The sequence below is a fragment of the Aristolochia californica genome, unplaced genomic scaffold (genome assembly GCF_029961685.1).
Source record: "Aristolochia californica isolate CCGP_79_NKW_82.1479 unplaced genomic scaffold, dmAriCali1.0.hap1 SCAF_16, whole genome shotgun sequence".
In the NCBI taxonomy this organism is placed as follows: Eukaryota; Viridiplantae; Streptophyta; class Magnoliopsida; order Piperales; family Aristolochiaceae; genus Aristolochia; species Aristolochia californica.
Window position 1 is genome coordinate 3,898,822 of NW_027181837.1, and position 60,948 is coordinate 3,959,769.

The window sequence follows — 60,948 nt, forward strand, 5'->3', positions numbered from 1 at the left end:
ACTCTTAAATCTTACCCATATATTATCCATTTAAAATATTTATAAATTAAAAAAAATATACAAAAAAATTGTTTTAGATTTTAAAAATATAATTTATTTGTATACTTTTTATCACCTTATTTACAAAATAATAAATTATTAAAAAATATATTATTTAATTAAAAATCTTACAAAACTTTACAATAATTTTAATTTGGCAAAAATTTTATTAACATAAAATCAGAAATTAAACAGTAAATCACATAAAAATCAATACAGTAATTAAACACCTAAATTCAAATTAATATTATAATTAAATACAATAATTCTATCCAATTAACAAAAACCCTAAAAAATCACCCCAAGGTTTTGAGAGAATGGCCGGGACGAACAAAGGGGAAGGGAAAGAGCGTCGGCGGCGAGAGGAAAGGGGAAGGGAAAGAACGTCGGCGGCGAGAGGATGAACAGAGGGGAACGGAGAAAAAGAACGAATGATAAGGCTGAGACGAAGAGAGAGTGGTTGAGCGGAGGGCGTCGAGGGCGAGGCCGAGCGGCGGCAATAGGGGCGAGGTCGAGGCCGAGGCAGAGCAGAGGCCGCAGGCGAGTGGCCGAGGCCGAGCGGCGGCAACAGGGGAGGCGAGCGGCAACAGGGGAGGTGAGCGGCAGCAGGGGAGGTGGCAGAAGGCGAGCGACGAGAGGAGAGCAGCCGAGACGAGAGGCGAGGAGAAAATCGTGGAGGAGAAAATCGCTTGCGGCCGCTGCTCTGCCTCGGCCTCGTCCCCGCTGCCGCCGCTCGCCTGCGACTGCTGCTCTGCCTCGGCCTCGACCTCGCCCCTGTTGCCGCCGCTCGGCCTCGCCCTCGACGCCCTCCGCTCAACCCTCTGTTCATCCTCTCGCCGCCGATGTTCTTTCCCTTCCCCTTTTTGTTAATTGAATAGAATTATTTTATTTAATTATAATATTAATTTGAATTTAGGTGTTTAATTACTGTATTGATTTTTATGGATTTACTGTTTAATTTCTGATTTTATGTTAATAAAATTTTTGCCAAATTAAAATTATTGTAAAGTTTTGTAAGATTTTTAATTAAATAATATATTTTTTAATAATTTATTATTTTGTAAATAAGGTGATAAAAAGTATACAAATAAATTATATTTTTAAAATCTAAAACAATTTTTTTTGTATATTTTTTTTAATTTATAAATATTTTAAATGGATAATATATGGGTAAGATTTAAGAGTAAATTTTTTTCTATTTATAAATATTTTAAATAGATAATATATGGGTAAGACTTAAAAATAAAAAAAATATTTATAAATATTTTAAATCCATAGTAAATGGGTAAGAGTTAGATTATTTTTATTTATAAATATTTAAAATTTCTAAATATTATTTTATAAATAAGGTGATAAAAATATACAAATAAATTATATTTTTAAACTCTAAAATAGTTTTTTTTTTATTTTTTTAAAAATTTTAAATATTTTAAATCGATAATATATGGGTAAGACTTAAGAGTAAGATTTTTTAAATTTATAAATATTTAAAATTTGTAAATATTATTATTTCGTAAATAAGGTGATAAAATATACAAATAAAGTATTTTTAAACTCTAAAATATTTTTTTTGTATTTTTTTAATTTATAAATATTTTAAATCTAATTAATTTACTTATTTTATTTTATTTTGTAAAATATGAAGAAATAAAAAGTATAACGATAATTTTTTTAATTAATAAATATTTTAATTGATATTAAATGGTGTTAAGTAAGTAAGAGTTAATTTTTTAATTGTTTATTAATTTTTTAAATAATTTTTTATTTTAGATATAAGGTAATAAAAAGTGTATGTGATTTTTTAATTTTTTTTAAATTTATTCAAAATTTTATCATGACGTGGCGAATGATGTGTCAATAATAATGACGTGGCAGTCTATGTGTTCATCTACTGATGATGGAGCGACACGTAAACAGTCAAAGCTTACGTGTCACCTTTGACTGTCCACATATACGGTGGACCGGTCAAAGTTCGGTAGTTTTGTAAATAATTTGTGGTCTTCGTTATTTTCATAAATAAGTTGTTTAAAACCGGTATTTTGGTAAAATTCCCTTTGGAATTCAACAGACTTGGTCAAGCCCTTCTATTACAAACATTACTGTTCCCAAATCCCCTCGTGTATGAATCTTCTCTACTTTTACGACGTCCTGCAGCCCAGTGTGAACAAATCCTGGCTTTCATAACTTTCTCTTGGATTTACTTTGACGGCGGTAACCCAAAAGACCCGTCGAGGCCTTCTCAGGCTTCCCCAGCTGCTCTATATATTAGAGCAAGCGTCAGCTAGCAGATTTCACAACCACGTCTTCGTCTTTGCTCGATCGATTTCAGGAGAGCAAGAAGGAGAGAGAGTGTGAGAAGTGGTCTCTGATCGAGTGAGAATGATGGCTCTGAGAACAAGCTCTAGACGTTTGTTTTTGGTGATATTGATTGTTGTTTTGGTTGCAGTATCGGCCATACTTCCTTCTGAGCAGTCGAGAATCCTTACTGTGAGAGAAGAGCGTGGGTGTAACTCAGTGGAGTCTGCAGCCAATTCAAATGCAGTGAACCCATGTTTCATCTCTCACTATGGTGCTGCTAGAGCTTCCACGCCCTCGTTCTTTAACATTGCTGCTGGCCCCAGCAAGAAAGGCCCTGGCAATTAGTTATCCTCGACTTCCGAAACTGCAATGGGTGCAAATAAGGTCTTGTCTGTGTTTAGTACTCAACGGAGTCTCTGCAATTTTATTTTGACAGCACTGGGCGTCTCTTCTGTTCCGAGTGTCCCTTAAACCTTCAATTTAGCCAATGCAAGTGTGGTATTAAGTCTATCAGTCAGAATTTTACCGAGAGTAGTCAGAGAAGTGTCGGTGAAAGTCTGTTATCTTGGTCTGCTAATCAGGATTTTTGCTATGAGAAGTCATGGATGTCTATTATTTCAAGGAAGTTGAGAAATGAAATAATCTAAACCGTTTCCATTTGTTACGGATTGATTTTCTTGCACTCTTCATCAAATGATATCTGACGCGCTAGATGGGAGAAGGGGCCTCCTCTACCGGTCGCTACACAAACGACGCAACTTATAAATTCAATAAACGATTGCAGTGATTTCATCTCATGGAGTTTTCTTTTATATAAGAGTTGAATGGAAAGCTTAAAGAACATAAAAACTTCTCTCAAAGTAGTATAAGGCAAGGACTGGATCAGTGGATGGTTATGCGGAAAGTTTAATGGAAGAGAGGATCTGCTGCTCCATCTAGAGTAGCAAGCGGCTGCTCTCATCAGTTTTTAGAGGGAACATGAACATGTAAACGTGAAAAGTTCTGTCACTAGGTGTTAGAATCCTTAATAGTAAATTCTAATCCAGAATTTACAACATGCTAGAATATTAGGATTGAAAACATACCTGGATCCAGTCCGTGACTTTCGTCTTTTGATGTGAAATTTACTGTGATGAACGATAAGAACGGTTATTGATCTTGTGGTCTTCCTCAACTAAATCGCCTTATTCCCTAATGGGACCTTCGTTTCTCTTCCGGATGGGGAGAAGGAAAACTGTGTGTGATTTAGTATATTGAAGACCATAACCATTTTGTGTCTCCTTATATAGGGTTCCCATAATTCCCTATGGTATCTACTCAATTGGCCCATATCCATGGCCCATTCCTTAATGGGCTTAACAAAATTAGATCACTTAATTTCAGCCCATTCCATTAATAATAGAAAATATAATTGCATAATAAATATGTTACCCAAATTAGAATAGGAAATGTGAATTTCCTAACAATCTCCCACTTTGGGTTACACATAATTCCTGAAACAATTATATCACAATTCTTTAGGCACGCATCGTATATATTAATAATGGAACCACCGCGACTTTCATCACTTTACATTCGTGACTAAACCACGATGATCGCTATACTAATACACTCAATGACATAGTTCAAATATGGATGAGTAACATGAAAATTACATGCAATGTGATCTCAAACATGCCTATTTCCAACTGGTCCTTCTTTAGTCTTTAGTGAGATCTTTCCATAGTCCTTAATGCAATGTGAACATTGCACATAGAAAAATACAAGCAAGTTCATAAATAAAATAATAAGCAATCAATTTTATTAAAAAATCAAATAACTCAATGTCTAAAGCAAACATATAGTACAAAAATGATTCTCACTAAACCAAGGTATCCTCATAAATAACGCCCATATGAGCAGTGTGCTCATGAAATACCTTAGGCGGTAAACCCTTGGTTAATGGGTCTGCTAGCATAGAGTCTATCCCTATATGTTCTATAGAAATCTGCTTATTCTGAACTCTCTCCTTAACAATTAGAAACTTGATGTCAATAAACTTTGACTTCGTCGAGCTCCTGTTGTTGTTGGAATAAAGTACCACCGAGTTATTGTCACAATAAATCTTTAATAGCCTGTCAATGCTATCTACCACTCGTAGTCCAGTGACAAAGTTTTGCAACCATATTCCGTGGTTGGATGCCTCAAAACAAGCAATGAACTCCGTAGCCATGGTTGAAGAAGCTATGAGAGTCTGCTTAGCAGACTTCCATGAGATAGCTCCTTCACCCAACATAAACATGTAGCCTGATGTGGAGCGTCTGCTATCTTGACATCCAACAAAGTCGGAGTCAAAGAATCCAATGATATCTAAACTGTCTGATCTCTGATAAGTAAGCATGTAGTCTTTGGTTCTCCTCAAATAACGCATCATGTGTTTGGCTGCCTTCCAATGTTGCATACTCGGATTACTCAAATACCTGCCCAGAATTCCTACTATAAATGCTATGTCGGGACGAGTACAAACTTGAGCGTACATTAAACTCCCTACTACTGATGCATAGGGAATTTTATGCATCTCTGTTCTTTCAAGATCATTTTTAGGGCACTGTTTGAGACTAAACTTGTCTCCTTTAGCAACGGGTGTGTCTCCTGGTTTACTATTTTTCATGCCGAATCTGCTCAACACCTTATCGATATAGCTCTTTTGTGACAACCTAAGGATACCTTGATAACGATCTCTAAGTATCTGTATACCTAATACAAAAGAGGCATCACCAAGATCTTTCATCTCGAATTTCTTCGTCAAAAATTTCTTGGTTTCATGCAGTAAGCCTATATCGCTACTAGCGAGCAGAATATTATTGACATATAATATCAGGAAGATGTATTTACTCCCATTGAACTTATGATATACACAGTCATCAACAACATTTGCCTCGAAACCGTACGAGGTTATGACTTGATGGAATTTGTGATACCATGGACGGGAAGCCTGTTTGAGACCATAGATGGATTTCTTCAATTTACAGACCATAGACTTTGGATCACCAAATACAAAGTTTTTTGGTTGTACCATAGAAATCGTCTCATCAATATCTCCGTTGAGAAATACAGTTTTGACATGATCTGATGTAGCTCTAGATCTAAATGAGCCACTAGTGTCATTATTGTTCTAAAAGAGTCTTTCGAAGATACCAGAGAGAAAGTCTCTTTATAGTCTATGCCTTCCCTTTGAGTAAAGCCTTTAGCGACTAGACGAGCCTTATATCTCTCGACATTGCCCTTTGAATCCCTCTTGGTTTTAAATATCCATTTACAACCAATGGGTTTCGCACCTTTAGGCAACTAGATGAGATCCCAAACATCATGGTCATTCATAGACTTTATCTCATCCTTCATGGCATCAATTCACTTTTGAGAGTTAGAACTGTGCAAGGCTTGACATAAGTTAATCGGGTCATCTTCTGTTAATCCGACGTCATCTTCATGTTCCTGTAGAAATATGATATAATCATCTAGAATCGCATTTCTCCTCTCCCTAGTGGATCTCCTTAATGGCACTTCTTGAGGATGTTGAGTTTGTAGTAAAGGTGGTGCAAGAGGAAGAATCTCATTGTTGTCTTGATCTCCAACAATGTCAGGAATAGGAGCCTGAACATTGTCCTCTAGTACTTGAATTGTGTCTTGAACAACAATAGGTATGAAGACCTGATCACTATCAATAACAGATTCTTTTTCAAAGACAACATTCCTTATGTTTTCTTCCCCGTCAAACTCAATATCTTCAAGGAATCTCACATTTCCCGTTTCAAAGAAGGATCGTGATGTGGGATCACAAAACTTATAACCCCGACAGCGTTCAGCGTAACCAACGAAATAACAGCTAACCGTCCTTGAGTCCAGTTTTATTTCATGTGGCCTATAACGTCGTGCCTCAGCTGGACAACCCCAAATGTGCAAGTGCCTAATGCTAGGCTTCTTGCTTGTCCAAAGCTTATAGGGGGTTTTGGCAACTGCTTTGCTCGGTACCCTGTTAAGGATGTACACTGTGATCTTGAGAGCTTCTCCCCAAAGTGACTCTGGGAAAGAGGAATGACTGATCATACTCCTTACCATATCTTTAAGAGTTCGGTTTCGTTGCTCTGCAACACCGTTCATGCTGGGTTTGCCCGGCATGGTGTATTGCGAAACAATTCCATTCTTTGAGGAAAATCGCGAAGGGTCCTGGACGTTGTTCTCCTGATCCATCATACCGTCCATAGTATTCACCACCACAGTCGGATTTGACAACCTTGATTTTCTTTCCAAGTTGAAGTTCAACTTCAGCTTTGAAAGACTTGAAGTCCAGGGATTGTGACTTCTCATGTATTAAATATAGGTAACCGAATCTAGAGTAATTGTCTATGAACGTAATGAAGTGTTGTTGGCCATTCCATGAAGTTATAGGGAATTGACCACAAATACAAATATCTGTATGTATAAGTTCTAAGACATCTTTAGCTCTTTCGGCACCTAATTTTCTAACGTTTGTTTGTTTCCCCTTGATGTACTCAACACAAACTTGGAAGTTTGTAGTATCTAGGGGTTCAAGAATTCCATCCGACACAAGCCTTTGAATTCTCTGTTTAGAGATATGTCCTAAACATTTGTGCCATAATGTGGTGGAATTCTCACTTAATTTTTGCTTCGTACCACATGAACTAATTTGTAATATTTCTCTATGGGAACTAACAACATCAAGCATATATAGATTATCAATTAAGGGACAGGAGCCAACAAAATTTGAATTTTGGTAGAGACTAACTTTATTATTTCCAAAAGAACAAGAAAAACCTGATTTGTCCAAAATGGAAATAGAAATTAAATTCCGCCTAAAAGACGGTGCAAAAAATGTCTCAAATAAATCCAAATAAAATCCAGTGGTTAATTGTAATCTGGAAGTTCCTATAGCCTTTACTGCAACTTTATTGTCGTCGCCCACAAAGATGAATTTTTCAGCATTGCTTGGTACTCGGCTTCCACAGGCAACCCTACAAAGACATACTAATGTGAGTGGTAGCACCAGAATCCACCCACCAAGTGCCTTTAGGTACAGAAGCTAAATTAACTTCAAAACAAACTAAAGTTAGAGGCATACCCTTCTTTACACACCAGGCGGTGTACTTGGGACAATCCTTCTTCATATGTCCTAACTTCTTGCAGAAGAAGCGGGTAAACTCCTCAGCTTGCTTCTTCTGTTTCTTAGTCTGAGAAGAACCTCCCGCAGTATCCTTACCTCTCTTCTTCTTCTTGTACTGAGAGGGTGAGGCCAAGTGAGCACTTTCAATCTTATCCCGCTGTTGCCTCTCTTCCTCTTGCACACAGTGAGATATAAGCTCATTTAGGGACCATTTGTCCTTCTGAGTGTTATAACTCACTTTGAATTAGCCAAAGTGTGCAGGAAGAGATATCAAAACCAAGTGCATGAGTAAGTCCTCAGACAGCTCTAACTTAAGTGACTTGAGTTTTGACGCGAGATGAGACATTTCCATAATGTACTCTCTTATGTTCCATTTGCCTTTATACTTTATCAAAACGAGTTTAGCCAAAAGGCTACTCGCTTCCGATTTTTCATTTTTGGAAAAATATTGTTCAATTTCTTCTAGGAACTTCTTGGCGCTTTTGCTCTCTGTCATAGAGCCCCGAAATGCCTCCGGAATGGAGTGTTTCATGATCATCAAACACATTCGGTTAGAGTGCTCCCACTTCTCAATTTTATCCTCATTGAGGTTATCCGGAGTAGAAATGGGTGGCTCTGCCCGAAGTGTAAGATCCAAATCCATACAACCGAGGACAATTTCCACGGTATCTTTCCAAGCCTTAAAATCCATCCCGCTTAACATTGGAATGCTGCTTATTTGAGCAGTAGCAACAGAAACTGTATAAAGAACAAAATAAACAAGTATACTCACATTAACTAGCATGCCATATAAAGAAAAATAGACAAGTACAAAATAAACAAGTATACTCACATTAACTAGCATGCCATATAAAGAAAAATAGACAAGTACAAAATAAAATCCAAATTGGGGACCTATCTCAAGATACCTAGTACAACACTAATTCCTAGTCTTTGGACAGAGAAATTAATTATAAGTGGTACTCTCAGTGCAATGATCAAATACTGACAATCAGTTCTGTCAAACAATAGCCTTTCTGTGGACCGACTATTGTTCACATGAAAAGTCTTTATAATTGTCACACATTTATCATCACAGGTACGTTGTTGATTTGGCCAAATTGTGTCTTCCTTTGGGCCGAGCACAATTTGCATACATAACTCCGTTCAAACATCTATGTATTTCTAAGCAAATTATTCTACACTACAGAGGTTACTTTGGCAACATGTAGCTTCAAACAATTTTATTGAAAATACTAGACCAAATGAACAAAATAATTTTTTTTTATTTAGTTGCCCAACACTATGGCACCGCCCCATTCGCGTCGCAGCGTTGACCTTTATTTCCTTGGAGTTGTAATGAATGTTCTGTAATGTAATATATATAAACAAAACATTTAGTCAAATGTAACAAACAAATACGAGCAACCTTATTGGGCATATACACCAAACGCAAAGCTTCAGCTCGGTCGAGCCAGCTCAGCACGAGTCGACCCGATCTGCAGCATCCGATTCAAGTTGACTCACCTGAGTCAATCTTGTTAGGTAAAAACCGCCGTTAAAAAAAAAAAACAGGGAGTCGGGGGTGGATGTAGAGGGGGGCATCGATGCAGTGGATTTCGTCGTCGCTCCCATTTATCCCGCCGGATGTCGCTACAGCGTCCGACGATGTGGCTGCTGCAACGTGTCACTCTTTTTTTTTTTCTTCCTTCATGTACTGTGCACTGGAGTTCAACTTCTCCTTCCTGCACGCACTGGAGGTGAACTTCAACCTCCAACCACGCGCGATCTTCCACTGTCGGCCGGAGACGAATTCCGTGGAGAAATTAAAATTTCTGCACTCCAAGGAATTAATCTAGAAATCTTAATAATCTAACATGTACCGCTCTGATACCACTTGTTAAAATCCTTAATAGTAAATTCTAATCCAGAATTTATAACATGCTAGAATATTAAGATTGAAAACATACCTGGATCCATTCCATGACTTTCGTCTTCTGATGCGGAATTTACTGTGACGAGCGATAAGAACGGATATTGATGTTGTGGTCTTCCTCAACTAAATCGCCTTATTCTCTAATTGGACCTTCGTCTCTCTTCCGGATAGGGAGAAGGGAAACTGTGTGTGATTTAGTATATTGGGAACCATAACCATTTTGTGTCTCCTTATATAGGGTTCATATAATTTCCTACGGTATCTACTCAATTGACCCATATTCATGGCCCATATCCATGACCTATTCCTTAATGGGTTTAACAAAATTAGATCACTTAATTTCAGCCTATTCTATTAATAATAAAAAAATAATTACATAATAAATATGTTACTCAAATTAGAATAGGAAATATGAATTTCCTAACACTAAACAATGCTACATGGGCTTCTCACATTCAGAGCAACATGGAATGGAATTCATAGAGGAAATGTGAATTTCCTAACACTAGGCAATGCTACATGGGTTTCTCACATTAAGAGCAACATGGAATGGAATTCATTGTCGCTCGATAAGAATGCTTATCTACTAGGTAGATTTGCTGAAACACGACATTTATGTACTTCTGAAACTAGGGACGTATATCAATTGTCCATTCACTGAACTGGACAAACTCGAGAAGATCAATCAATACATCCGCATATGGCAACTAGACGAACTAGACAAGAATGGTGGTGAAGAGGAGATTTCGCCTCTATCAATTTCTTAACCTAACATCAGCTAGCTTCCATAATAGTAGCCGGTTGCTTGTTTCCTTGAAAGACCCAATTGTACGCATGTGGCCACAGATGAGAGATGCGTCCGAGAAGGAGCCTTAGACCCGGCAGTTGGGTCCAAAATTCGGAACTACGTTGTCGGTACTCGGTCCAACCGTTGACACACTGGAAAATTTCCCCCGACAGCAAGCATATTGGCGTTATCCGCCTCTCCTTTTCTCTGCTATTCCTCACGCGTGACCGACCTTCCTCCAATTTCCCTTGCGCGCAGGAGGGAGGGAGAGAGAAAGAGAGACAGAGGAGAGTTCGTCTTATTTGTAAACTCTCCTTTGTCTGGGTACCAGAGAAGGGGACTAAGAACTCTGCGTACCAATGGATTCTGCCCTTCTCGCCCATCCTCTCTGCCTCTCTGTTGCCACCATCTCTTTGTTTCCCCAACGCCGTGCGATATTTTTATCCACCTGTGATGGGCCTCCATCTGTTCTTCGCCTTGTCACACCTTCAAACTGTATCGCCACGTCAGTCAACGGAACTAGAAGAACGAGAACAGCCTCTTTTGTGGCGAGGGGCATCGCCGCCACGGCCAATTCGACCCCTGTAAGTTATTTTGTTTTTAGTTTCTACCACTCGTTGCGGGGTTTTGGGTTTTTCAGCTGTTTTTGGAGTACAAGTCCGTAGTTGGTTTATCTTCCTAGTTTCTTGCAACTTTGGGTTTCAATAACTTGTCTGTTCTGGGTATGGTACTGGAAATTCACGTAAAATTAGTTTAACCTGTGCTAGAGTGGAGGGTTATACTGGAAATTGACGTTGAGGCTTTTTCTAGTTCTCAGTTGAAGATTTGAGTTTTCATGAACCCAATGATTTGGAGTTTAACATTATACCTTTTTTATTGGATTCATATCTATTAAAATAGTAAGATTTCAAATATTTTAGTTGACACAATCTGATCTTGATTGGTTCTTAAGCGAAATGAAGCAAGGATCGAGAGGAAGATACCTTGACGCTCTCAAGTCGGCTTTCATGAGAAGGCTTGAAGCTAATACACCCTATGCACCACTATTTCAGGGAAAAAAAAAACTATGCCTCTCATTAGTCTTTGCTTATTTCTTCAATATATATTTTTCTCGATTCCATTTGACACCGAGTTAAAAGAAAATAAGTTTTCGTATCTTTTTGGGAAATTATTGATTTTGTTCTTAAATTGAATGTGAACTTTCTATTATGATCCTTAAAGACGTTCAATGGATGGTTTGAATCAAGTTTCTAACACTGTTGACTACATAAACTGTGTTTTCTTCTTTCTGAAGGAGGTAATTTTTTCTGTTTTACTTTTTTGTCTTGAACAAATTAATAACGGGTCAGAAGAGAAAAAAATGTGGCAAGTAAGCTTATAAAAGAAGAAAATATTCAGCTCTTCGAGTCAAGTCTGACTAGGGGAATGCGGTGTGGTGTGTGTGGTCACCATTCAATAAAAAAAAAAAAATCGTAAAAACACTTGTTTTTGTTATTTGCAACACCTGCACAAATTGGAATTTACGCTTCCTGTTTACAGATGATTTTTTGCTTCAGTCAGTTTAAGTACTGGGAATGGAACCATAAGACTGTTTTGTTATTTGCAATACCTGCACTTATAGGAAGCATATAGTTCTCATTTACAATGACTTGTGATGTCAATTAATTTAATTAGTGGGAGTAGAAACTAAAGATTTTATTTTGTTATTTTGCATGTAATGTACACTTCTAATCTTCTTTGGGGATCTGCAGCCACAGAGTGGACTATATACAGTTGGTGAATTTATGACTAGAAGGGAGTATTTGCAAGTAGTAAAGCCTACAACTACTGTTGACGAAGGTATAGAAACGTCTGTCATGCTACTATTTTCCAGGGCATATATAATTTTGTTACTCATATGGTTCTGTTCAAATAAGCAGCTTTGGAAACTCTTGTGGAGAATAGAATTACTGGTTTTCCTGTGATTGATGATGACTGGAAGCTGGTGAGTACCCTGCTCTAGCCATTTGAATTTCTTGACATATTACCATTGTTTGTTCTTCATATGTTTTGTCTTTGTTGTTACACTTTATGTGGCAATTCCAGTTCTTTCTGCTGTGAAAGCTTTATTCAGTTCTGTTACTTCCATTCCACAATATTAAATTTTACAAACCCTGCTAGTTCTAATGTCAAGAAAAACACCCAGCCCTAGAAGCTTCATCATCTATCTTTTATAATTAACCTGACTGCACATCTGTTGCCATTACCTTTGCTTTATACCTACCAGCATAAAATGAAACCTTTTGCAGGAGGAGAACCTTTAGTGAGGCTAGGTGCCGAATAGTTCTTTTCTTCCAGTAACTGCATTCTCATGTTTTTGTTACTACAGTCAACTGATGCATCAGTGCCTTGTTTTCCACTTTTGGACTTTTTCAAATACAATACCATGATTGGAGATCTAGTCCTAGTGCAGGGAAGAGAACAAACGAAAACAAGTAACAACAGCTTTGAGAATGTAAGAGCCATAGCAATATCAAGTAATATTTGCGAATGAATTTATATTCCTCTAGCCATTAGCTTTCTTACCTCCTGGTCAATTTCTACATATGTATTGAATTTCTAAGAAAGAAAAATAATTTATTAATTTGATTATTACTGAACACAATGAGCCTCTATTTATAACAGAGGAAATAAATAGAATCAGATTACAATTAAATTACCCATGTCCCAGTTACACCCGAAGTCTAACACTACAAGATAAGTTCTAGAACAATTAAACAACTGAACTAAATAGAAGATTAACATAACTAAAACACCTTTTAACTGAAATACTTCTACTAGACTTCCTCTCATGAGACTCCTGTAAGATTCCGCTATATTAATTATTGTTCTGTGAGACATCTTTCTGTGAGAGTCATGTAAGACTCTTCCATACCTGTTATTTAACACTGCCCTCAAGTTGGAGTGTATAACTTTAGCTTACAAGGAAAAAAAATTGTCTTCAATCTTGTTTTACTAAAAAAATTCTTTATAGATGCAAAATCTTCATCATTTGTTCTCCCCCTTACTTAATTATTCTGGTCACATAAAATAAAATACCTCTATTTTGTACTTCCTTCTTCCACTTCTCTGACTCAAACTGGGGATAAAAAAGAACATAGACAACCAGTTTGGACAAAAAAAAAATATGGGACAAGAAAATCACTCCTACTCGTACGGTAAAACTCCATATACCAGTCAAAACAACAATAATCTAAAAAAGAAATCCACTCAATTTCAAAGGGGGATAAAAAAGGCCTAATTTTGGACATAAAAAGAGACTACTCACTTTTTAAATGTAGCTCAAATAAAAATACATCTTGGGTCAAAAATAAAAAATTGACTCATGCTCAATGTTGGGCGCACTCATATACTTTGTAGGTAGTGGGTCTAGGCATTGCTCTAAAGTGATGAAAAATGATAAATTAAAGTAATGCTAGAGAAACACAAAGATAGTAACACATCATAATTCAGACGGGGCAATGTTAGACTTTGCTACCTCAATTGACTCTAGAATCATTAGATAGAAGGAGGTGACAATGCAAAACTGAATTCCAAAAGTGAATACTAAGTACTTTGCTTATCAAATCACTAACGAGTGTGACTTTTTTTTGAAAGACTAAGGAAGATTGTAACAATAAAACTAGAAAAATAACAAACAAGTTGGACCAAGTATGACCTCAAAGAAATTTCTGGGGGGTGAGCATAGTTTTTAGAGATGACGATGTGGAAAATACGGAGCTGATGCAAGCAACAAGCCAACACTAGAGAGGAGATCCCGAGCCAAATCTCCTCTTGCAATCTCCCCTCAAAACCAAAAAATAATTACTTTATTAAAAATAACTTTGCATAAAGGTCATGGCCAAAACAGTTCTATAGTTGATCTGAACTATATAATCAAGAGTTGAGAAACACATTAAGGAAATAAGGAAATAGTGGTAATAGAACACTAAAACCTAACTAGGAGAGAGAAACACATTATCTCTATAAATTGACGGTATATCAAATTATTGAGCCTGATCTGCTACCATGTTGAATTTATGAGAAAGACAAATTAATTTATTGTCTTGATTATAACTGAATACTATGAGCCTCTTTTTATAATAGAGGAAATAAATAGAATTAGATTATAATTAAACTTACCATGTACTAGTTACACCCAAAGTCAAACACTAAAAGATAAGTCCTAGAGCAATTAAACAACTCAATATAAATAGAATACTAACATGACTAAAACACCTTTAACTGAAACACTTTTGTGAAACTTCCTCCCATGAGACTCCTGTAAGATTCTACTATATGATATTATTTTTCTATGAGACTTCTTTCTGTGTGTAAGACTCCTCCATACTTGTTCTTCAATAATATGTGATTAACGTCTTTATTATTATTACAATTTGTTCATTCAATCATCTGGGGTATAGAGTATTTATTTAACCAACATCCAACATTTTTAAATAAGAATGTTAAGTTTGAGGTTAGGATTTCATCTTGATATGACTAGTCGCTTATGATGTCTATTGGTCAACATAATAAACTAGCAATTTTTCCCACTAACACTCCGTCTCACTCCCAAGAGCCCTGAGACATAGATAAACACAAATAGGGTGCAGACTATACCAACAAGCAAACGTCCTATCCAAATACCATGTTAAGATTGAGCCCAATTCCATTGCTAGAGCTTTAGTTCAAGTACTCTATGTTGTTGTAAACACTACTGCTCAGTTAATAAATAAAGTTATCATCATTTTCAAAAAAAAAAGAAAAAGAAAAAGAAAATTGTGGTTGGGTGTGTATACTTTCCAGAAAAAGGAGTAGTGCCGAAAAGCAACAGACAAAAAAATGGGGTAATCTGTTTTCTGTTTCCATGTGCCAATAATTTTTATGTGCCAAAATGAAAAGGTGCAGTACAGAAATGTAAAAAATTGGAGTTGCTATTATACAGACAAATTGTAGAAAATCTGAAAATCATTAAACATAAAGGCAATGGCAATAAATGCTATAGGAGGTCTTGTGAGTTGCATATCTGCAAGTTCTCAGACAATGGTGGAAAGGAAAAACAAAAATCTCAGACAATATTGAATAACCCTGATGACTTCTATATCTGAGTCTTTTGTGGTTTGTTTTGGCTTTGTCTATGTTTAATCTCTTCCCCAGGAACAAACAGCTGTTTGATTTGTCAAATTTTAGATTTCTTCATCTCTTTGGGGCAGATCTTGGAGACACATAATCCTGTTTTCTAAGAAACCCCTTAGAATAGGTTATAGAAAAATGTTCAAAAACTTCTTTCTTTATTAATATTATCACCGTTTTCAAAAAAAAAAAAAAAATGGCAGTAAAATTTTCATCATGGCTCTCAGCTTATGCTAATCTAAGTTTGCATCTGTTCAAATAATAGCAGTAATTGCAATTCTATTTTGATATGCTCTTTTTGTTCACCAAACTGATAATTTTGCTTTATTTTGTTTTTTCTTGCAAAAGGGTAAAAAAGACGTGTAAAAATGCATCCAAACATATCCCTAGTTTGGATATATCTGTGATTTGTCTGAAGTAACCTAGCCCTCAACCAATTTCCCTTATGGCTTTTCAGGTCTTACACGTATGAAAATCCTCCGCAACATTTCAAACTTTTGAATGTATCTAGTCATGTCAATTGGGAGAGCACACAAAAAGTCTTGTTACTGGTCTTTTCAGTGACCTGATGGAAACTTTTTCCACAATGAAACCCACTAATGCCAATATAGAAGCATTCAAACTGTAAATGGATATATTTTGCAAAAAAAATACTCAAATTGACAGGTTCTACCCACCTGATAACTTTTCATTAATAGAAGGATAACGTAATGAATGCTATAAATAATCCCTATTGTTACTCTGTGAGACCAGACAAGTTCCCACCTAGTTCTCTGTGTTGAGTTCACTGATTTGCATCCAAACAGTTGGATTTGTAAAACTAGTTGATGTTAAGGATGGCAATTGGCAAGGTAAACAGGATACCCTCTCCACCTTTCCATGTTTAAAGAACAAACAGGATCATTTTTTCACTTGACAGTGTAGAGACATGGTTGAAGAGCCAAGACCCCATAGTTTGTAGTGTCAGATTTTGCATAACTAGCATAGAGAAGGACCCATCTGCATTAAATCGCAAAAATATATATATTATTTATTTATGTATTTATTTTAATGATTTCTCAAATTAACTTAAGTTTTATTGTTTTTAGTACTTAGTTGTATATTATCTTTCAAAAATATGGTAAGAGAGGCACTAGTTTATATTAATTAGAAAGGTAAAAAATTTTTTTAGTGAGAACAACATGAGCCCAAAGGGCCAAATTCAGGCAAATAGGGAAAGAGACAAGGTGGGGTTCCACTGCCTAGGTAGGAATAGGGTCAGGAAGAACCCCCATTGCTTGTCAGAGTAAGGAATAATTTGGGTGTTGATCTAAAAGTGATTCGGCTTCCTGTTGAAGTTGTGAAAGTGCTTTCTAGAAGTTCAGAGATTAAAGATTCTCATTCAATTCAAATTATCTCAATTAAATTGAATGGGAAGAACTACTTGAATTGGTCCCAGTTTGTTCTTATGTTTTTGAAAGCAAAGAGAAAGGCAAAGTATCTCAAGGTGGATCCTCCAAGTCCTATGACAAAGGACGGAGAGGCAGGGGATAATTAGGTGATGACTTGGCTTGTTAACAGTATGGAATCTAGATTTAGTGACCAGGTAATGAGCTATGAGACGTCTAAGGAAATTTGGGTCACATTAGAATCTATTTTGTCTCAAGAGATTAACCTATTCAAAGTGTATGATTTGTGTGCTAAGTATTTCAGTATGCGACAGGGTAATCGTTGTGGTACTGACTACTTTACTAAGATACAAGGTGTCTTGCATAAGATTAGTGCATTTCATCCTTTTACCACAAACATTGATCAATAAGATTCTAGTTGCACATTTCTTTTAAGGGTTTGGATCAGAGTATGATGCAACCCGAGCCTAGATGTTGGCTGATGATGAAGTAATACTCTTGATAAAGCATTTAATCTTTCTATTTCGGCAGAAAGCATTATAATGAATAAAAGTGAGAAAGAAACCACAAACAACTGAAGCATCAGCCCTCAATTTCAACTCCACTCCCACCAGATCTGACACCCCCAACGGTCATGGAGGAGTGGAAGAGGATGTGGTCGTGACACTTCAAGTCGTGGTCGAGGGCATAGTGATAGAAGTGATAGACATTCGGAAAACCAGCATGGGACCAACTTGAGTTTAACTGAAAGTGAAAATGTGTCAACTAATGAGCCTCAAGGAGAAATTCAGCAATTACTTCAGCGGTTAAGCCAATTGACATCCACCCTACCACACCCTACCACACAGGACTTCAGATCTTCCTCCATTGCAAATGCCACCATGGCAAACTCAGGTATGACTACTCTGCATGTGTTCTCTAGTCCTTCATGGATCATTGACTCCGGAGTGTCCACACATATGTCAGCTATGCTCACCTTGTTCTCATTTTTCATTCTTTCACAAACATATTGAACCATGACCTTAGCTGATGGGTCCACCTCACAAGTTCATGGTGAGTGTGCATACAAACTACTCCACACTTGTCATTGTCCCATGTTTTGTTTGTTCCAAAATTTGGTTCATGGTGAGGGTACTGTTCAAACTACTCTACAAATGTCATTGTCTCATGTTTTGTTTGTTCCAAAATTTTCAATTAGTCTTTTGTCTGTAAGTAGTGATTTTTTGGATGGTGTGTCTATTTCCAAAGGTTGTAGTTCTATCAAAAAACATTTCACCATATTTATGGCATCCACGCTTGAGACATCCATTTCCTACTAAGCTACGACATGTCCTACCTTCTCTGTAGTTTGATTTATCCTTTGAGTGTGAATTTTGTCAACTTGGGAAGCATCACTGAACTGGTTTCCCAGCAAGCTTGAGTCAAAGTTATAAGTCTTTTTGAATTAGTTCATTCTAATGTATGAGACCCACGTAGAGTTCCAAGTGTTTTCTGTTTCAAATAGTGTGTCCTTTATAGAGGATTTCAGTAGTGTAACATGGGTATTTCTCTTTCAGGAGAAATCAGATGTCTTTGATGTAATTACAAATCTTTTCAATGAAATAAAAACCCGATTTGGGACCTCTATTTGTATTGTTTGTACTGATAATGGTTTGGAGTTTCTTAACCAGAAATACAAATCCTTTTGTTACATGTATGGGATTATACATCAAACTTTGTGTGCATGTTCCTCAACAAAATGAGGTTGTTGAACTCAAAAATAGGCATCTAGTCGAAATTGCACAAACCTTTTCAGATGAATGTTTCTTTGTCTTTTTGGGTGATGCAATCCTTACCTTTTGTTAACTAATTAACTGTATGTCGTCTTTCGTTCTTCGTGGAGTATTCTCATCTAGGTTTTAAAACATGTGTAAAATATTTGATGTGTATCATAGAGTATTTGGTTCTACTTGTTTTCTTCATTTTTTTGGGAATAATAGTCACATATTGTCACCTCAGTCTATGGGTTACTCACATTATTGAGAAAGGATACAAGTGCTACAAGCATATTACAAGGAAAACTTATATCTTTGTTGATGTTATACTTTTTGAAAATACACCCAATTTTTCATCGTCGAGTGTCTCCACCAATTACATTGAATCCTGTTGAAGAAAGTTCAATAGTTCAAAGTCCAATTCCTATAGCTGTTACTGATTGTTCAAGTGTATGCACCCACACATTCACCGTCATCACCTTTAAAGTCATTGCAAGTGTATCAATGACATTGTGCACATCAAAGCCTCCTCAATTTCCACCATTGAATTCTTCATCTACAGATTCTGAGTTCTCTGAATCCACGTTATTGGTTGCATTCTGCAAAGGAAAAAGGTCATTCAGTATCTAAATATATGTCCTTTAATTTTTTGTCATCGTCCTATAAATCCTTTGCACTGTCCTTGTCTACTCCTATTCCTCATATTGTGCAGGATTTCTTAGGGTTGCCTAAGTGGAAAGAAGCTATGGATGAAAAGATGGAGGCCTTACGTTCTAGGGGTACATAGACACTTTATGACCCACCTGAGGGTATTGCCATTGTCGGATGTTGTTGGGTGCATACCATTAAATACATAGCAAATGGAAGTGTTGAAAAGTATAAAACCTGTTTGGTGGCCAAAGGATACACCCAAACCTATGGCATTGATGTGTTTGAAACATTTCTCCTTTACCCGTCTTACTTTTGTCGAGATTTTGATATTTGTGGCAATCAACAAAGGATGACCCTTACATTAGTTGGATGTAAAAAATGTTTCTTTATGGTGATTTATAGGAGAATGTATATGTGGAGCAACCTCCTAGGTATAAGAAAGTGTGCAAATTGCAAAAGGTTATTTATTGTCTAAAATAGAGTCCTCGAGCTTGCTTTGAAAATTTTAGCCAACTAATTAAGAATTATGGTTTCGTGTGAAGCCATTATGATCATTCCATGTTTGGGTTGAAGAGACAATTTGGGATTGTTGTTCTTGTTGTATATGTGGATGATATTGTGTTGTCGGGGAGTAATAATAAAGGGATTGAACAAGTCAAAGAGTATCTGGTAAAACATTTTCAGACAAAGGATATGGGACAGTTGAAGTACTTTCTTGATATTGAAGTCGCATGAAGCCAAAGAGGTATTGTCCTATCACAAAGGCAGCACATTCTAGATATGCTACAAGAGTATGGATTATTGGGTGCACATCTAGTCGATACTCCAAAGCAAGTTAATGTTTGCCTTCTTGATAATCAGAGTTCTCAGCCTAAGGATAAAATGCAGTAGAGGCATCTAGTGCATAGGTTAATTGATGCCCTATTACTAGGCTATACATATCATATGCAGTGGGAGTTTTTAGCCAATTAATGGAGAATCTGCGCAAAATACACTTAGAAGTTATTCATAGAATCTTGAAATATTTGAAAAGTGCTCCTGGAAAGGGTCTATTATGCACTCCTCATGGAAAAATTGATGTGTTAGGTACTGTGATGCAAATTATGCTGGATCCAAGATATATAGAAGGTCCACGACTAGATATTGTTGCTTTGTTGGGAGTAACTTGATTACTTGGAAGAGTAAGAAACAAAGTGTAGCAAAAAGATTTAGTGCAGAAGCAGAGTATAGAGTTAGAATTCTAGATTACAGATCCTATGGTTATGAGGTGTGACAATTAGGCAGCCAGTATTCTATAAGAGAACCAAACACATCAAGGTAGACTGCAATTTTATTAGAGATGCTGTAATGCAAGGGAAAGTTGTTACCCTTATGTGAAATCATTGGAACAACTTGGGGATGTATTAACCAAACCCCTTGGAAGACGTGAGCATTCAATGTTTTGTGATAAGCTGGGATTATTCGATATTTATTCTCCAGCTTGAGAGAGAGTTGATATATAAGGGGTATTTTGGTAATTTTATATGATTATATGTTTTTCATAAGATGGTAGGAACTTTACCTTCACCCTACAGTTCTATGTTTCACTTTTCAGTTTAGTATGAGTTGTATTCAGGAAGATAAAAGGTTTTTTGTATAGAGGGGCAGTATTGTAAATTGACCTTATATTAAGTGGATTTATAAGAAAGGGGGGGGGGGGGGTGGGGGGGGGGGGGGCGAATTCCTGCTACAACAAGTTCTCTCTCTCTGTACTCTTCTTCTCTTCTTCTCCTTGCACTTTTCTCTTCCTTCTTTATTACTATTTCTCTGCTTGTTATCATTTTTAACAAAAACAAAAGAGACAAACTGCCCACTTCTGTCCATGATTCCTGTCACCACCACCAAATGCATAAGAATTTTATATATTATTTCATATAAATGGAGGGAGACATTTATTGCTTAAAGAAAAAGAAATGAAATATCATGGAGCAATGGGAAGGATCCCTGACCAGTAAGGAAGGCCTGGAAACACCTTCCTTAGCCACTGCATCCAAAATGTTCTATGCAGCACGAGGCATATGCCACCATGAGGCACCCAAGCTGTTACATAAAACTTTGATTTCACGAAAAAAATAACCAAAGCGCCGTAGTGGTGGAGAGTTCCCTTCTACTTGGAGAGGAGCTTTCTGCTGGAATAATATTAAGCCTTGAAGCAGCTCTTTGATTTCAGCTTCAGCTGAGTCTGCAGAGCCAATAGGACCTGAGAAGGTCAGCAAGAAGGAGACCCATGATCACAAATTGTGCCCCCAATTCCGGAAGGCTACGGTTGCCCCAGATGCTGCTGCCTAAGTAGAACAAGCTGAATTTATTGGGGAATGGCCACTTAAACAGCATGGCTGAAAGTGCAATGCAGGGGAGTACGGTTGGCTGTTTCTTGAAGTTCCTCGCAAAGCTGGTCAAGAGAATTTATGACAGGCTGTCCTCTTTCGTTCAACTCACACATGATGATTTTCTCTAGGGCTGCTGTCCAAACAAAATGCAGAACTTTATTTGTCTCAATTAGTTTCCAAGAAGCAGATGCCAACTTTGTGCTTTTTAAAATTAATGACCTACATATAGCCATTAAGAAATACATGATTATCAACATACCCGAATTGTTCTCTTTCAAGTACATTATTGAATAGTTTCTATGCAATTGTCATTAAAATATTTTTGTAAATTTCTGGTAAGTACTTCTTTTTATCTGAATACCTAGACATGGGTGATGGGGTTTACTTCATATGCAGGTTGGAGTAGTTTCAGATTACGACTTGTTAGCACTTGATTCCATATCAGGTTTTTCTCAAAACTTCAGTTCTGCATAAGCTTCTCTTTTTTATTTCAAATAGGCGTAATAAGTATACTTTTTCTTTCTTGTTGAAGTCCTTCCTGTTGTTAAATAAATTGAAAGTTGACGCCTAGAAAGCATCAGCCTAATTATAACCCTTGCTTGTAGAAGAAAAATGGTAAAAATTAAGATACTATTTGCCTACTGGAGTCCAACCTAGCATATGGTTTTTGAGTTTGGCTGGCTTAATGAGTTCCATCAGCTGTGAAGCTTTCAACATTTTAGGTACGCAGCTGAAATTTGAAAAACAGAGGACAATATATCTCTTGTTTGGCTCAAGAGTATTGGACCTATTGAACAGGTTACATGTGCCAGATTGAGACATAAACATGTGGAGGTTACCCAGTGTAAGTGAGAACCACCATTGAGTAGTAGGAAAATCAAAACAAAACCATGGTGGTTTACCATGCGCCTGGTGGGGGTTCAACATAAGAGTATGGGTAGCAAGTTGGGTCAGCCTCACATTTGATTGGCCTAACAGTTCAACTTTTCATGTTCCACTGGCTTTGAATTGCCGCAGGCACATAATGGGTGATTTGGCAAAAGACTCGTTTTGCTGTGGACCTCTATCATCTGAGTTCTGTTTTTGTTTTTGTTGTTGTATCTGGCGAACAGTTCAGCTGTGCAAAGTATAACAGCCTTTTGCCATTAGAAACAGTCTACAGTTTATTTATATATGAAATCTATTTATCAGTTTTAAAAGCAGTATGCTAAGTGTGCTCCAGAATTTCATAGCCTGTTTACTGTCTGATGTGGATAATGACTCAGTACTAAATCAGATCATTTTCCCTTAATCAGTTTTGAGACAACCTATGTCTCAGTTCACAGAAACAAAGGGATAGAAAAAGTCCAATGAAAGAATTATTTTTAATGGCCATATTGGGGGTTTTTTAATGTGAGGTTTTGGGTTCTTGTCTTGCTAGTGGAAAGGGGTGTAGTGTTTGTGTATAATCAACATTAAAAATATATATTGTTTAAAAGGAAAAAAAAGGTAAGTACTAAAAAAGGAAATAATAATTAAACTTTACACTAGAAGAAATCTTTCATTTTTTTTCTAAAATTGTATTTATAGAAGAATATTGGAAAGACAAAATGCAAAAATATAGAAAATGGAAAAAGATCTGTTGTTCAAGCCTTTGATCAATTTTGTTTAGAGGCTCACTCATGAGTACCAATTTTAAGTCACAATCCTCGACAGATTTCTTCAAATTTGGGAGTAGGATTAGGCGTTTGAGAATCTTTTCTTGTTTTTTCTTAATTTTATCTTACCTGTTGGGCATCTTCCCTATCTCAAGTTTTTTTTTTCTTCTGCAAATTCTTGAAGTCAGAAAGATAAAAGTTATCATAGGTCCTCAGCATACAGATTAGACCATATAAAATGGGTGGTAAGTTTTTTCACTCACCCAAATACGAGTGAGTGATGGTTTACAGAGTACATGCATCACAAGTTAGGTGCTATTAGAGTTAAAAGAAAAAAGATTGCTTTTTTTTTTTAACTTTTTGAGATTTTATTAAAAATAAAATGAAGAATTACCGAGGGGAGCCGAGCTCAATTCATAACACCAAGGGTGATAGAATCCCCATCCCAAATACGAGTGAGTTATAAGAAACTCCTTGCTTTATGGGATTGGTTTGGTCCCTGTCGTTCATAACCAAAAGGCAGTTTCTTCTAACCAAGGAGCTTGGGATTGGGGGCAGAGCACCAAGGACATTACCCCACTGGAGAATTGAGTGCAGGAAGGCTTCAAAGACACCGCCCCCAAACACTCCCCACCCAACTCAAGTGTTTTCTGTGTTCCTGAGAATGTTCTTTCATTCTTCTTTCCGGAGTTGCCAGAACACAGCTGCTTTCTGCTATGCTTTCAGGGAAAGCAAGTAGGATTGTTAAATTTCTTATGGCCCCCAGACTACTTGGCTGAACGAGCAAAGGAGTAGAGTGTTTCCGGTTTCCTTAACCTTTTCATAAAATTTTCAAGGAGAGTTAATAATGGACTGTCCTCCCTTGATTCGTTCATCACATGCAAGAATTTTTGCTGGCCATGTGAAGATGCAATACTTTTTCTTTACAGCTGAGTGCAATACTTTTGCTGGCCCAATTAGCTTCCAGCAGGTGGAGGCTTGCATCTCTTTTTCTGAGGGTTGACTAGTCAGCAACTTGAAATAAAAAGAGGTAGCTGAGTGGGAACCAGAGGTTTCTGGCCCAGAAAGATGCTTTTATTATTACGTAATCTTCCATAATATACTACATAAAAGGAAAATAAAAGGAAATACTAGAAATTTGGCAATTTGTTCCCATTGCACTTGCTGTTAGAAACTGACATTGGGCAGAAAACACATTTCATATGTTCACATATACGTATAAATAATTTTTTTTTTACTGAAATATACATATAAATATTTATTCACACATTTTTGAATATTGAATATTAACATGCTAATGCTCACTCTCTAATTTGAAACATTTTTGTTTTGCTCCCATGTTTATGATCCTGGACTCCCCAGGAGGAGTGGGGGGCAAGTTCATTCATTAGTAATCACAAGTACCCATAAGCTGTAAAATGCATCACTTTTATCTTTCTCTAACTGGGGATTTTGTTGGGTGATCAGGTGGACGAACTGATACAGACTTGTTTCCAGAAGTTGACAGCACTTGGAAAGTACAAACTCTACTTCTTTTTGTGATTCCATTTTATTAGTTAAAACAATAGAGAAGTTATTTCCTTTAAAGTCTTGCTGAAATCACTCATCCATTGTGTGCTTTATGATAATCTGTATATGCAGACATTCAATGAGATACAGAAATTGCTGAGTAAAACCAACGGGAAAGTGATAGGTGATGTGATGACACCAGCTCCACTGGTTGTTCGTGAAACCACCAACCTTGAAGATGCTGCAAGGTTCTCCATCCTTTGTTCCACTATGAAGTTATTTTATTTTAGGGCAGGTTTTGCATATGCAATAAGATTCATACACCATATCAAAAAGAAATTTGGGGCAGGTTTTAATAATTCTAACGTTTATAAAAAGTCTATATTTGTTCCAGGTTTACTGAGGTGCCTCACTCCCCTTTATTTATTTCATCTCTAGGGGCTTAAGATGATTTCATTTCTGAATTTGATAGAAGCATACCTGATTCCAGGAATAATCATGGATGGTCTTGTTCCTTGAAAGAAAGTAGCTTAGTCTCTTCTTATTTGGTTAGACGTAAACTGGGTTTTCTATTTCTACTAAATTATTAGTCACCCGTTTGTTGCTGTGCCCTCTGCTAATTCTTCTATGAGTCCAAATCAAGGATCAGTATGACAACGCATATGAGTCATGATGTTTTATATAAATGTGAGTAAGAGGCTAAATAATGGATGAAGGTGACTCAAACCTAATGTTATCTTATCAGTTCGAGAAGTCACCAATAAGTTTCTTTGAGGGTGGAACTAATAAGAATCTCCCAGCTATAACCGAAGCAAGAAAATAGATTTGAACAATGCTCTGTTTTTTGACAGATTACTACTTGAAACAAAATATCGGCGACTACCAGTTGTAGATGGTGCAGGCAAACTGGTGAGACTCAAAACTGTTCTCCCATTTTTTGTGCTTCATTTGTTCTTCTTTGCGTTGGCCCCGCTTACTTTTGCTTCATTTTTAGGTTGGAATTATCACAAGAGGCAATGTAGTGAGAGCTGCATTGCACATAAAACGCTCTATTGGAAGATGATCTTATTTGTTGGGAACAGGAAAAGCAAGTCTCAAGTGGCAAATGATTCTGCATCATTTTTTTATTCTCTTGGAGAAGGTTGTTCCAATTATTAGGTCGAGTTCAATTGTAGAACAAGAGGATCCGAGTGGGCGTCACTTTTCTCCCATGTCTATCTTATTGAGTTTCAGTAGTGGAACTTGAGAACAGTTTCAAACAGATAGACGGTCTCTGAGACCGATTTATTTATTTATGAAGATAAAGACTATTATTTGTTGTTATAGTGTTCTTGTCCATTAAAAGGAAATTGACATTCCACTGCTTTACAGGTCCTCCAGCTTTAGCATGTTATCTTGGTGAACTTTTTAAGGTAGGACAAACTTCCTTCTTTTCTCTCTACAAAGTGCAATCCATAAAAAGAGAAGGTGGGTAAGGAAGACTTGCTCCCCTCCCCCCCCTCCCTTTTTTATATCTTTTTTAAGGATATGACTCTCTAGTAGAAGGAGAGAATGAGAACAGGATCTGATCCCCTGGATTTGTGGCATTGCAAGGAAGAGATTGTTAGCAATGGGTGCTGTTTTAGACATTCCCATGACAGCAAAGAATTGCTTGTGGTGGTAAGTTTTGTTGCAGTAGCTTCCCATGGAAGAAAGAAGTTGACTGGATTCGGCTATAGATGATTTCACTGTGTTTTTTTTTTTTTTAAAACCTATGTAGCTTTTCTTCTGTATTTAAGCAACACTAGAAGGCCCAAATGCCATTCGAAAGATTGCTGAACAACGATTCCATCAGAACCGGATAACTAGCTGACTGGAACGAAAACCTGCCAATACCTACCTGTCCACCAGAACCAGCTCAACAAAATCATGGGCCAAGATTCTTAAAAAAAGTTATAGAATATTCGAACAAAATCATCTCTTCCCTCTCCACCAAAACCCTAACTTTCAACCAAGGTCAAAATGGAAGTTTTGTAGGGAACCAAACGTTTTATCTCATAGATGAAGCTTGCCAAAGCATATAAAGATGTGGCTTAAACCAAGAAAAAGGAGAGAATTGTGTCAAACAAGGACTTGTGGAGTTGGGCAAAAGCTGGAATGGTAAGAGAAAGTGTCCTTTCTTTCACTTTAGTGATGGAGATGAGAATTGCTCCGTTTTGGCTAATCCAACAGGATCAAACCGTGAGAAAGTGTTTGAGATGTTGAGGTCTAAGATCGCCAAATAGACCCTGAGAACCTACTTGTTTACTTTCTCCTCGAGCCACAACTCTTTTAAGCTTAAATCAACTAACTACAATGTTTGATCTATCATTACGATCGAGATTATTATTTCCGTTAACTTCACTTGAGGAATAAGTATTAATTACCACGGTTTCTCATGCATTTACCAAGGGCGTCTGCAATCAACTTAAAGCAGTAGGCACAATATCGAAGTTGACTGTCCATTCAACGCAAAGAACAACACTCAACTCTGATGCATACCCTGCACTACGATCGTGCTCTGAACTGTAACATCTCGGGAGTTTTGAATGGCCACAGAGGCAGAGACGAGTCAATCCTGTATCTCAATTGAAAAAGCTGAGGGAGAGAGATCAGATCGCAGAATTCAGACGATTCAAAGCTCCAATGGGGAGGCTGCAGATCATCGTAATGAAGAATGGTGCATCCATGGTTCCTTGCATCCTCCAGTTACCAGCAGTGGAAACTTTCCATTTTGATCATCTATTCAAAAACAGATGAAACGGACTCCTCTTTCACCTCTTTCCAGATTTTGAATCAGTAAGAGATGTAATATTTTAGATAAAGGTTGTCAAACAGTATACCCATTGTCATTAAGCCAATGAAAAGGAAACCAGAGTTAGCACTAAAAGCACATATATCACAAAAGACACAACAGAGAAGTTGAGAACCCAGTAAGTCTCAAAGAACAAATGGCCACCAACTCTTGTGGTGGGTCAGTTGTCTCATGCCAGAGAGAGTTGGCTACTGAACCACTAAATTATATATTCAATTCCACACTTTTTTAAATATATACCAACCGATGATGACCCAAAAATATCAATGTCCTAATCAACATTTAATGGTGGTTTTCCCCGGTTATACCTAGATTTGAGGTGGATACAGTTTGGCTTGCTGACGAACCCTTCTCTTGTACTCCGTAGGTTCCTGCTCAAATATCAATTAAATTAGAACAGAAACAACCAATATTAATTAAATAAAAATGTTTCAGATGTAATATATAACAGAGGGCAAGTCAAAACCTGGATGAAGAGATGGTATCCATCAGTTTGTGCAGGATCAGCAGGGTTTGGCTGGTCTAGCAAATCCTGTATCCCAACAAGAATCTGTTTTACTGTAATAGCCGGTCTCCATCCCTGAAAGCACACAATAAGAAATCAACCAATAGCTAGGATCATTCACACATTTGAAACGTGAAAGTAACCAGTTTACTTACACTATCCTCATTAAGGATTGACAGGCATACAGTTCCAGAAGGATAGACATTAGGGTGGAAGAAACCTTGAGGAAACTTGCACTTTGGAGGTTTACTCGGATAGTCTTCACTAAAGTGTAATGTAATCGGAAAATAGCCACCTTCCCAGTCAGTCTGCAGCAAAATAAAACAACTAATACAACTGCTTCCTTGTTGAAAAATAGCCACCTCTGACAATAAATAAAGAAACTCCACCAGTCTGACTTATTAAACCTTCAACACCTACTTCAAAATACAGTAGAACCACCAAGAACAGAGACCTATAATAATGTTCTCCACCCTTGTGGAGGAGGTTAGCAACCGCATTTTGCCACAATTTTTATAAAAGATCAAGCTTGCATTGATAGTTTCGGATACACAGTTCCATGAATGTTTACATTTTTCTTCTCAATGCTTTTTGTCAGAGGACGGCACCAACTATTGACTAAAGATACAGAAAGAGAATAAAGATACAATTGGTTCATTACAATGAGATACTGTCACATAATTTGAATGTCTAACTCTCTTGGGTAACCTAGGTAGATCAGAATCCTATAAAGCAATGAAGATATGCAAATGGATAAAATATAACAACCAAAGGATACACAGGCAAACACCAGGAAAAAGATGCTGACACCAGCTGCAATTTCTTTCTCAAATATCACATCTTTTATCCCCCCAAAAACCCCTTTTACAAGCAATTTCCAGAAGCTCGTACTAGAAAAAGATCCACATCACATACCAAAAGCTGAACTGAAAAAGCTTTAAATAGAAGCAAAGCCAACTTGGCACATGGCGAAACTAGAGTTATTTTATTAAAAGGAGCTAAATACAACCACCAGCCACCCACTAGTCAAGGAAAAAAGTACAAAAGATGACAAAGTGTTGAATATATGTGCCAGCCGGGCTTTGATTGCAATAGCAGATAACCAGACTTTTAAAGTTGTTGATAAAACATGTAATACAATTTTCATTCGCTTTACGCCACAGCACTCTTAAGCAATAACCAAACCAGCAAGAAACCATCACAAGCATTCATCCAAACATGAAGTAACCAAAAAGAGAGATCCAAAAAAAGATCACGGATGAGCATATAACATGAGTAGGATTTGAGATGACCAAAAGTTTTTGTTTTGTTTTTTTTGAATGGTGAGAATATTTATTAAGAAAGAGAGAAGGAACAAAAGCTAAGGGTGTTAACATTCACAACAAGGTGCTGGAGAGAGGTGTGATCCAAAAGTTGACTAACAAAAAGCACCCCAGTAACCAGCGGAAACAAACTTGGCATCTGAGGATACAAGACCAAGTTGCAACAGCATGCATCTTGAAGTCCATGATTCCTTCAGAATACTCCGCATGCCATGGCAACCTTGCAGAGGTCCCAGACTTGGCAAGAACTGTGTACTAAGCAACCAGAGCAAGTAAACAAAATATTCCTTATATGTACTACAGTAAAATGGTATTGCTACAAAAAGAAATGGCAACCTCCTGGATCCATTCAGACATTTGGTTTTAAAGATCATCATGGAAATACTTTCTCAATAGCACAAACTTTTTGAGTAGTTACATGCCATACATGCCAAGGAAAATGGACTCATTTGGAGGAACCACCATTGACTCATTTTTTTACTCCTGGAGGGAGAGGATACATGCAGCAAAGCTCAGCATATGACCAATCAAGACAATACAGAAGATTTCTCCAATTTTAGCCTCAGAGTTTCAGATTATATGAAACTACATCTCCAGATAGGATAGAGAGTGCACCAATTCCACACACTGTTCAGTAAGTCAAATGGCTTCAAATCAAAGCACATTGATCACGTCAGCTCAGAATTTCATAGAAAGAAATAAAAATCGGATGCATCTCAGAACACAGCACCTAGCGAGCAAATTAAACATTTTAACCCCGTCAGTCGTTGGCTCCCACACTCAATCAGTAGAATAGATTAAACAGAAAAATGAATAATTTAACGTTGATAGCAAGGACATGCTGCATCAATCAACACACTTAAAACAGAGCTAGTTCACGAATTTAAGAACAGCATACTCTGATTCGGTACAAAAAATAAAGCTGATTTTCCCAGAAGAAAAAAAAATTGAGTTCTTATTAATGTAAAATAGGAGACACAGGCCCTAGAGAACAGAAGTATAGCGAGTCAATATACGAAAACATACTTTTCGTTCCCCGCAATTCTATAAAATCCTTTCGCAGCCAACCATGTATAAGCAAACATTACGCATGAAAAAAAAATCCAGTAAATACGTCGCTGGACACAGCTACCGAGACCAAGGTTCAGTAACAAGGCAGTTAACAAACACAATAATCCGCAACAGCAAGGCAACATAAACACGGAAGAGACATCACGCTAAATCAGCACAGGCATTCTTGCGAATTAACAAATGAGAAAATTAGGTTAGCTAGCTTATAAAGTAAACATAAACGATGATCGGAAAACTAGAGCGTATTTGTTCTGCCTTTAGAAAGAAAGGAAAGAGAAAGAGTTAGAAGAGAGTCTTACACCGGCCTTGCCAGGTATAGTGCACTGCCAAACCATCAGATTCACGGAACCATCCGGCAGAGTTTCCGGTTTCGCGACAAAACCCTAGGGGGACACAACAAAAAACAAGAACAGTCACCAAGAAAAATTCCCCAAAAAAATGCAGATTGGGAGAAGAAGAAGGGAAAATATTGAATTTTCTAGAGCAGAGGACGGACATGGGGATGATTCTTCCGCCAAGCCTTCCGCTCTTCGGCGAGACGACCACGAGCTATGCCCCCAGACATTGTTGGACTTCGCGGAGCAGGTAAGCAGGCACTAGAGCTTCCGTCCCTCGAGGAGGATTGGTTAGCCAAAACTTCCGTCCTTCTTTCCTTCCGAGTTCTGTAGATATTATACGGTTCACTGTCGCGGAACCAAACGCTGCTCCAGAAGAGAGAAAAGTCTTCCCGTTATCTGCGTGCAAATCACGCTACCACTTGCGCACGCACGTGCCAGAGCGGGTACTTGCCACGCAGTTGATGCAATCCTGTTTGAACACGTGTCATATCACCGATGGACTAAGCAAGACTTTTTTATTGGCAATTATGGTTACTTTTCAAAATATCACTTAGAGAAAAAGTCAAAATATCAAATATGGACGAAATTATCCTTTTTTATTCTTTTAAAAAATATATGAAAACAAAATAAAATAAAATAAAAAATAAAAAAATTATTATTAAAAACTTTCTATTAAAAAACTGAAGTCGATTCATCCAGTTCGTGAGTCGAGACTCGGTGAGTTGCAGCTCTCACGGCCTCAATTGACATAGAGAGTTTTTACCTTTGAAAAAACACCAAGGGACCTCAATGTTGGCGACAGTCGAGGGAGGTGCTTGTTAGTTGTTGCCGAGTCGCTTACTGAAGGAAACCTCCAACTTTCAGTGACCAGTATTGAGTGAATCGCACATTGGAGGAGATGGCTGCATACTACCACCCGCCAGCCCCTTCTCACCACGACCATCCCTACCCTTATTACCCACCACCACCTCCACCACCGCCTCCTGGAGTTGGCCCACCTCCCCCCCCTCCACCTGCTGCTTATCCGCCCTCCTACCCGTCTGCCTATCCTCCGCCTCCTCCCCCACTTTACTCTCCTCAAGATGAGGTACGCACCTTATTCGTCGCTGGCCTTCCGGAGGATGTCAAGGCCCGAGAGGTATACAACCTCTTCCGAGATTTCCCGGGCTTCCAATCCTCTCAACTCAAGTCTGCCTCACAGGTTATTCTTCATTCTTCTCTCCTTCTATTTCTTTTCATTTTTTTTCTCTGTATTTTTGGATTTTCTGTTTCGGGTTATTACATTTCCTGATTAACGTTTTGGTGAGATTCTTTATGACCTTGTGACATCTCTCGCATATGGGTTTTATTTTATTTTCTGATAATGACAAGAGCTTATGGGTTTTATAGATTAAGCTGTGTTGAGCATCATGCGTTTATGTGGCATTTTTCTATGTCATGTCGGGTTTTAAAGAAGGTAGTTGTTGAAAAGAAATATAGTCTTGTATCGAATAAATAATCGCGATAGAAAGTATGGTCTTTTGAGTGGTTACTAGATAATTTGAGCATTTGCCGAATTAAGTAGAAGAATGGATGCTAAGATCACTTAGAGAGGATCTTAGTCCTTCTAAACACAAGAAACTGGTGGAATTTTCTGTTTGATTTCGATTTATTTAGAATTAACACAACGAAGCTCTTGGCTTACTTGATTAAAAGCAGCATATGTTCCTCTCTAAGTAATGGACACTGAAGTACTGAAATAGAGTGAAAGAAATCAAATTACTAGAGAAATTAACAATGGTCTATGCTGCATGACCTACTTTGCGACTGTGCACTATGTGCTCATTTTCAATTGTTCTTTTGTTTGCGGAAGATGGATTGCACTATGAAAGAAACTGTTTGGTTAAGTTGTAATAGCTTTATAGTCTTCTGGTCCCCCTTTCCTGTCAATTGGTTGGAAGTTTAATTTTGACAACAGTACTGAAGGTAATCCAGGGCCTGCCAGTGTGGGAGGAATTATCAGCGACTCCTTGGGTCAATGTCTTTTGGCCTAGTCACACACTGCTGAACATCGTAATTCAGTAGAAGCAGAGATAAAAGCCTTTCTAACAGGAGTCAAACTATATTCCAAGCATTACCATTTCAGAAAATCAGTGGTGATTGAAGAGATTTAGCCTCAGTAATAAAATAGTTTCAAGAAGACTTGCCTCTCCCATGGAAGATAAGGCACATATTTGACGGAATCAAGGCCATGTGCCTCCCTCTCCAGATCTCTTGGCAGCTTACTTTGCGAATAAGTTTTCCAGGGGCAAAGTCTCCTACCTGTTCTTGTATTGGGGTTTCCATCCCCCCTCAGAGCTGATAATCTCTACATCATTGTTCTTTAAAAGTGATTTTATTAATAACACTTCTGCAAGTTCAAAAACAAAAAAGGCTTTCGGGTCCAAAACTACTAATACCTTTGGATCAGTACCATGCACACAATTAACTACGGACAGAGCTAATCCATATTTGCAGAGGGACTATTATACTTAGTTAATGAAAGGGAAACTTGTGATGACTTGGTTTTGCTGCACATTTATGTATACTGTTACATTGCTTAGCTAAGTCAAAAACAGCTGACATGTAATCTGCTAGTAGTACATGATCTTCTGCAATTTTATGAGGGAATATAACACGTTATGCACTATCGCCTCCTAAGTGCAACTTATAAGCAATGGCCTCTTGCTCTCTCATTGAAGTCAACGTTTTCAACAAAAAAAGGGGGGAGGGGAGAGGGAAGAATGCATGTTATGCAACATTCTGTCTGGTGGTTTGTGGTGTGTTATGAGCATTCATCTGTATTACTAATTCCATGGAAGTGTTCTAACTTGTTGCTTTTGTGTCACAACAGGCTTTCGCGTTTGCTGTCTTTTTGGATCAACAATCTGCAGTAGCTGCTATGAATGCACTGAACGTATGGATACTTTAACCCCAGAAGTGATCTTAATAAATTTGTGACCTTTTGGGTGTCCTTAATTATTCATTTGCTGATCTCAGTGAAATGGTACCTCATAATTGCTACTTTCTTTTTTTCAATTTTTCTACAGAAAAATGCTTTTGAAAAGTCAAATGGCTTATTTATTTACTTTTTTTGAATGCAAAATTTATTAATCAAATTGGGTATTTTTCTTGAGAGTTTATTGTTTATTATTTGGTTGAGCCTCAAAATTGCACCATTAGGTTGTGGAAACATATAATATTTTACGAAAGCCTTTTTAAAAACTCTCCTATTTGACTCCAGCAAAGAAAACTAGTTTTGCTTATTCACTAACATTTTATATGTCTTAAGGTCAATAAAATACTAAAACACATTTTCTTATCAAATTAGAAAGAGACGTAGAAGTTGTAGATTAAGCACATAGACATGTGGTTACCGGTTCACAAAATGATATTGGAGATTCTGACATAGTTACTTTTTAAAACGCTGTTTATATTACCTGTTCTTTTCTTTATGTATCAGTATATGGTAATGATTAAGTCCTCTCTTGCATGGTCCATTAGGTAAACTCTTGTTTGACACTGAATTTGAGCTCTTTGCACCTTATTTGTTCTGTAAAACGTGTCTGAGAATATATGTCTGTGAGAAAGTAGTGCTTGGGTTGATAAATGCATCAGTTATGGAGTATATCCAGAAATTATGCAAAAAAAGTCCATACGAAGTTTCTTTTCTCATTTTTTTTTAATAACAGTAGGTTTATTTGTATACATAATTTTGTTTGGCAAAATCTTGTATCTGGAGTAAGGCCATTTGTTTACAGCCATATGTGAAACAGTTGAATGTCTAAAAAGTGTGCAGCATGCTTTCATTCCTTGATGTGAAAGAGAGATATGTAGACTAGTTTCCACCACCAAACCATCCAATATAACTATTTTCTGAAAGTGGACAGGAATGCACTTCTGGATGGGAATACATATAAAAGTGACATGACTGTGATGTTAATGTAGAAATAATATGATACAAGATTATTCAGGAGAATTGTATGACTTCTCATTTCTTTTTTATTATAGAGAGAAAACAATGTAAGAACAAATTCATACACAAAATTTGAGCTTGTTTGTTTCTGGTAATCTGCTATTCTTTTTCTTGAAAGTAAGGGGCGTGCATGTCTGTCTTCTTGCTCTTGCTAGTAGATGCCTTATGTGATTGAGATTTATTTATTTGTTTACTATTTCTTATGTTGCTTCTCGATGCCTCATTTGATTCTGTTACCCTTTTTCTTGCTTTTTGGTGGCCGATCCCTGATTCAAGTATGATTGCAGGGCCTTATGTTTGATCTTGAGAAGGAGTCAATTCTTTATATAGATCTTGCCAAATCCAACTCAAGGTCTAAACGTTCAAGAACAGGTGATTTTTCCATTTTGTTTCAGTTTAAACAGCTATATTTTTTTAACTTTTCTCTCTTTTATGTTGTTTCAGTGGAGCTTACAACTTTTTTTAATGTTTATTTGAAAAAAGCCGTAGTGTTGGCTTTTTGACAAAATTTAATTAGTGCAACGGTTAACTGACCGTTTGATTTCTGATAGTCAGATGACACCAAGTATTCAGATAAGAGATCTAGAGGATCAACTACATTTACTGGGGCTTTGCCCGATTCTGGTAAGAACCTTGTTCATTGAATTTCTGAAATTGCCCTTTTTGTGGTTCATCGGAGACCAACAATTATCTCCCACTTTTTATGTTAAGAGGTGTTTGTTTGACTGGAACTTCCAATTTCTTTTCCTTACATTTGCATTTTATTTTATTTTTTAAAATATTTTCTATATTTTTCTTTCACTTATTCTCTAAATACCATTTGGTGTGGGAACGTTGGTAATCACCTATATCTATCATCAAAATATCATCTTGTTTGACCATCGCTACCTACTGGGGTCCTCTTGGCATCACTAACTCCACAATTACTGAGATTCAAGACCTCCACCATGGTATGCTTATTTCATGGATTCTATTTGAGGACAATTTTGGGTTGGAGGTGATTCCAGTGTGGTGATCAGTTGGTGTTGTAAGGCTACTGAACCACCTTGAAGAAATTTACATGCTTATCATGAAAAAATGGACACGTCTTCTGAATTTTCTTGTTTCTGTAGTGATGTACTGAGGATTGGCTGACTCTTTAACTAAGCAGGGGGTGTTCTTCCATTCCCTATTTGTAAGGGGATCCCCACCAAAATTTGTTATGCCTTCAGACTTTGAAATAAAATTCACCTTTCTCAAGGAAAAATATGGTATCCTCCAATCCCTCATTGTAAGTGGATCTCCACCAAAATTTGTTATGCTTAGCCTTTAGGCTTTGGTTTCTCAAGAAAAAAGAAATGATGTGGGAACACCACTGTGTAAATAATGACTTAAATACTCAGGTCAGCAGATTGGTCTGGCATTTCTCCTACATGATTAACTGTTGTTACCTTGACTTTGAACCCAGACTACCACATACTTGTAGTAAGATTAGCTGCAGATCAAACAGAGAGTACTTCGGTATCTCTTGCTATTGCATAACTAATAGCAGATTGTTGACCCTCTCTCGAAAAATACTAGTCTATCAATTATAAACGAAGGCATACTGGGAACTGACATACACAATACTTGTTCTCATAAAGAAATATTATAGTTTTGCAGAAGAATTAAGGAGTTGAGACCTTATAAGTTAGTTGTACTTGTTCTGATATAGCCAAGAGATTCAGATATATGGCTTAGCACTCATCTATTCCCCTTCTATACAATTTATATGTGCTATGTCCATTCATGCTTTCAGCGTCTTTTGAATTTTCTACAATAGTAAGAGATAACATAGTGATACTAGCAATGTTATAAATGAGATGGTAAAGATGGCAGTTATGAAAAATATTACAACTTCCCATAAAGTGAAAATATGGGTGCAGCTTAGCATGACTTGAGGCCGCACTCTTAGTTTTCATAGCCAGAAAGAATTACTTTCTTGTGTTCTCTCTCTCTCTCTCCCACCCCAGTTTGTCTCTATGGAAATGTATATTTGTAACTATTTAAGCATGTCGTTCTGTTTCATCTAATGTTTCAAGCGATCACATGGAGACAGTCATAAACAATGCTCATGTTACACATGTTTGGCACACTTGCACGCTAACAGGTGCTGGAAGCAACTTGCACATGCCTGGAATGGGTAATTCTGCTCACAACATGTACCGACCCACACAAAGGTCAATCACGCATGCAGCTTATGCACATTCTAATTTTCAAATATTTTTCTGTTTATTCAGTAATCTTCTTTCTTTTTCTTCAGTTACTGTCGCAAAACAGTGAGCTCCTAATAGCCGCAAATGCATCTCTGTTTTGTGTTATGCAAGTAGTACTTTACTTGCTAATCCTCTTATCTGATATTCCTTTAATCTTTATCTTGCTTTGCTGAGTTCAGTGTAGGAAGTTTTGATAGCCAAGGTGCCCATGAACCAGGGTACCACAAATTTATGGTGAGGTTTACTTTCTTTATCATTTTTTTTACTTCTTTTAGTTGTGATTATATTTCTAGCAATTTTCAGAAAGTATTATCAAATGTGCAACATCTTTTTAGTAGATTTTTTTTTTTTTTTTGAAGAAAGTCCTTTTAGTGGATGTTGATGTTAGCAAAACTAAAATTTGGTCTTTCCTCGAATTGTTGGGTTTGGGGTTTGGTTTAAATAACTGGGTGAAGTTGGCTCTCTGTTTATTCATTGCTGGTCAAGTAGTTGAATCTGCTTTTGCATGGCTGGTCACTGTCGTACTTAAGAAACTTGAAGACTTGTTTTATTTCGATATAGGGAAATTAGAGTTCTACTTTAATTACAAATTCTAGTTAAGGTAAAAGATTGCATTATGTAAGTTCTTTGGATTCTACTTAAACTGAGTTTTCTATATGTAAAGAAGTTATGAATATAGCAGGGCTAGGTCAATAGAATGATTGACTTCTATTCTGAAATTTGTTCTTCATCCTCTTTCCTTTCTTTCTTTCTCTCTGGCTTACTTGCTCTTCTCTACAAATGGACATTAGAATGTATCATTTTTTTATTTATTTTTGGTCAAGTAAGATGACTTAAGAGGCAATTTTTCTGATATAAGGACTTCACGTATGAGTGTTTGTTTCTGGCAGCTTAAACTTTATTTATAAAAATATTTGCTGGTCATATATGCAGAAATAGATTTGACTCATGTGAGTAACTTATCAAGAAGCCATGATTTAGCGGGAATTCGAATTGGTTTATGTACTCATGGAGTTTTTCTGTTTTATGGACTGTTCACAGGTAGTTGCAATTTGTTTTCATGCCTTTTTCTTCTTTCCTTCAGGTTTATTTGTTTAGTTTTTGAAGTTTTTAAAACCAAAAAGTTTTTGAGAGAAAAAAGTTTTTGTAGGCACTTCAAAATCTGAAATACTGTTTTCACAAAAAAATGCAGATTTCTTAAAGCTCTACATTCTATAGTTGGAAGCCAAAATGGTTTCATCTATTGTCTTGAAGCCGCATTAATGAGTTTTGATTATAACATAACCTGGGTAAAATGTGGTAGAAGCTGCAATGCAGTGTATCATGAATTATAAGCCCTCAGGAAAGGACAGGATTAGTGCAAAGATATGCTTATAAACAAAATTTATCTCGGAGTCTCAGTTTTTTTTCTCCCCCTTTCAATAAATTCTCTCATCTTTCAAGTAAAAAAGACTTGATAGTTTAATTTTCCTGAATGTTAAAATCTTTTCTCTTTGATTGGTAAGATGGATAAAGAAGTGATGGCACAGAATGAATAGATAAACAACCCCTGCAAGAGTGGGCAGAAGCAGCGAACAAGAAAGGGAGGGATTTCTCGGCAGGAAACAAAGAATAGGGTTATATTAGCTTTATTCAACACCTTAAACTTAGTATGTCTTAGTAATTATAATTTTCTAAATGTGGGTTCTTTTGTGAATCAAACAGTCACTCTCTCTCTATGGCATATGGCGAAAAATATGGTTATCCTTGCTGTCTTAAGTGTCTGATTTTGGACTTTCAACCTTACAAATTCTTAAGATATATAAAAAATTTATTCTACTGTGACTAGGAGGGTACCCTTCTTTCACTTCTGGGCAAGTCGCCATGGTTGGGAAATCTTTGGTGATCTGTATTGTGTTTAACATTCTCTCTTTTACTTTCTCAGTTTTGTTTGGCTTCCTAGTCTTTTTGTTACACTGTTGACTGCTGTGCCCTTCTTTCGCTTCTGGGCAAGTCACCATGGTTGGGAAGTCTTTGTTGATCTGTATTGTGTTTATCATTCTGTCTTTACTTTCTCAGTTTTGTATGGCTTCCTAGTCTTTTTGTTACATTGTTGACAGTTGTGATTTCCCAAATGGGTATCGCTGCATACCTTCTTAAAATATTACTTGCTAGTTCTCAGTTATTCTTGATAATGCATTACTCTTTTTACCAAGACTTAGATGTGGTGCATTTATTTTCTGAAGCATGTTCATTTCAAACAATCATGTCTATTTGTTAGTAGAGCTGATGTTTTATACATTCACAGAGCAACCCTTCGACTCCATATGTTCCTCAAAATACTACTCCTTGTGCTACTCTTTTTGTGGCTAATTTAGGCCCAACGTGTACTGAGCAAGAGCTAGTCCAATTTTTTTCGAGGTGCGAAGAGATATTAATTCCAATTCTTAGCAGTATAAAAAACTAAGATGAACTATTTTACCTGATGGGACTTTTCTTTTTTCTTTTTTACTAGATGTCCTGGGTTTATAAAGTTGAAGATGCAGAATACACATGGAGTTCCAGTTGCATTTGTTGATTTCAAGGTACCTCATTGGCACCTTATCACTGACATAAATGTTGAAAATTGAAAGCACCATGCTACAGTTTCTCAACTTTGTGTAGTCCAACCTAATGATGTCAATAAGTATCTGACATGATAATGCTGTGAGCTGCCTTCAGGTGAAGTGCATCACTGTAATATGTAGTAGTTTATAAAGCTTGAAGAATATCCTAGCGAGTGACATGTTTCCTTGATGATAAGAACAGTGGGTGGAGAAAATCATAATTGATTTAAGTTAGAAAAATTTAGGTTACGAAATTCTTCTGTTTACCCTACGGAGTCTTCTCTTGGTCATTCATGGTAGATTCTACTGTGGGGATGAGGAGAGGGGACGGTTCAAAGCAAACTGCAGTAATCTCACTGAAACTGTTGAATGACACTGGTAGATGATGTCAAAAATCTTTTGAAGGAATTTATGATATGGGACCCAAATAATTGTCAAACATTCCGAACTCTTTAAAATACTTTGTTTCTATGGAGATTATCTAGTACTTCATATCTGCCGACCTCATAAATTTAGCAGCATGAAAAAACTGTTATTGACGAGATTATGTGCTCTATTTTGATTCTATGCTTTAGCTGTAAGAAAAGTTTAGCCTATCTCTCTAGTTCTGTCTTGGTATCTGAGTGACAAACTGCCAAATGCAGGATGTTGCCTGTTCAACTGGGGCTCTTAATCATCTGCAGGGTACTATGCTCTACTCATCGGATGGTGAGGGGATGCGGTTGGAGTATCCTTCAAGATCAGTTGTCTCACTACTTTTGTCTATGCATTTCTTACTCTCTCTCTCTCTCTCTCTCTCTCTCTCTGTCCCTCTCTCTAAAAGAAAAGAAATTCCATCAATTTGTGGTAAATGATCTTAACAAGAAATCTAGGTATGCTAAGTCACGGATGGGACTGCGGAAACGTGAAAAAACATGAGTTGATATTGTTGTCATGCTTGTTATAGTTCAAGATGGGTTCTATGTTTATTGTTATTTTATTCATATGTGGGGGTCCTGACTTGTCTTAGTGTTAGTGTTTGTCCATGAAGTTTACTGAATGGATACACCAAATCACAGTATTTGCAATTTTACTGAATGCAAATCATGGTGTATCCATGGACACGATGTGGTCTCAAATAGTGTCTAAGATAGCATCTGTATTTCTCATTAGTCCCTCTTTAGGTATTTGCAGTTTTCTTATTCCTATGTACTTGTTCTAGAAGGGGTTGTAAGTCTCATGACTAATGATTATGTTTAGAGAAATGAATGAATGAGTAAAGGTGACAATACGATTTCAGGTTATTGATTTCTTGGTTTGCCACCCCATCTGGAAGCAGTTCCGTTCCAAGATTGACATTTCAAAGCACGCAACCATCAACCTACTTTTTCTTTTGTGCATATTCCTTGATGCGTGTTTAAATTATTTTAAAAGTTCTCCAATCACTTCAGTGCCAGGGCCTCTGGTCCAACAGAGATATTATTTAATGGAGGAAATCTCCAGCTTTGTTACTTGGAGAAACTGATCTGGATGTCTGTTTTTGTGACTCTGTTGGCATCATGCATTGCAGTGTAGACTTGTTTCACTGAAATAGAAAACAAAGCAAAATTGGTCAAAATTGACAACTATTTAATGCTTTCTGCAGTGGATGAGCACTTGCTCTGTCAAATCCCTTGTAGCGTAAAATTCAAACATGTCCTTCTCAAGCTGCTTGATTTGAAAGACAGTTTTGGGATTGTTGTCACGCTTCATCTACCTAAATTAAAGTTCGCCTGAGTTGGGGAAGATGTGTTCAAATGAAAACCATTCAGTCTTTTATAATAAGTATTTCATGGATTTTACAGAAAGCAAAAGAACTACTACTCCATTTTGTTTCCGGTTTAGGAGTTATGCAATGTGCTAACTACTGTGAGAATCTGATACCTTCCACAGACACATTGGATTGTTTTAATGGCTTTCACTAAGAATAGAATATGATAAGCTTCCATTCCCATTATCTTGTGCTCATGGTGTACCCTTTCTGTTGGCAGAGCAAATCAGTGAGATACACAGTTGGCTCCAAATTTATTCTACTGTCTGGTTCCTTGGATTTTTCTGGAGAAGAAAGAACACAAAAAAGAGAACAGTGTTGAATTGTTGGCCCTCGGTTCTTCCACCAACAAGGCTGCTCATGGTTTTTAATTGAATAATGGAAAATGATTCTTCTTCTCCTCTGTGATCGTCTGTGGTCGATTAGTCAACAACAAAATCTCATAAAAAAACGGTGGTTCGATTCGATTAATTACATATTCGGTGGGTCTACGCAGTAGATAGTCTTAAACGGAATCGTGCGAATACATATTTGCTTGTTTGCGACGTTATTGACGTTTCAAGAACAAAACGAATGTAATAAAAAAGAATTTTTTTCCTTTGGTTTGACGTTGGCTGGGTGCCATTGGCATCAATTCAAATTCGTCATGAAAGACGTCTTCCACCGTTTTGAGCCTTTGACCTGAGCTGGGGAGGCGAATGATGCCTTCTTCTCTTTTATCTCCGGTGAAAAACTCTGTTTATCCTCCCTGTTAATCGATTCGTTCCAGTCTCAGACAAGTCGAGAACAGTTCATCTTCTTTCTGTCAAACTTGGCTATCGAGGAGGACCACGATCATCCAAAACAATTTCGAAAAGATCTTCAGACTCCACTGTCATGGTCTCGTCGTATCCATTTTTCCTTGAAGCCGACCACAGAGAGTCGATTCTACCCATTGAGAAGAGCTCTCTGCTGTCTTCGTCGTAGCCTAAGCCCGGAGCAGATGGAGCATCCGTTAGCGGGCGGAGGAAGCAGGGATTGGGCGTTCTCTGCAAATTTGCCGGCCTATACTTGAATGAGCTCTGGCCTAGATTCACCAACACTGTTACGTTGGCGGTGGCGGCAAGAATTGGATACAGTGGGCTCCCAAACTCCTCCGTCTTGCAATAAATTTGATGAACCAACTGAGAATCCACTGTAAAAATAACCTTTTTCTGGGTTGGATCAAATCCACACCCGATCACCCTCTCCCCCATACCCCAATCACATAGCTTTGTTTCGGAGACGAGCTTAATTCCTGCAAACAAGATTCGATCACCATTTTGATTAGCTCGTAACGATACGATATTGTTGAAGGAAGTGATTGATTAATTTACTAACCATCAAGAAGAACTGAACCGTTAGAGTTGAATCCGATTGAGCCCTGGTAGCTTCCAGGGAATTTGAAAGGAGGAGAGCTTGAACTGGTGAGACCCAAGGAGACGAGACCCGCCTTGTCTTTCACTCCATCAATCTTCTTCGCGTTGTTGCTCTTCTCGCTCTTGCTGCTATTGACATGAAATAGAGAGTCTGACTGGGATTTTATCGATGCATCTGAAATGAGTTTAATCTTCTCCCCTTCCCCTGAATTCCCATCTTCCCCTTGGCTCAAAGTGGTGATCTCAAAATAGGCTTCTTGAGGAAACGAGGCGTTCCCCAGAGGTGGACCTGGCAGAGGCAAAGCTGCTTTGGCAAAACAAACGCCACCGGGATTTTCACTCTTCGAACCTGGACTGAGCCTAATCTTCTGCATACATTCCGATGCTCCAGAAGTCACTTCCCAGCTGAATTCAGCCCCTCCTTCTCTCCTATAATCGCAGACGGAACAGAGATCCCATATCACAGTTGTCGAACGAGGTAACGGAGACGACGAGGAACCGGAGAAGGCGAACCGTGCCCATCCATGCTCAACTGCTTCGGAGATAAGCCATGGGTGATCAGCCCAACTGAACAAAGGTTTCGCCACGACCCCATTTCGTAGAACATAGTAATTAGGCCGTTTCTGCTCTCTAACATCATGAACATCCTCCTTCAAACTAGAATTCTTATACGCAAGATGCAGAGACTTGATCCCGTCTTGCAGACTCTCCGTCCTCGCTGGTGTTTGCGCAAAATCCCCACCTTTCCTGAAACACCACCGCCGGAGAAAAACGATCAAAAGACCCAGAAGGACCACAGCCGGAAAAACCGCCGCAAAGATTTTACTCCACCCCTCCATCCTTTGCCCTCCCCTGTAGGTAGATTTTACACGACGCTCTCTCCGTCGAACTACAAAAGACTCATAAAAAAACTTCCAACAGAACTTTCTGAAAATCACCCAGAAAGAAGACCAATAAGAGTTGAAACTTCAGCAGAGCAGGGCAAGACCGACGACCTGTTCAACAAAGGCCAATAGCAGAGTTGTAGAAACTTGAAAAGTCGGCTCCTCAGTGATGGGACGATTAAGGGGAGGACAGCCGGGTTGGCCATGAACCGCCCTCATGTCTACAAAACTGGAAATCTTTTCAACGCAGAGCAATTAAGCAAATTGAAGAGATCCTTTACTCAGTTTACACATCGGGTATAGAGAGACAAGGACAGGGAACGATGTCAATGGGAGAACAGAAATCATTCCAAGAGTTGTTTTTAGTAGCAAGTAAGGGTGGAGATCCTCAGAGATTAGGATTGGAGATTAAATAAGAGATTAGTATTTGGAAGACCATCTTTGGCAGGAGCCTAATGAGAAATTCTTTAATAACAGTCTTCAGATAATTTAATCCAAGGTGGGATGATGGGCTGTTGAGGGGCATTTTTCATGCAATAACTGTAAGCCACATGCAATGTTTAAAGGTTTAGATTAAGAATTTATTTTGATAAGAGTAAGTTAGTGATGTGTATGTGGTACATGTACAATGTTTTATGTGGCTAGTGCATCATGGTGGGTCCTATAGAGCATCTCTTCAAACCACTTATGGGACCCCTTTCCACTCCTAGTGCCATACTACCATTTGCTCACCAATCCAAAGAGGTGGATTGAATTAGGTTTCAGAGACAAAAATATTCGATTATGGGGTCCCATTCACAGGGGGAAGCTTCATGAAAACAAATGATGCATGAGCAAATCCTCTCTCATGTAAACCTCCAATATATATCATGAAGCATCCATTATCGATTCTTAGTAGTTATCTAATAATTCTACACATGAAGACAAATGATTCTAGGGATTGGCCTGCAAGGGTGGGGGACCTCTCCCTTCAATCATATGTTCCCCACTAATTCCACCTATTTCTAAGTTAATTTTTTTAAAAAAAAATTGGTTTTAACCTCTATACGAAAAGTATAATCAAGTAATTAAATATAAGACGTCTTGCCCGAAATGAATCAACTTAATCAAAATTTTAAAAAATCTTACACCTTATATACTGGAACCATTATCGTGTTTGGGGTGTAATAAGTCATTAGACAGTTACGACAAGTAATTCTTTTTTTATTCTGGGTAACATGTTCGATTTCGTGTTTTTATTTTTGTAGAGTTTTACCCTAATCTTACTTCTTAATTAGAATTGATTGTTTTTCAATTTAGTCACTTTAAATACAGTCTCTTTCTAATTTTTTTCATTTTTGAATATGAAAATAAGTCCAAATATCGGTGCCAAAATCCCAATAATAGAGTTTATAAGTTTCAATTTTTATAATTAGTTTTTTATATATGTTATTTAGAAAACAAGGAGAAAAGGGAGGGAAAATAAAAAACTTATATTTTCATAATAATAATTATTTAAAAATTATTTTTTAATACAAGTTATTTAGTTATTATATTCAATAACTAAAAAAAGGAAATAGAGTTTCAATAATGGTGTGAGTTTCCCACTTAGATGATGACTTAGGGGGGGTTAGTGTACCTTTGGTTCAACTTCAAGTTTAAATTTACATCAATGATTTAATTCAAATTCAAGTGAAAATTAGGTGTTAGTGTGGACGAGTTTAAGTGCATTGGAAAATAGTTTTCAGTGTTAGCACCCCAAAATAAAAAATATAACCAAAACAAAGAAAATGAGTAACTTTTTTATAATATACTACTTAAATAGAAAATGCATACCTATACAGATAATTAACCAAAACTAACATGATTACTACACTAATTAGTAATTTAATGTAGAATTAAAATATATACTAATTAATTAAATAAGATATTATATTATTTAATGATTGCAATTTATTATATATTAATACAATAATTACGTGTGACAATTAACTGTGTACTGATTAATTATAAATAAATAAATAAAAATTAAAAAATAACATAAACGAATATTTAATTACCAATGGGCGCGTCAATAAGCTAGAAAAGAATCGAAAAACTAAAACTCCGCGTTTTGATCTATGCCACTGAACCAAACCCCACCAGATGAACAAATTGTTGAGGTTGCAGAAGTGGATCCATCAGATTGCGCTCTCGAACCCAAACTCCTCGATAGTTGCTGCTTCTTCGTCCCAGGGTACCACAAGGAAGCGAAACAATCGAACGGCATAACCCCATTATGCTGCAAGAGAATCGCCGCCGAAAGAACTTGCTCGTGAATTAGTCTCTTCGCTCTTATCCTTCTTAGTCGACCGTATCCTGGTCCAGTGATTGCTTGACACATAACCACTATTTGGCAGAGGGTTCGAGAAGTGTCAGACAAGTTGTTAGGAAACTCACGTTTCCGAAGTTAGACAACATATTTTATTCAATTATATTTAATATGGGCTAAAATTAAGTGGTCTAATTTTGGTAAACCTATAGACAGCTAAAGAAGAAATATAGGCCAATTGAGTAGATGCCCATATTGTCTTAATTAGGGAATTATGAGAACCCTAATTAAACAATATAAATAAAACATGAGGGTTGTGGTCCCCAGAGACTAAATCAAACACGGTTTCTCTTTTTCCCATTCAGAAGAGAGACGACGGACCCGTAGACGAATAAAGGTGATTTAGTTGAGGAAGATCATAAAACCATTCATATGTTCGTCATAGTGATTCGGCAACAGAAAGAGGAAATTTTGAAATAGATCCAAGTATGTATCCTTAATCCTAATATTTTAGCATGACAAAAAATTTGGATTATGATTTAATATTACGATTTTCTAACAAGTTGTATCAGAGTCATGTTTAGTCACGACTGTATTGTGATGATAGTCGCAGTGGTTCCATTATTAATATATAAGATGGTTCCAAAGTATACAGATGTACGCCTAAAGAATTTGTGATATAATTGTTTCAGGAATGATATGTAAACCAAGTGGAAGATTGTTAGGAAACATGAAACATATTTTATTCAATTATATTTAATATAGGCTAAAATAAGTGCTCTAATTTTGATAAGTCCATAGACTGCTAAAGAAGAAATATGGGTCAATTGAGTAGATACCCATATTTGTTCTTCATATTATTCCGCAACAGAAAGACGAAATTTCGGAATGGATCCAGATATGTATCCCGAATCTTAATATTCTAGGTTGATGAAAATTTTGGATTATGATTTAAGATTACGGTTTTCTAACAAGTGGTATCAGAGTCAGGTTTAGTCACGACTATATTGTGATGATAGTCGTGGTGGTTCCATTATTAATATATAAGATGGTTTCATAGTATACAGATGTGCGCCTAAAGAATTTGTCATATAATTGTTTCAGGAATGATATGGAGATTGTTAAGAAACTCATGTTTCCTAAGTTAAAATTAAGTGGTCTAATTTTGGTAATCCCATAGACTGTTAAAGAATGAATATGGGCCAATTGAGTAAATACTCATATTATCTTAATTAGGGAATTATGGGAACCCTAATTAAACAATATAAATAGAACATCAGGTTTGTGGTCCCCATAAATTAAATCAAACACGATTTCTCTTCTCCCCATCCGGAAGAGAGAAGACGGTGTCGTAGTGGATTAAAGGTGATTTAGTTGAGGAAGATCATAAAACCATTCATTTGTTCGTCATAGTAATTCCGCGACAAAAAGACGAAATTTTGAAATGGATCTAGGTATGTATCATGAATCCTAATATTCTAGAGTGATGAAAATTTTGGATTATGATTTATGATTACAGTTTTCTAACACAGGTTTCTTCTTTGCTTCCGGGTGAGAGAAGCAGGAGAACAGATTTCCCATGGATTGTGCATCAGCGAGTGGAAACTCTCTAAGGTGTCCTAGATTCCAATTCTAGGGGTTAAGATTGAAGCGAAACGTATCAAAAGGGAGGAGATTTCTGAAACAACGAGGAAATTCAAGTAAAAAAAGTTGTGTCTTTGTTCCAGTTTTCCTTTGGTCATTTCTATCCGTTGCTCGTAGAAACTGGTACAAGCGGGAGAGTGAGAGGGAGAAGGGAGAGGGAGGCCGAGAGGGAGAGCGTGTGAAAGGGAGACGATGATGCCGAGAGGGAGACAATGTTGTGAGAGGAAAAGAAAATTTTTGAGAGGTTTGATCGCGAGAGGCAGCCCCAACAACTTCAACCGAATGAATCAGGATTTTGGGTGGAATCCTGATTCAACCGGTTTAGCCTTGGGCGACATCAACTGAATTATACGCTTCATTCACTTGAAGCCGACAGAGGTGCACTGCTAAAGGCTTTAAGTGAATGAAACATATAATCACATGAACTTCAAGTTAAAGTTCATGTTGATTAACCTCCATTAGTGTAATTAGTAATTAAGCAATATAATATAGTAGGAAGTATTAATTATTTTAAAGATTGTTCAAGAAATCACAAAGTAAATATATTAGTTCATAGTAGGATGAGGTTTTGGTTCAATCAAGTTAGACTTGACCAACCATTCGGGTCCAATTGGACTATTTTCTTATTTTTTGTATATATATTATCTTGTTAAAGTTGGACATGAATTAGTCTTTGGTCGTACATTTTTTACATTTTTTATGTATATACTTGGTCATGACTTCGAATTCTCTCTCTAATTTTTTTTACCATTTATTCATTAAAAAATGATTAAACAGGATTGAACTAATCGGTTCAGTTTAAGTTTAATATGAGAACCAGAAAGGGACTGATCCAGGTTCGATCGGGTTCAACTAGTCGGTCCGGTTCTATCAATGCTGGTTCATATTGATTAAAAATAAAGAATCACTCAAATATTCAGTAAGTATATAATTAAAAATATAATTAAATGTAAAATAAGAAATAATTAAAGAAATGAAGTAATAATTTTAAATAGAAACTAATTAATAAATTAAAATTTCTACAATTGAATATATTAAATAGTAACTCGTTGGGTTCACTCAGCTGCAACACAGGTATAGTTTGCCCCAGCTCATCTAAAACCCATGACAGATTTGAATCCATTGGGGCATTCACATTTTGGCCCATGACATGTTCAATCTTTCTATGTGAGCGGAGGAGAAAATGAATCGTCTCCGATCTCCCGATTCCTTCCCCTTCACTGCCGTTCCGGCCAAGGACCACCGTCGCTTTTTGCTGTTTGTCGTCTCCTCGTTTTCTGCAACTTCTCATCGTCGAGTCCAACGAACAACGCCGGACGCCCTCATCGGTAACTCCGTTGGATCCGCCTAGGTGGAAGTCGGTGACGTGCAAAAACACGACGGCGCGACATAAAGCAGGCGAGGGCGAAGGGGGACCAATATTCCTTAACTCTTGTTGGATGCCAGTTGGGCTACTTCTCCCTCTCCCCGCCTTTTTTGTTTGTCGGCCCGCCTCCACGCCTGTCAGGTGCGCCACGCGTGCTCAGATAGGCGCACATGGGGGACCACCGGTTCACCAGATTAACGTAACCGTCGGCCTTCCCGGCCACACACACGTCGTCCCTTACCGAACCGCACCGCCGCCCTAAACACCCGAATCTCCACCAAGCAAAAACTGACCGCCTCTGTTGGTCGGTGGTGACGTAGCGCTAACCGCCACACTGCCATCGCACGTGAATTGGCACTATGTTTTGTTGATATTACGTGAATGCCATCCAGGCCTCCAATGGTGGTCCTGGTCCATTTTATGGTCGCTATGTTTTGTTGATATTACGTGAATGCCATCCAGGCCTCCAATGGTGGTCCTGGTCCATTTTATGGTCGCTAACAATTCACACCCCTTTTTGTAGTTTCTACTCAACTTGCCACTCTCAACAAACTTCGCCGCGACGCTTTTCCGGGCGGAGACGTTCCTTCCAAATCAGTCTCCAATTTTTTTTTTTTCGTATTTTATCACAATTAAATCCAGAAAAAAAAACAAAAGTGATTGTGGAATTTGGACTAATTTAAAGAAAGAGAAAAAAAAAACTGATTGATTCTAACTTGCGCTGGTGTTTCTCTGCACAAAATTCGACCTCCGTGTGGCACGAGCCGTTTGCTCAGGACGACGGAGGAAAGCGAGGATAGAAGAAGATGCTCAGAGACGATCGTCTTCTTCGTGGTCGTCGTCGTCATCCGAACTCTCCGGCATAGGCTCCTCGTTCAGATCGGGTTTTTTCCAGGTCCGCGAAGATCGGAATTCCTTGGTCCGGATGCCCGCCTCCGCCGCGTCCACCCTCGCCCCCACCTCCGTCGCCTTCTTCCTGATCGCCGCCGCCGACATGTCGTGGAGAGCAGCCTCCCCCGCCACTACCGACGCGTGCTCCGGAAAGTTCAGCCTCGCTGAAGGCCCTCTTAGGTAGAACACAGCCGTGTCGTAAGCCCTCGCCGCCGCTACCGGCGTCGAGTACGACCCTAACCAGATCCTCGATCGCTTATTCGGTTCCCTGATTTCCGCGACCCACTTCCCCCACTTCCTCATCCGAATCCCCCTGTAAAGCTTCTCCCCGCCACCCGCCGCCGCCGCTTTCCTCCCTCTCCCTCCGGGTCCGCCACCCCCACCGCCCTCGGAGCGCCGCGCAGGACCGGCGCTGGAACAGCACTCGCCCTCCATCACTCCTCAATCCAACTTTTCCTGAATCGGTTCGTGATTCGTTGCCCTTGGCCTTTATATACATCCGCCCGCGGGAGAAGATTTCATTGCGAGTCTATCCAGTTCGCAGCAGAAAGGGACCGATCGACAAAATACAAACAAGCACGCAATCCTCCAGCTTGTCGTCCTCGTCGATAGCCACGTGGCACACTCGCCGACATAGAACGAGCCCGAGCTTCACGCGTGTCATCTGCTCGACACGTGACGAATCCATGACGTGGGAACGTCCGGCCAGTCTCCCGTCAATGACGTGGCGGGATCCTCGTCGTCGGCGGGGATGACGACGGAAAGGAGGACCGGAAGAAAAGGTCGGTGGTGGTGGGAAACATTTTTTCGTTTTGTTTTTCTTTCCGTCCACGCAATGACGTTCCTAACAAGCGGAAGACATAAAATAAATTAATTTCGATTAAAAATACGATAAATTAATTAAATAATAATAATAATAATAATAAAAGGTAGCACTGGCGTATAATTTGATGATACTCTCTCCTCCCTCCAGCTGTCAACTTGGCCGGCTCCGCCACCCTTCCCATTCCATCATTCCCTTCCATTTGTAGATATTGGTAAGTACTCGCGGGCGCGTATGATCTCCTCGCGACGTTAAACGGAGGAAAATCAATTTCCGGAAAAGAAGGCGAGGGTTATTGGGTAGTTGCATTTGATTTCTTTGGAACTGAAGTGGAATGTACGCGAGGACTGTGTAGGAATGAAGCCAAAGCAGGAAAGCGGTGTCGTGGACGATCCGTTTACGAGCCTCTATTAAAAGCTGTAGTGGTTGAGACACGGTTCGGTACCATGACGGTCGCCACATGCATGCAGGTTAGTTAACCGGCTCTTCCACGCTCGTGTCAAACTTCATTAATGAGCCCTCGGACTTGTGTAGCATTGGGTCCGTGCTGTCTTGTTTGAATCAGGTATGAGTTGAATTACATGTACAAAAATAATTAAGTGTCATTAGTGTATATGTACGTGGATCAGCTTCTGATTTTCTTTACATTCATTAATTTAAGGCTCTTATGACTATAGTCTCGTTAGGCTTCTTCCACTCTCACTCAAATATTGAATTTTATTTATTTATTCTTAACAAAGAAATCGTTTGAGGGGAGTCTTCACCAACTTTTGTCTACTTCAAGAGCAAAGCAACCACCACTTTTTTTTGCATGGAAGGCAAGTCTACAAGACCCATGAGTATATGGAGATAAGGTAGGATTGGGATTTAGTTGTTCATGAGCTAGCATTAAGGTTAATTTATTTTTATTATATGAAGAGAATGAACAAGATCCATTTATAAAAGGAAGACAATGTTGACTTAGGTTAACTCAAGTCACTAATTTTGATGATAACAAAACTTTAAACTGGTGAACTAACATTGTAAATCAAGTATTTCAAGAGGAAGAGATACACTTTGTCTTCAAGAGACATACACAAAGTCCATGAGCAATAATCGGTTAAACTAACACAAAAAACCTCAACAAATCCATTACTTTCGGATTTTACCTGAACTTTCCCAGCATTTCGACTAGGAAATTAGAATTGGAAAGATTATGCGATTGTTTCTGAGCTTCTTCTTCACTGAAGATGCCATGTACTTTTGGATATGCTAGCGGGGGATTGTTTGCACTGGAGATGATACAGATACAGAATCGCAAGTTATTCTCTAATCTTTCTCCATGATTGTCGAGAAGAAGAAGAACGTTAAAAAAGAAAGTGAGTTTGAAAAATGAGAGCACCTGGGATTCATTCATACGGATTTGATTCTCTGTTTTCATAAATTTTGAAATTTCACTGCCTTCATATCAAAACCAAAAGTTTCTAAGTAGCTTCTTTATAAATTACATTAATGAGCCTTACAATTTGATTTAAACAACGCATGGCATTCATGGAGGTTTCGAAGACCAAAACAAGGTGGAAAAACTAGACAAGCATATTGAAATTTGAAATAGGAGGATTGGTGACTGAGATCTACAATTAGATCACCTCAAGAAGACGAGATATCGAGAGCGAGTGAGATTGTGAACCAATTCTAGGAATCTAATGGTTCAATTTGGTGCACTATCCATGTTATTAAATAAAAATTGAAAAATGCTTTGATTCTCAAAGAAGTTAGAGTCAACACTACAAAGACTATTCCCGCATGGAAAATGGAATCAATATATGCCAACTTTAACGGCTAAAGTGGGGGGCGGTTGAGAGGGGGGTGTCGAGGGCGAGGCCGAGTGGCAGCAGTAGGGGAGCGGTGGCGGGCGAGAGGAGAGGAGAAAGATCGAGGAAGAGGGAGTGGCAACGGGCGAGAGGAGAAGGGGCAAGAGGAGAGGAGAGGAGAAAGATCGAGGAAGAGAGATAGAACGAAAAACTAAAAAGTGAGGGCTTATGTGGTGCGAGATGACAGGGCAAAAAAGAGGGTTAATAGATAATTACATGGCATCTTACATGGAAGATGATGTATCAGAATAGTGACGTGGTAGTCGATGTGTGCAACTACCACAATGTACTGATGATGTGATGACACTTAATCAGTCAAAGTTGACATGTCACCTTTGACTGTACGCGTATAGTGGACCGGTCAAAGTTGGGTATTTTTCAAAATAAGTTAATGGCGTCGTCGTTTCTCCAAATATGTTTTTGAAATTAGTTATTTTGGTAAAAACCCCTAAAAAATATTACTATGAGCGCATTTGTTTTTATGTTTTGCCCATATATTTTTATTTGTACTCTAATGGCTGAAATTTTAATTTTCTTAACAATTCACCCTCCGACGGACGTTATGTTCCTCTCTAGCCTTTGATATAAAGGACCTATACAGTGTACATCTTGATACATAATCATAAACATGTTTGAAATTCATAAGAACTGAAAAACAGAAGCCTAAGATACACACCTCCAACCATGGCAAACTAATTCTAGGAATTTCCGGAAATAAACATCTGGTCTATCCAAAGTGCAAGTGATGGAGTCACTAGCAGCTTTGCTAGACAAAATCCTTTTTTTCTTTGCTCTCAAAAAATTTCTCAAACTTTTTTTCCCATAAAAAGAGGAGAAGATATAACTTATAAAAATGTAATATAGCTTCCCCCGGCCAAGAGAGTAAGAGAATCATAGCAATCTAAGTCAGTAGTTCAACCTCATACCAAACGACCAACAGCAAACTGCAAGGGGCCCATCGCCAAGGCGAGGTGCCCGCCTACACGAACACTCGACTGTACCTTCCCGGACAAAACTAGAAACGCTGAACGGAGTGATTGATCGTTGAAGAGGAGAAGAAATAAGAATTAAGAAAAAGTAGTTAATGGCCGAAAAGGATTTATAAAGGGGCGTCATCGTCATCATGTCTGTCTCCGCCTCCCACCGAAACACGGCTTGTAACTTGTAGAAAACCCACTAACGGATAGAGAAATATTAAAGCTGCTGTCAATCTCCGAGTCTCGTTTCTTTGCTGGTTTGGAACATGAACCCCTTTTGACGCCCCTCTTCTACTGCATGATGTTGAATGATGAAAGTAGATGGGATTGGTAATGCGGTTAGATTCATTTCATCTTATCGTCTTCTCGCGCCTTTTTGTTTTTTCTCTCCGTCCTCTTACTTTAGTCTCGCCTTCCTTCCTTCCTCCCCAGATATCTTTCACACCGTGATCGGGATTCAGTCAGGGCGATGCTGTGTTTAATCGTATTCAAGATTTCTTCAGTACCCACCCAGTTTTCCTTTTCCATTAACGCCGCCAAAACAAAAACTGTTGGGAGGAGGAAAACGAAGATGTCAACAGCAGTCACGGATCGACAAGGTGGGGACCCTGCTTGCTTTTACTGTTTTTGGATGGCTTCTTCCTGCCTCAACTCATTTCTTTAAGTTCGGGATTTAATGACATGGGGCCGGAAATTAAGAGTTAAAAGAGTCCCACATTGCGGTGGCGACGGTGGAGGGATATGATTCAAGTCAATCAACTCGACTGGAAAAAGGAAGAAAAAGAAAACAAATTGGGTTGAAGACATGATAGGGCGAAGTCCGGGAAAAGAAGAGGCTGTGGATTCCCATCATCGTTTAAAAAAGTTTGATGCAAACACACTCTTGAGTATGTGTTTTAAGCCAATATTTTACCGACCATTTGGGACGAAGAAGGATAATGAGGCTTACTTTGTCAACGGCCCTTAGACTCGTATATGTTCATACGAGGGGGTCCTCCTATGGGTTTTGGAACCCTAAAAAGAAAAAACAAAAAAAAAAAGACAATAATCAAATTCTCCTTTTCATTAACTATTTTTTGGAATAATAATGGTCAAATTCTCATATTTTTTTCCGTGGGGTTCCAAACAGACCCTAAGAGTATTAAAATTTTATCTGATTACTTAATTTTTCGTTTATCATAATCTATTCCAATCTCTTGGACACTTTTATTTGGTATGTATTCGGACCCGTTTGTGATTCACAATTAGATTTCATTTTAATCTTCATCAATATCATTAGACCTTGGACTACACTGCCTCAAACGTTAGGCTACATTAATAATTATGCGGATTTGTACGTATAGACCATAGTATTTATTGTTTGCCTATAGTTAATTGAGGATATCAAGGGACTTATAGTAAAATTTAATGAAAATTTGAAAATATTATATGTTAAATAAATACTAATTTACTAGTGATGACAATATAAAAATGTCGACTACACATCATGAGTTGAACCCATTGCAATAGGAGAAGTGAGAACAAGAGTCGAACGAGTTTTGAGATTCAAGACTACATTGCATAAGCATAAGAGTCTTAGGGGAATTTTATGATACTTAGATCTCTGATTGTTGAACGTGTGCCAAGTGATTTTATGATCATATTTAATTCAATATTTTGACCTACAGTGCTTGTTTGGTTGACGTCCGTTAAAATTAGTTATGCAACCTTGTTTGAGCTTTTTATTTGCAAATCATACTATGCATTCTCGCATGATAATTTATTGGGGCGTTTGAAGAGACTTTTGCATATTATTAGAATTTGGGGACTGTTTATTTTTAGGACTCCATAGAGTACTTCTTGGGCAAAGAATGGAAGGAAGAAGAAGAGGAAAAGAGGAGAGAAGAGAGAAGAAAGGAGAGAGCATGTGTGGAAGAATAGGGTTATGGATTTAGTCCAAACCCTTCCCCTTAAACTCTATTTAAAAATGATAAAAGTACCAATATTATAATTATACCCTTCAAGTTAGTAAGAGTGAAGGAGAGATAGAAAACATAAACTAATTACATCAATGACACTCTAATTACACTATATCTTCCAACACTCCCCCTAAGTTGGAGGTAATGGTAGTGATCCCAGCTAAAAACAAATAACATAGATATAGTATTAATCCCCTCTGTCATAGTGATTCAGGGATAATTACGAAATCGGGCAAAATTTCTCAATGGGTAGAAATAAGTGATAAGTCAAAACCAACCTCAAATAATTTCGAACAAATATGTGATAATAATCACTAAATAGGGTAATGCCTTTCATTCACAAGATGGCGATAAAAAAAAAAAAACAAAGGTACCAATAAAAAGTCTTAATAGATTTAAAAACACCCATATATAAAAAGGACCAACCAAAACAACGCTCCAAAAAAGGTAGGCCAAAGGGGTAAGTGACAGTCAAATAAAGGACAGTAAGAGAAAGATTGTCAAATAATAGAAGGGTAATTGGGAATGATAAGGAAGAGATGATGAAGAAGTCGGGGTCATCATGTGCTTTATTTTCCTAAGTAATTCCAATTCTTCATCTTATGAACCAATGTCGATAACAATTAGCAAATAAGGAACCCAAAGTAAACAACCAAGGAGTTCATCTTCAATAATAATGTCTCAATCAAAGAGACATAACAACAGCTGCGATAATGGGCCAATGCCCAAATAATCTACAGTGAGTTCATCCTTAAATAAGGAAGTTGTGCACAAGTAATAAGTTGAGACTAACCCAAGGTAATAATCAAGCCGAAGTCATAGGACCGAGTCAAGAGTGAGTGAGCCCAAGTTAAAAGATCGAGTTATGTCGAGTTGGTTTTAAACCAATATAGCCGAGTCACAAAAAAATGAGTTTCGTCAAGTCAAGGTGAGTTAGGTACTGAGTCAATCCAAGCAGAGTGGAGGACTCAGATTGAGTCAAGCGATCGAGTTGAGATGGCTAATTCAGGCTGACCCGTGAGTCCGAGTTGACACAGTCCGAGTCAGAACTCACTGGTACAACTCGTCGCACTCGCCAATGCAGTTCACTCCATGCGCCAACAGATCCTTCTGAACTGATAATCGTAATCAATTATAGAACCAGAGATTAACCCGACAAAGATCCTTCCGAACTGGAAACTAAGGTCGAAGTCAGCCACCACGCTTCCGCTGCCACCAGCTGGAGAGAAAAAACCTGCACCGAAAAAAATTGGAGACGTAGCAAAACAACAGTAATAATCAGCAGATAATTCGGTGGTAACGCGGAATGGACAGCAATGCAACAACAGTTTGAGAAAAATTAGCTCAGCACATCCATAAATAAACCAACCGAGATCAAAGAAGCAGCGGGAATTATGACAGCAAGACGAGGCAGAGAGATTAACAGAGACAGCTACGAAAAGCAGCAGGGATTACGGGATTACAAGAAATATTCCCACCAGCGAAGGAGACGAGCTAGAGACTTCCGAATTTTGAGAAAACATGATTCAGTAAGACGAGCAGTCTGGACAAACAACGACAGAAATCGTCCAAAAACAACAATGAACGAGTAATCTGCTCTGGCTCGGAGGCAACTTACTGGATTGATGAGAATGAAGAAGATACCACTCGTAGACTAGTAGGCTGGACAAGGATTAACGAGCTGGCTGGATCACTGACGACAACTTTCCAGAATTAAATCACGCCTGCAAGGAGTCTCTGTTGCTGGAAAGAAGTTGACTCACGGGATAAATCTTTCAACCAGTAACATGTTGAATTAATTTCACAACCACACCCACAAACCTACTAATTTATTCAGTCCACATATTGAATACAAATCATAATATTTGATACATACACATTCTCATAGCAGAACACACATCCACAAAACATAAATATACAAATAGGGTCCACAGATACAGTATTAAACCGAAATCAAACTTGAGAGAAAAATGAACCTCCTTTTTGTACACACAGACACTGTTCAACAGCAACGTCGCTCCTCGACCCCTCTGTCCAGCAAAGGCGAGCCACCACGGCTCTCTCCTCTCCGGTAACAATGTCGGCGTCCAACCCTGACCTCTTCCGACAACAGTCCCGAGCTCCGACTACGGCAACAGCAGCAAATAACACTATTCTCTGTTCCGGCAACAGCAGCAAACAACGCTCTGTTCTTCTCTGTTCCGGCAACAACGAGCCTCTGCGGCTCTCTCTTCTGCGGCAACTATGACGGCGACGACACCAACAGCACGACCTTCCCTTCCAGCACCGGCGACGCACTTCTCTTGCCCTAGCTCCCCTTTTTCTTTTCTCTCGCGTATTTTTCCCCCTTCAGTTTCTTCCCGCACACACTACGGTTGTTTTCCACCTTTCTGTTTCTCCCCCTCATTTTATTTTTAACCTACTCTATCACTTATACCCGACGCACTGTGCGTCAACACTTAAACACAAAAAGTGGGCCCACAAGAGCTGGGCCCGCTGGTGTTGATTCTCAACACTCCCCCTCAACACCAGCCCTCATGCCTAGATCATGTGTCATCAACACGGTCACGCATCTTGACCTCCTCATCTTTTGGCCTTTCATCTCTCTCAACATCAGGAGTACCTCTAGGCTCAGACCTTCTGTATGGGCTGGGACCACGGCCATACTCAGGACTAGGCCGCTCAACTCTTAGTTTCTTTTCTTTCAACTCTATTTCTGTTTGTGGTCCTACCTGAATGACAGAAACACCCCCAGAGAGTTTTGCAATTCTTTCATTGAGCTTCTCTCTTTCATACTCTTGCTCAGCAACCTCAATCAAGTTTCCTATCTCATCGTTATTTTCGGCACTGACAGCTGCAACATCTGCCAATTCACACATACTGACAGAAGCAGGAATAGTTTCAGTACTAACACCACCATTCTCATGATTATCCAATGCCCTAGTGGCTTCAGCAAGGGCCCTATCACCATTTAAAATGTCCTCAACCTTTCCACTAAGGTAAACACCTTGGGAACATGCAGAAGTATCAGATTGATGCGTCTCTAGCTTCAGTTCATCCTCAATAGTTGTAGGCTTCAATGTTTCAGTTACCATGACTAAAGGCATCTCTTGGGCAATTGATAGAGAGTCAGTAACTCTGAACTCAACATTTTCTTTATTTTCTGATTTATCTTCATGATCTCCCAGACTGTCCCACTCATCCACCGAAAATGCAGAAATTCGAACTCTGTCAAATCCCTTCGCAAGAATCTGATCCACGATATTATTCACATCACTCTCCTCATCATCTTCATCAGTTTCAACAAAATCTACAGTTGTGAAGAAACCTTCTTCATCTCTCTCAAATTCCTCTTCTCTTTCCCTTTTCTTCAACATATCATTACTTATCTGTTCAGGTGTTGTTACAGTGAGAGCTAATTCTTCTTCCTCCATAACAAAATGTGCTTCAGCATCCCACTCCTCTTCAATCTTCTCCTGAGATGTGTAAGTGGCAGTGTTACCTTCAACAGACTGTTTCTGGGACCAACAATTTCTTGCTATGTGGCCCATCCTCCCGCAGTTGTAACACTTGATATCAAACCTTCTATTATTTTCACGATTCTTCGAAGTTCCCCCTTGACGAGAGCTTCCCTCTTCTTGGTGATTTTTCTGATAAGAGCTTCCCTCTTCTTGGTGATTTTTCTGATAAGAGCTTCTCTCTTCTTGGTGATTTTTCTGATAAGAGCTTCTCTCTTCTTGGTGACTTTTCTGATAAGAGCTTCTCTCTTCTTGGTGACTTTTCACCTTGTCACCATCTTTTCTAGACCCACTGCCAGTGTATCGCTTGATATTACCTCTGCTCTTGCTAGTGTAGAGTGCTTCCTCCTCACTTTTCAGTGAGACTTCTCCCATTTTCTTAGCCAAGGCTTCTTGACCAGCAAGTAAATTTTCAAACTCAACAAGTGATGGTGGAGTCGGCCATCCCTGTATCGCAGCAATGAACCCTCGATATTCGGGTCTTAGACCATGAGTAATTATCCTCTTTATCCTGGTTTCCCCAATGGGAGCTTTTGGGTCTAAATCTGAAATTTCCCAACATATCAACTTCATCTTGTGGAAATACTGAGCAATCGTCATGTCGCATTGTGTCGTTGATAACAGCTCGTTCTCAAGCAGTTGCAACCTTACATCATTCTTCTTTGAGAACAGTACAACGAAGATGTCCCATGCTTCCTTCGGTGTTTTTCTATCCCGAATGTGCTCCAACATTTCTTCTTCAACTGTGGTCTTTAAAGCAAACATTGCTTTGCCTGCTTTAATTTTCCATTTTTGCAAGGTCCCATTGGCATCCTCTGCCACTGGTTGTGTAGTTTCACTGCCACCAACAACCTCCCACAGGTCTTGACCTTGTAGGTAAGACTCAATACATGTTGACCACGTATTATAGTTTTCGTGGTTGAGCTTCTTGACTCCTCTACCCACATGAAAGTCATTCATTATGCTGGCACAACTTTACTCTACCCAACAACCTCAGAAACCTTGCAGAGTACCTTACTGCTCACACCTCAAGATACCTTCACCAAACAAAATAACGGTCTCTGACCGTCCCGCTCTGATACCAATTGTTGAATTAATTTCACAACCACACCCACAAACCTACTAATTTATTCAGTCCACATACTGAATACAAATCATAATATTTGACACATACACATTCTCATAGCAGAACACACATCCACAAAACATAAATATACAAATAGGGTCCACAGATACAGTATTAAATCGAAATCAAACTTGAGAGAAAAATGAACCTCCTTTCTGTGCACACAGACACTGTTCAACAGCAACGTCGCTCCTCGACCCCTCTGTCCAGCAAAGGCGAGCCACCACGGCTCTCTCCTCTTCGGTAACAATGTCGGCGTCCAACCCTGACCTCTTCCGACAACAGTCCCGAGCTCCGGCTACGGCAACAGCAGCAAATAACACTATTCTCTGTTCCGGCAACAGCAGCAAACAGTGCTCTGTTCTTCTCGGTTCCGGCAACAACGAGCCTCTGCGGCTCTCTCTTTTGCGGCAACTATGACGGCGATGACACCAGTAGCACGACCTTCCCTTCCAGCACCGGTGACGCACTTCTCTTGCCCTAGCTCCCCTTTTTCTTTTCTCTCGCGTATTTTTCCCCCTTCAGTTTCTTCCCGCACACACTACGACTGTTTTCCACCTTTCTGTTTCTCCCCCTCATTTTATTTTTAACCTACTCTATCACTTATACCCGACGCACTGTGCGTCAACACTTAAACACAAAAAGTGGGCCCACAAGAGCTGGGCCCGCTGGTGTTGATTGTCAACATAACAGTTATATGATTTGGATTATCATCGTACAGGCTGGATGCGAATTGCGAGATAGAAAAATTGCAGCTCAAGATACCAACAATAGAAGCCAGTTAGGACAAAACTTCTGTTGTTATTGATGGTGTTAATTGGGTGTCATGAATCCGATTACCTGACCCGACCCGGTTCGAATCCGCATCGGGACCCGATTAAGAAGTTAAAC

The 60,948-nt window shown here is 38.3% G+C and overlaps 6 protein-coding genes across 8 annotated transcripts; 2 read left to right on the forward strand and 4 right to left on the reverse strand.

The window, feature by feature from the left end:
• Positions 1 to 4,198: 4,198 nt before the first annotated feature.
• LOC137953572 (secreted RxLR effector protein 161-like) lies at positions 4,199 to 4,987 on the reverse strand. Its single transcript, XM_068801003.1, has one exon. The coding sequence runs from the start codon at positions 4,985 to 4,987 to the stop codon at positions 4,199 to 4,201; it is 789 nt and encodes a 262-aa protein (XP_068657104.1).
• Positions 4,988 to 10,399: 5,412 nt separating this feature from the next.
• LOC137953495 (CBS domain-containing protein CBSX1, chloroplastic-like) lies at positions 10,400 to 25,982 on the forward strand. Its single transcript, XM_068800919.1, has 8 exons — positions 10,400 to 10,784; positions 11,952 to 12,039; positions 12,120 to 12,184; positions 21,910 to 21,958; positions 24,618 to 24,667; positions 24,792 to 24,907; positions 25,511 to 25,568; positions 25,654 to 25,982. Exons 1-8 carry the CDS (start codon positions 10,560 to 10,562, stop codon positions 25,720 to 25,722), a joined length of 720 nt encoding a protein of 239 aa, XP_068657020.1. The 5' UTR covers positions 10,400 to 10,559; the 3' UTR covers positions 25,723 to 25,982.
• A 1,547-nt stretch (positions 25,983 to 27,529) lies between these two features.
• LOC137953819 (SUMO-conjugating enzyme SCE1-like) lies at positions 27,530 to 31,066 on the reverse strand. The gene is made up of 5 exons (XM_068801333.1): positions 30,887 to 31,066; positions 30,690 to 30,773; positions 28,153 to 28,305; positions 27,959 to 28,072; positions 27,530 to 27,863 (listed from the first exon to the last, which is right to left on the reverse strand). The coding sequence occupies exons 1-5, from the start codon at positions 30,953 to 30,955 to the stop codon at positions 27,801 to 27,803; spliced, it is 483 nt and encodes a 160-aa protein (XP_068657434.1). The 5' UTR covers positions 30,956 to 31,066; the 3' UTR covers positions 27,530 to 27,800.
• Positions 31,067 to 31,514: 448 nt separating this feature from the next.
• LOC137953207 (RNA-binding protein L) lies at positions 31,515 to 40,953 on the forward strand. 3 transcript variants are annotated; one of them, XM_068800485.1, is made up of 10 exons: positions 31,515 to 31,929; positions 33,601 to 33,663; positions 35,010 to 35,094; positions 35,278 to 35,346; positions 36,851 to 36,920; positions 37,136 to 37,190; positions 39,244 to 39,356; positions 39,451 to 39,520; positions 40,186 to 40,268; positions 40,414 to 40,953. In XM_068800485.1, exons 1-10 carry the CDS (start codon positions 31,627 to 31,629, stop codon positions 40,457 to 40,459), a joined length of 957 nt encoding a protein of 318 aa, XP_068656586.1. In that variant the 5' UTR covers positions 31,515 to 31,626; the 3' UTR covers positions 40,460 to 40,953. The 3 variants fall into 3 exon arrangements, with proteins under 3 accessions (XP_068656586.1, XP_068656585.1, XP_068656588.1); XM_068800484.1 differs by having other exon boundaries at positions 39,451 to 39,516; positions 40,183 to 40,268; XM_068800487.1 differs by lacking the exons at positions 39,244 to 39,356; positions 39,451 to 39,520.
• Positions 40,954 to 41,770: 817 nt separating this feature from the next.
• LOC137953715 (protein EAR1-like) lies at positions 41,771 to 43,846 on the reverse strand. The gene is made up of 2 exons (XM_068801195.1): positions 42,690 to 43,846; positions 41,771 to 42,606 (listed from the first exon to the last, which is right to left on the reverse strand). The coding sequence occupies exons 1-2, from the start codon at positions 43,564 to 43,566 to the stop codon at positions 42,146 to 42,148; spliced, it is 1,338 nt and encodes a 445-aa protein (XP_068657296.1). The 5' UTR covers positions 43,567 to 43,846; the 3' UTR covers positions 41,771 to 42,145.
• Positions 43,847 to 49,463: 5,617 nt separating this feature from the next.
• Positions 49,464 to 50,402, reverse strand: LOC137953840 (ethylene-responsive transcription factor ERF011-like). The gene has a single exon (XM_068801356.1). It carries the CDS (start codon positions 50,235 to 50,237, stop codon positions 49,722 to 49,724), a length of 516 nt encoding a protein of 171 aa, XP_068657457.1. The 5' UTR covers positions 50,238 to 50,402; the 3' UTR covers positions 49,464 to 49,721.
• Between the last annotated feature and the right edge of the window lie 10,546 nt (positions 50,403 to 60,948).

Bases quoted from the DNA above. Each gene is read 5' to 3' on its own strand.
- LOC137953572 (XM_068801003.1), bottom strand. From the start codon at position 4,987: ATGAAAAATAGTAAACCAGGAGACACACCCGTTGCTAAAGGAGACAAG.
- LOC137953495 (XM_068800919.1), top strand. From the start codon at position 10,560: ATGGATTCTGCCCTTCTCGCCCATCCTCTCTGCCTCTCTGTTGCCACC. The intron at 12,040-12,119 runs GTATAGAAACGT...TCAAATAAGCAG, and splicing joins TACAACTACTGTTGACGAAG to CTTTGGAAACTCTTGTGGAG. The intron at 25,569-25,653 runs GTGAGACTCAAA...CTTCATTTTTAG, and splicing joins TAGATGGTGCAGGCAAACTG to GTTGGAATTATCACAAGAGG.
- LOC137953819 (XM_068801333.1), bottom strand. From the start codon at position 30,955: ATGTCTGGGGGCATAGCTCGTGGTCGTCTCGCCGAAGAGCGGAAGGCT. The intron at 28,306-30,689 runs GTAAGACTCTCT...ATTTTGCTGCAG, and splicing joins CTATACCTGGCAAGGCCGGT to ACTGACTGGGAAGGTGGCTA. The intron at 27,864-27,958 runs GTTTTGACTTGC...ATATTTGAGCAG, and splicing joins GATACCATCTCTTCATCCAG to GAACCTACGGAGTACAAGAG.
- LOC137953207 (XM_068800484.1), top strand. From the start codon at position 31,627: ATGGCTGCATACTACCACCCGCCAGCCCCTTCTCACCACGACCATCCC. The intron at 31,930-33,600 runs GTTATTCTTCAT...GTGTCACAACAG, and splicing joins AACTCAAGTCTGCCTCACAG to GCTTTCGCGTTTGCTGTCTT. The intron at 37,191-39,243 runs GTGAGGTTTACT...ATACATTCACAG, and splicing joins CAGGGTACCACAAATTTATG to AGCAACCCTTCGACTCCATA.
- LOC137953715 (XM_068801195.1), bottom strand. From the start codon at position 43,566: ATGGAGGGGTGGAGTAAAATCTTTGCGGCGGTTTTTCCGGCTGTGGTC. The intron at 42,607-42,689 runs GTTAGTAAATTA...TCTTGTTTGCAG, and splicing joins CGGTTCAGTTCTTCTTGATG to GAATTAAGCTCGTCTCCGAA.
- LOC137953840 (XM_068801356.1), bottom strand. From the start codon at position 50,237: ATGGAGGGCGAGTGCTGTTCCAGCGCCGGTCCTGCGCGGCGCTCCGAG.